Source organism: Ochlerotatus camptorhynchus, unplaced genomic scaffold (genome assembly GCF_037179485.1).
Source record: "Ochlerotatus camptorhynchus isolate MF236.1 unplaced genomic scaffold, CSIRO-AGI_Acam_v1.1 ptg000422l, whole genome shotgun sequence".
Taxonomy (NCBI): Eukaryota; Metazoa; Arthropoda; class Insecta; order Diptera; family Culicidae; genus Ochlerotatus; species Ochlerotatus camptorhynchus.
The window spans coordinates 11079-83167 of record NW_027040908.1 but is presented as its reverse complement, the minus strand read 5'-3'; the positions used below and the strand labels follow the sequence as shown (position 1 = coordinate 83167).

The following is a 72089-nucleotide window of genomic DNA, read 5'->3' as shown; positions in this document are numbered from 1 at the left end:
CCCTATTCTATTGTTGATCCAGAAATGTTTCCTGCCGTCTTCGTCGAATTAGATGCTAGATTGTTGCTTCTTCCATCGAAAATATCCGGCCGTGGCGATTCAAAGTTGATCAAGGTTGATCAAAATAATTTGTATCCCTGCTTCCAGTTTGATAACATGAGCATTTTGTGTGGTCGATGGTTCTGAATATGGACAAACAGGCAGATGAATTCTATTCCTACTCTTTTCTGTAATAAGATTGGTGGCCCTGAAAAGAGCCGTTTTGTTTCCAATGTTGGTGATGATTTACCTCCGAAACCAAACAGAGTGCGTCTCTGTCACTTCAAAAACGTAGATGACATCCATGGCCGCTTACGCTTGGCGTGTTTAGTGTAGGTGACAGCATCACGGATCTCATTTTTCAGGAACACCTTCAGCACACCTCGTTAATCAAACCGTAGATACGTCAGGACACCGCCACGGCGAGCCAGACAACGGATGGTGGTTATCTCGAAGAATTTGCGTTTGGTTCTGAACATGGCTCCCTATTCGCACGCGCCCGAGGATCGGAAGCGAATGCCACTTCGACTTGTTTCGTCTACTTACTACTCTCTGACGACTGTGCTAGGGAAGCAGCATATGCATGTAGGTAATTGGTGGATTTGTTAGTTAATTCGACGCTTTTGGACAGTGCTGGACATTTACCAGTTTTTCAATAGTTTCTTGTTGAAAATCAACATTCGGAAGCATTTTATCAATGCGTAGCCATATTACTGATCGATTGGTGATAAAGTTATTGAAATTCGACCAGGGGCAGCTGAGTTATTAACGTTCAAAATCTTTCTTAATTTGTTACATGTTCCATTTTCGGTTTTCACAAGTGTACCCCCATATAGAAATCAAAGACGTAGTCCTACGTCAAAAAAGCAAGAAAACGTAAGAGAGTAAGCAGTCAGAAAGGATTAGGCCATTTGGAAACAGCCAATTTATACTGGACGGAACTGGTAAGTAGGATAAGAATTGTAAAAGGTGTGTGCTTGCATGATTTACCTATTTTAGAATTACCTATAAGCCACATGAGAACCTCATTTCCTTGAATTAAGAGTGCAGCAAATCTTCGTGCATCACAGAAATTCAAAACAACCCAAAATTAAGTTCTTTTCACTCATCTCCCATGTTCCGTACGATAAGCCAAAATTTGGGTAAACCGGCTCAAGTAGTTTGCATTTAAGGACGGCAAAAAAAATTACCCATCGCTAAGTTATTTTCAATTTTTTCTACCCAAAATTAAGTTCAATTAACTCAAATTTGGGTATATCGCATATTACTCAATTTTGCCTTCTCGTACGGAACTAGACGGTTGAGTCGAATCTTTCGTTCTATTTTTGACAACAATAGCGAGAGGAAATGAAACGGGCAGAGGTCAAATAACTCAAATTTGAGTTTAAAAAACCCAAGCGGTGGGTAGTTTTGTTTTTCTGTGCACTGATCTATAGACTACACGGTGTTTCGCGAAAACCCATTAATGGGTATAAAAATACCCATTTCCGCTAAAAGTGCCCCTCACGGTGTTTCGTGAAAACCCATTAATGGGTAAAAAAATACCCATTTTCAAACCATGTATGCAGCTGTCAAAAAATGGGGGAATTTTGAAATCATAAAATGGGTGAAAAAATACCATTTAAAGAATCAGTTCACGGTTGAATAATGGGTATATTTTTTACCCAATAATGGGTGAAAAAACACTTCGAAATTTTATCGTCTCATTTCCGTCATTGGGAATGCAAACCACGATGCAAACAGTTACTGCGGACAGCAGCAACGATCTCCGGAAAATATTAGAATCCAAAACGTTGGAGAGGCTTACGGATAAGTCAATACAATGGATAATTTGTATTATAATGTTTCGTGAAAAATTTTGAGCGGAACACCTGCATTTATTTTCAATGTTTTAAAAACATTTTTACATCAACGAGCGCTTGCATCCTCCATTTGTAAAAATGGGTTATTTTTTCACCCATTTTACGGTAAACACAATATAAGAAAATGGGTGAAAAAACACCCATTTATTGACAGACCACCCATTTACCCATTTATGAGTAAACCATAGTTTACCCATTAAATGAGGAGGGGCACTTTTAGCGGAAATGGGTATTTTTATACCCATTAATGGGTTTCGCGAAACACCGTGCTCCTCATTTAATTGGGTAAACTATGGTTTACTCATAAATGGGTAAATGGGTGGTCTGTCAATAAATGGGTGTTTTTTCACCCATTTTCTTATATTGTGTTTACCGTAAAATGGGTGAAAAAATACCCATTTTTACAAATGGAGGATGCAAGCGCTCGTTGATGTAAAAATGTTTTTAAAACATTGAAAATAAATGCAGGTGTTCCGCTCAAATTTTTCACGAAACATTATAATACAAATTATCCATTGTATTGACTTATCCGTAAGCCTCTCCAACGTTTTGGATTCTAATATTTTCCGGAGATCGTTGCTGCTGTCCGCAGTAACTGTTTGCATCGTGGTTTGCATTCCCAATGACGGAAATGAGACGATAAAATTTCGAAGTGTTTTTTCACCCATTATTGGGTAAAAAATATACCCATTATTCAACCGTGAACTGATTCTTTAAATGGGTATTTTTTCACCCATTTTATGATTTCAAAATTCCCCCATTTTTTGACAGCTGCATACATGGTTTGAAAATGGGTATTTTTTTACCCATTAATGGGTTTTCACGAAACACCGTGTAGGGGGTTAGTCCCTACACGCTTATTCTGGTCAACTCAAAATTGAGTCGAATGTACTCATCTCAGCGGCAAGTATGGCTACTCAAAATTGACTTTTGAGTAAACTACGTTCTCATGTAGACTGAGTCAAATCCACTCGCCCGTACTTTCAGTTGCGGGGAGGGTTTTTGTTTTGATTTTTATTCAAGGAAATAGAAATTGCCTGCTCCGGATTCATTCTACCGGAGCAAAAAACGGTTCAACACCGTTTCTCTAAGCAATTCGTACTTACCTGAAGGCATTTCAGCCGGTTTTGAGTAACATTTTCTATGAGGTTCCCTCCGACATGACTGGCATTTTTTCCAAGTCCAGGATTTTGCTGACTGAGTGGCTTTTACTCAGTTTGACATTTCTCGTTTACTCAATTTTTGACAACTCGATACATCGGACGAAAGTGAGTACGATCGACTCACCTGGTGAGTTAGCAGAAGTAAGCGTGTAGATAAGCCAACTTAGCGGTTGGCACAGCCTACACGGCAAGAAAAAAATACTCAAAATTAAGTTAAAAAAAACTCAACGTTGGGTTCTATCATTTGAGGTCCGCCGTTGAGTGAATCAGAAAAGCGGCGTTGGTTAAAATTTACTCAACTATTGAGTAATAATAAACGAACTCAAATATAAGTTTATTTTCATTGAGGTTGCTCTTATGCGCCTTTAACCATTTCATTTTCACAAGCGTTAATAGACGAATGGTCAACACACGGGCCCCGTAATCTCAACGTCCATGGTTCGGTTCCAGTCTGCTCCGTTTTATTATTTTTTTGTCAACTTGGTCAACGTGGATTCATGATCAGGATTACTCAAAATTGAGTTTTCTTCTTTAACTTAATTTTACCTAGCCCCACGGAAGCCACATGATGAGTGAAAGGAACTCAATTTTGGGTACTTTTTCTTACCGTGTATACACTGAACAATTACAATTACAATTAAGGGGTCGTCCATTAATTATGTCACACATTTAGGGGGGAGGGGGGTTTGAAAACTGTGACGAGCCATACAAAAAAAAATTAAGGTCCATACAAAATGGACCATCCCTAACAGGAAATATATACAAATGGCGTCTTGTTTACACAGAATACAGCAATATTTGAAGTTTTTTTACCCATTAATGAGTATAAAACTACACATATTTTGACTGGTACTTCATTCTTAATATGTGTATTTTTTTTTACACATTTTAAGATCTCCAAATTTACACATTTTTTGACAGCTGCATATAAATATAAAAAATGTGTATTTTTTTACTCATTTATGTGTTTACGCTGGTTACCGTCTATGAAGAGAAATTCGTATACCACACGGAAATCAGCGTAAACACATTAATGTGTAAAATTTCACACATTTCGTGAAAAAAGGGGTCTACTCACAAAATGTGTAAACTGATAATCGATTATTCCAATTTTGATATGTCGTCTCTTTATAATACAGGCTCTTTAGGGCGAACTTACTTAATGGTAAGGTCACAGACAAACAGACATAACACTCACAATCACATTCATCGCAAATAATGTTTTAGTTGGGAATGTGCTTGCATTTGTCATGGTGGCGCCACTGAAGCATTGAGCAAGCCACCACATTTCGAACTTATCAGTGATGCCAGTTCTTTTTCACGTCTAGTTAGTAGATGTCAGCTCTTGAAAATGATAAGTGATCAAGGCATCCCACTGGAGACACATACCACATCTGCGGAATACAAAAAAAAAGTTGTTGAATATTACATCAAAACTGCTGCACATTAGTCATTCCGTTTCTAATATTACATTGAACGATGCACACAGAATTCGAGAACAAATCATGTTGATGACTGTAATATTCTTTCAATTTTTACCAGTTATTGATGTTCAATACTTCACCATGAATATTATTGATTGAAACATATTACATTGATACATATACATTTAGAAAGGGCACTAATAAGTGATGCATTACCTTGTTTATAAACTTGTTTCCATCTTTTGCTGGAAACAAGTTTTTAAACAAGGTAAGAGCACAATAAACAAACAAAACAAATCCCTGAAAAAAATCTTAGCTTCTGTGAATTTTTCCTACGGATCCGTATTTCTGCAGAATACAATCAATTTTATAGATCTACGGAAAATTTCGTAGAACCGACATCACTGACTTCCATCTGTTTTGTTTTTATTCAACACAGCTGACACGATGACATAACAAGGGAAAAGCAACTGGTGAAAAAATTGCATGAACGAGGGATGTTCCGGTTGCAAAACAATGCTTGGGAATGTGGATGATAAATGGTACTAGCATAGAGGTAACTCTAAGACCACTGGGTCCTGAAGAAAATCATTATTATTTTTGGCTCACTCAGTACCAGAACAACGGTCCCAAGCAGTCCCAAGCTATTTCACTCACCCCTGCATGTTCTGCATGAATCCACACACCCCTGATGTTATCTGTCAAACTTTCATAGCGAATCAAAACAAACATAGTGTAGTAATAGAATTTCAACTAGAATAGGGTACGTTAATCGTTTGCTTGGGACCAATAGGCTACTAAAGTGGTGAGCCAATTTAAAATCGTTAGTTTCGTATTGATTGTTGGTACTAAAGGGTGATACAGTCAAAATTTGGTCAATATCAACTTGACGTATTTCTTTCAATTTTGCATTTAAAAAAGCTGAACACCCCTCATTTTGAAGGTGTGTGTGTGTAGAATGTTGCTCCTATTTTGATTTTGGAATTCATTCTTCAGTTGTCAAAATGCCGTCCAAGCAAGAAGAGCAGCGTATCAAAATTTTGCTCGCGCATCGCGAAAATCCGAGCTACTCGCACGCAAAGTTGGCAAAATCACTATAAGTTACCAAATCAACCGTTACAAATGTAATTAAAGTGTTTGGGAAACGTTTTTCGACAGCCAGGAAGTCTGGATCGGGGGGAAATCGAAAACCGGAAGCCGCTGAGACGACAAAGAGAGTTGCCGGTAGTTTCAAGCGAAACCCTAACCTCTCTCTCCGAGATGCCGCAAATAAGCTGGGTGTATCGTCTACAACCGTGCATCGCGCCAAAAAACTAGCCGGACTATCGACTTACAAGAAGGTAGTGACTCCAAATCGCGATGATAAACAAAATACGACGGCCAAAGCGCGATCCCGGAGGCTGTACACGACGATGCTGACGAAGTTTGACTGCGTGGTAATGGACGACGAAACCTACGTCAAAGCCGACTACAAGCAGCTTCCGGGACAGGAGTTTTATACGGCAAAAGGAAGGGGAAAGGTAGCAGATGTTTTCAAGCACATGAAACTGTCAAAGTTCGCAAAGAAATATCTGGTTTGGCAAGCCAGCTGTACCTGTGGCTTGAAAAGCAGCATTTTCATAGCTTCCGGGACTGTCAACCAAGAAATTTACGTGAAAGAGTGTTTGAATAAACGTCTGCTCCCTTTCCTGAAGAAACACGGTTGTTCCGTACTGTTTTGGCCGGATTTGGCATCTTGCCATTACGGTAAAAAGGCCATGGAGTGGTACGCCGCCAACAACGTGCATGTGGTTCCCAAGGACAAGAACCCTCCCAACACGCCAGAGCTCCGCCCAATTGAGAAATACTGGGCTATTGTCAAGCGGAACCTAAAGAAGACCAAAAAACTGCTAAGGGCGAGCAGCAGTTCAAGGCAAACTGGCTTTCTGCGGCGAAGAAGGTGGACAAGGTGGCTGTACAAAATCTTATGGCAGGGGTCAAGCGTAAGGCCCGGCAATTCGGATTTGGAAAAGCGGAAGCCTAACTGAATATTTTTCCTGAATTTTATACTAATTGAACTTGAAAAAGAAATTTAATTTGATTTTTTAAATAAACGATTTCACTGATTTACACGCGTTTTCCCTTGACCAAATTTTGACCGTATCACCCTTTAGTGTGCATGCAAAATACGCTTGACGATATTTTTTGAAGAATTTTCTTCTAAGTGTTATGTCTGTTTGTCTGTGGTAAGGTTATGGGAGTCAGTAAGGTGCATGGATGGTTTTGTAACATCGATCAACTTTATGTGGAATATATCACGAATAGGTTGCCTGTAAATGTATGATAACCAATTCGCGATATATTCCACGTAAAGTTTACCGACAATACAAAAACATCCATGGACCTTACCGACTACCATAACCATTACCATTAAAATTCTTAATCCATAAGTAAAAAGGTTCTAATATAGTATTATTTCCGAAAATATATGCACGGCGAATGAGAACGACCCAAAAATTAGTTTAGTTCACTCATAATCGCCAAAAGTGCAGGAACTCAGCGATGAGTAAATTTGTCTCATGGTTTCCTGTGGAAAACCTAAAAAATCTGCCGGAAAATGAGGAAATTGACGAAAATTTTATTCAGTCTCGGAGTAGTACTAATAGACTGAGTGAATCCAATCTATACTTTTCTCAAATTCGTCAATTTTTCCCTGAAAAATCCTGGAAAAACCTGGGAAAACATGAGTTCTTACACTTTTGGCGATTATGAGTGAACTAAACTTAAATTTGGGTCGTTCTCATTCGCCGTGTGGAGAAAACAACTATTTTGAATGGCAATGGCTCTTAGACCAAGCGCACCGCAGTGCATAAGTAAATGCGTGTCTATTAAACTACCCATTTTTGCACCGGTCGTTGATAAGAGCAACCGTACCAATGAGTAAATGAGGCACATTTACCAACCTCTACCATAACGCTACTTGCGTACCGGGGGTTGCTATTCAGGTTGGGGAAATAGCAATCCGCACCTTGGGAAGTAGTGAGTTCATAAATTTAGCAATCCGGTAGCAACGCATCAGACGGTTGCTATTTTGAATAAACGTCAAAAGTTTGTTTTGCCGGTGTGGAAAACGGTAACTTAAATTATGACTCTGATAGCAACGACCGGTGTGAAGAGGAGTGATTAAACCAAAATGGAAACTCTGTGCGTAAGTAAAATAGTGCCGCAAATGGCAACGACTGGTACGGTTGCTCTAAAAGGGTTTCCAAAGTACCTCTCTGTTTCCACACCGGTGGTTGTCAATCTACCCGAAAAAAATAACAACAAAAATACAATAAAAAACAATGTAACAATAAGACGAAAATTATTGTCTTAACAATGATTTATATTGTTACGTCTACAATAAATTTACCTTGATTTATGTTGTACAAAACAGTAAATTTCATGGTAAATGGAAAATTTACAATAAAAAAGGGGGGTTGTTAAGTATCTTAACAATGAAATTTTCGTGATTTCCCCATACAATTTTTTTTCAAAAACATTATATATTATTGTTATTTTACTGTTGGTTGGCGAATTTATTGATTAAAAAAATAACAGTGTACTTTAGAGTGTATATGTTGGCTTGACAGATCTACTTTATCGACTTTAAAAATAAATCGAAAAAATAAAACATCGCCCCGGGAAGTGAAGGGGGTGGTATGTATGTTACGGGTGATTCCTTTTTTTACTGGTTATGGATTGAGATTCGATCCGGAACTTGTGAGAAATGGAAGCCAACTCCCCTGCACTCGATCTCTCTAGGTCACGTCTCCTTGGTGGTTGAGGGTCGTTGATAAGTTAATGCATTCAACTGGAGAGAATCGCCCATGAAATATGCTTCCACCTGAGAGTTATTTCATGACATCTTCAAGTGGTGGATTTTTCTATTATTATTGTATGATTATTGACTGCACGGAAAAGGTCTGCATTAAGCGGGATTTAGATGATACAGGAGAGTTGAGTTCAACTCAAACCGATCTGGTCGTAGGCGTTCAATTGACTTGGCAACGAATAGAGCCAAACGAACTGTCAAAGCAAGAGCCATATGACCAGCGCCTATCTTAATTACATTGGCAGTGTTGCTGACCCTCTCATAGTCTGCATGCTTCAATCAGATTTATTTTTATTGTTCGTGAAGTAACCCACAATGAAAACACACCAATATTTAATGTAACAACAATTTTTATTGTAATAGAGTTGTTCATTATTGTTCGTGATCGAATCATGTTAACAATAAAATAAATGAAAAATAAAATAAAAATCATTGTAACAACATTTTATTATGTACATTCATTGTACAGATAGGTAGCAGTTTTGCCGTTTTCGGAAGGGTACAACATTATAACAATCATTTTTATTGTCGACAATAAATATTAATGTCAGAGCATTGTTTCCACTGAAAATTTCACTGTAATTTTTTTTTCGGGTAGTTACTTCGCATCGTAGTAAAAACAAACGATAATAACAATTCAAGCTGAACATTGCATTATGTTCTAAGTAGCATTGATCGATTCTCTTCGTCGAATTTCTCTTTCGTTAATAACTTGAGCACAGAACCGTTTCTTGTTGAGTTTGTCGTATTAGATGCTTTATAAATCGATATGTGTGCTGAAAATAGCTGTGAATGTTTTTACATGGTCGTGGTGATACAAAGAGAAAGTCGACGAAGAGAATCGGTCAATGTTACTTAGGACCTAATGCATTGTTCAGCTTGAAGTGTAGTAAATATTTGATTGCAATGGATGATTCTAAAATTTTTGTGGACTCGAGTGACGATGAATTCGACGAACTTGTATTCGCCCAGCAGGTAATGTTTCATGCACTTTCAACGGCAGCAGCAGAATCAGGGGAAAAACATAGAGGATCTCGTCCTGGAAAACGACCAAACATAAACAGGTTTGCGGAGGAAGGAGCTCAACGGCTAGCGGAACGAATATTTCATCCAAAAGCCAGATGCAAAGATTTACGTTGTTTTCCGATATTTACAGTGGAAAAGCTCCTCCTGTGGAGTATGTAATTAACGGTCACATCTACAACACATGACACTACCTGGCCGATGGAATTTATCCACCATTGTTCACGTTGGTTCAAACGATTCCATCACCCGTTGGCAATAAACGAAAGGTATGTAGATATACATATTCCTGCTTTCGTTCGAATCGTATACCATTTTTTTGTGTGGAAAAAAGGTTCGAACGAAAACGAGAATATGGGTGTTAAATTTTCATTGCTAATATTTAAGTTTTTAATTTATTGTTTCTTTTCAACATAGCACTTTGCTGAAATGCAGGAATCCGCGAGAAAAGATGTAGAACGCACCTTTGGAGTACTGACTAGTCGATTTGAAATTATTAAAAACCCTGCCAGACTCTGGAATAAGAAAGAGTAGGGATCAATCATGCGCACTTGCATTATTCTCCACAAAATGATTATTGAAGATCAGCGAGATTGTTCAACGCCATTTGATGGCAACACCTCGGCCAATACTAATCCTGTTCTATCGACGGGTGAAGTTGACTTTGGAGCATTTCTAGCACGTTTCGATAAAGTTCATGATACATTTCTTCATAAACAGCTACAAAACGACTTGACTGAATACCTTTGGGAACTGAAGGGAAATGAGCAATAATAAACGAGGCTTGTTCGTCTTATATCGTTTGAACTTACCTGTTATATTTTTCTTTAAACAATAAATTCTGAAATCTAGGCCGTCCAAACCAACAGACTTCATCATCAAGATGTTAATGTATTAGTCCTTTGAGCTAGACCTTAATGCAGGCGAGGGTGGGGATACTTAGTCCAGAGGGAGACATGGTACAATAAAAAAAATGACATGAAAAAAGTGGAGTTTTACGTCATTGAAGGTAAGCTCTAGGATCAGTTTCATGAATTGACAAATCCCGTGGTTGCCTGGGTCCATCTGCAGGTCACAACTCCGAATTAATTCTGATAAGACGGTTATGAGCGGTTTTGAAAAAAACCAGGAAGCTCTAGAATCAGTTTCATGAATTATCCAAGGATATTCCGGATCTTCCGGTGGACCATTCCGTGGTCCCCTGGGTCCATATTCAGGTCACAACTTTGAATTCATTCTGATAAGACGTCCATGAACGGTTTAAAAGAAAACATAAAGCTCTAGAATCAGTTTCATGAATTGATCACTTTTACAGATGTTCCGGATCTTCAGGAGGGCCATACTGTGGTCTCTAGTGTCCATATTCCAGTCACAACGCCGAATAAATTCTGATAAGACGTCTAGGAGTGATTTAGAAAAATCCGCTGAGCTCTAGGATCAGTTTCATGAACTGACCACTTTTACGCATGTTCCGGACCATTCCGTGGTCCCCTGGGTCCAAATTCAGGTCACAACTTCGAATTCATTCTGACAAGACGTCTATAAGCGGTGTAAAAAAAAAAACATGACGCTCTAGCATCAGTTTCATGAATTGACCAATTTTACGGATGTTTCGGATCTTCAGGAGGACCAGGGTCCAGGGTCCATATTTGGATCACAACTCTGAATTCATTCTGCTAAGACGTCTATGAGTGGTTTCGAAAAAATCACGGAGCTCTAGGATCAGCTTCATGAATCGACTACTTTTACGGATATTCCGGATCTTCTGGAGGTCCAACCCGTGGTCTCCAGTATCCATATTCCAGTCACAACTTCGAATTCATTCTGATAAGATGTCTATGAGTGATTAAAAAAAACCACAGAGCTATAGGATCAATTTCATGAATTGACCACTTTTTCGGATGTTCCGGATCTTTCGGTGGACCGTCTCATGGTCTCTTGGGTTCTTATTTAGGTCACAACTCCGAATTAATTCTGATAAGACATCTATGAGTGGTTTTGAAAAAAAACTATGAAGCTCTAGGATCAGTTTCATGAATTGACCACTTTTACGGATGTTCCGGATCTTCCGGTGGACCATCCCTTGGTCTCTTGGGTTCATATTCAGGTCACAACTCCGAATTTATTCTGATAAGACATCTATGAGCGGTTTCGAAAAAACCATGAAGCTCTAGGATCAGGAATTAACCACTTTTACAGATGTTCCGGATGTTCAGGAGGACCATACTGTGGTCTCCAGTGTCCATATTCCAGTCACAATTCCGAATTCATTCTGATAAGACGTCTAGGAGTGATTTCGAAAAATCCGCTGAGCTCTAGGATCAGATTCATGAATTGACCACTTTTACGGATGTTCCGGATCTTCCGGAGGACCATCCCGTGGTCCTCTGGGTCCATATTCAGGTCACAACTGCGAATTAATTCTGATAAGACATCTATAAGCGGTTTCGAAAAAACCGCGGAGCTCTTTGATTAGTTTCATGAATTGACCACTTTTCGGATTTTCCGGGTCTTCCGGAGGATCAGACTCGTGACTTTCCGGATGCTAAATGTTTCCAAAAGTTTGGCAAATTTTCTGTATCATATTTATTATATGAAGTCTGACAATTCACGCACTAGAAATAAAAATATGTTTATTGATTAAAAAATCCGGAGTGATTTGAGAATGGGCGTAATTGCTCATAGTGTTATTACCTTTCGAGATTGAGCTTTTATTCGCAAGAAATCGGTGATTGACGTATTTGTTTACAAATGCAATTACGCCCAAATCTCAAATCACTCCGGAAATAATATGGCCAATTTTTTATGTTTTGTTTTCTATTTCACTGATCATCCTTCGGAAGGGAAGTAAAGCCGTTGGTCCTCGGTTAATTAGTTGATGGGTCGATATGTAGAGTCCAGGTGTGAGAGCTGCCTTCCTGGCGTCAGGAGCATTGGTACTCAGTACGGAAAACAAGATCAAAGGAAAAAAAAAATCAAGGAAAAAACTACAAGGGACAGCCTTATGGGGTAGTACGCAATGGTGACGTAGGACTACGTGGTCTTATATAATAAATGGTAATGTGGTTCTTTATTCAGCCAGGTATTAATCTGAACCATATTTTAATTATTTTCCTTACCTCATTTTTATATTTTCATTTTCTGTTCTATTTACTATCGTACAGATTTGTCTGGAATCTGATGAAATATTGCTTGGAGCCAATACCCATGATTGTGCTGGGTAATTAAAATTTGTATTCAACAGATTGCGTTCAACGTATCCTCATCGTACAATGGCCGCATCAAGCAGATCGCTCGTAAGTCCACCGGAGGAAAGGCTCCTCTCAAACAGATGGCCACCGGAGGAGTGAAGAAGTCTCATCGCTACTGGCCAGGAACTGTCGCTCTGCGTGAGATCCGTCGTTACCAGAAATCGACCGAGCTGCTAACTGCAAGTTGCCTTTCAAGCGTCTGGTCCGTGAAATCGCCCAGGACTTCAAGACCGATCTGCGCTTCCAGAGCTCGGCCGTTAATGGCCCTCCAGGAATTCAGCGAGGCCTATCTGGTCGGTCTGTTCGCCATTCACGCCAAGCGTGTCACAATTATTTTATGTTTCATTTTCGGTTTTCACAAAGTGTACCCCCATATAGAAATCACAGACGTCAAAACCGTACGGTCGTGTAGTGTAATGGATACAATCTCTTATTCTTTTTGTCAACATTATTTTCATAAGGCAAATCAACTGATTTCTTATTGCGAACTTTGCTAATGCTGCTTCCGAACATTTAAAGTTCAAACATCATCTTTCACGTTGGAAATCGATTTGTGGCCCTGAAAAGGGCCGATTGATTGTTTGGATGGTACGAATCTACTTTGAGCTGGTGTACTTGGTGAAATCGTTGGAAATCGATTGATTGTTTGGATGGTACGAATCTACTTTGAGCTGGTGTACTTGGTGACGGCCTTGGTTCCTTCAGAGACAGCGTGCTTGGCCAACTCACCCGGCAGCAGCAGACGGACCGCAGTTTGGATTTCGCGGGACGTGATCGTCGAGCGTTTGTTGTATTGAGCCACGATGGGTCGACTCAGCAGCAATACGTTCGAAGATGTCATTGACGAAGCTGTTCATGATGCTCATGGCCTTCGACGAGACTCCGGTGTCCGGGTGGACCTGCTTCAACACCTTGTAGATGTAGATGGCATAGCTTTCCTTCCTGCGCTGTCTCTTCTTCTTCTTCTCTCCCTTGACGATGACTTTCTGCGCCTTTCCAGACTTCTTAGCGGCCTTTTCACTGGTTTTCGGTCCAACATGAAATTGTTCACTTCGGAAGAGAATAACTGATAGTCGTTTCGACGGTGGTGTCTCGTTTTGTGCCCGTAGCATGAGAAGCGAAACTCTTCCCCTTTTCAGTATTTTGCTGTATGTATTGTTCCCTCCCTGTATTAATAATATGCTACCTGATGCAGATATAAGCTCGGATATAAGTATACCCTCGACGAGTGAAATAAACCGACCTATCTGGTCGGTATGTTTGCCATTCACGCAAAGCGTGTCACAATTATGCCAAAGGACATTCAGCTGGCTCTTCGTATTTGTGGTGAACGCTTTTAATTTCTCCGTCGAAATCTATCAAAACCGGCCCTTTTCAGAGCCACTAAAAGATTCCACATGAGAGTTGGGAAGGAAATTTTTGCTGCTTACAACTGATCGCATCACAGTGAATCCTGATCTAAAATTGCAACCAGCAAGTGCCCTAGAACCAAAAGCGGTGCGATGCTATGACGATGACTGTAAGGGGCTTAGAAGCAGAAGGGTGTAAGCCAATTCTCTTTTTCGATTTCCTCTTTTATGATGACCATGGCTTCCTATTTCGCACTATTCCTGCTATGCTCTTCTATCATCCAACGTATCAATGAATGTGTTTGCCGTCGAGTTAACGTTATCTGACCGTGCACTTCGTAGTTGCTCCTCCGCGCGTCTGACTATCACCTTCTAATCGGCGAAATCCGCCTACGCATGGCGCGGATGAATGATCACAACTAATCCACTTGCACAGAGAACTACATAGATGGTGCATGGGATAAGCTTTCCATCTTCAATGTACATTACACATTAATTCAATCTATAGATCAATTCACAGCGCCGGCCACGTCCTCACGGTCTTTTGGGGAGGGAAGGATGATTAGTTCGACGTCCGATTGTTACTAGAGACCGAGAATACCTCTACATCTCCACGGCTGTCTCGGGAAGGATAGTTGTGTAACTGAGGTAGGTTATTTTTAGATTAGGATTAACTGTGGTAAGTGATGCGATCGGTTAAAGCAGAATTTGTTTTTTTATTTAAATCTAGTGGGGATAAAATAAGGCAAAGTGAAAAATTACAAGGAAGGGGACAGGCCAGGATTGACCAGTAAGCAGAAACGGTAACCACTGAACTACCAAACCTCGTCGTAATGCTACATCGACATGTTTCGTCTACCTACTACTCTCTGACGACTGTGCTGGGGAAGCAGCATATGCATGCACGTAATTGGTGGATTTGTTAGTTAATTCGACGCTTTTGGAAAATGCTGGACATTTACCACTTTTTCAATAGTTTCTTGTTGAAAATCAACATTCGGAAGCATTTTATCGATGCGTAGCCATATTTCTGATCGATTGGTGATAAAATTATTGAAATTGGTCCAGAGGCAGCTGAGTTATTAACGTTCAAAATCTTTCTTAATTTGTTACATGTTCATTTTCGGTTTTCACAAAGTGTACCCCCATATAGAAATCAAAGACGTAGTCCTACGTCAAAAACAGAAAATTGATTATATTTAGCAACTGCAGCTCTCGCTGCAGCTCGAACTGCAGCATACTTACCTCAAGTCTCAAGATTTTGGAAATTTTGCACTTATTTCCCGAAATTCACAAGTTTTGTTATTGTTTACATTTTTGTCCGGGTGAAAACGAGGGAATGGTTGGTAGTTATTTTTGCATTCATGGCCCGGGGAATGGACACAGCAAATAAATGCTAAAATAAAATGAACTATTGTTGGCTTAATAACACCGACAAACCGACATGAATGATCATACAAAGTATCATCAAATTTATGATCAAAGCACAAAACTGACATCTGCCGCCGTGTTCGCGAAAATTGTGTATCCTAGCCACAAACACGCATACAAAATGTATGAGTTGGTTCGTGTCTAATCTATTCCGTGCAAATTATTTTTATCTAAGATAACAAATTTCTATGGTTTTGACAAAATGGGATCGCTGCACATTGTGGCAGAATGGGATCGCTGCGGTGTTAATAATAGAATATTGTTATTTTTACAATAGTTGCAGTTGAAAAGTGGCTTATTAAAACAAAAAGAATCCTATTTTGAATTTATATGAATAAGTATTATTGAAACAACAAAATGCAATATAATTTCAACCGGAATTGTTTGTTTAAATACAATTAAAGTTTTGTTTAGTTCAATGCAAACAATTTTCTGTCCGTGTAGTTCGCGTCTATGCGGGTGGTGCAAATTAAAGAGATGACATCTTATCCATTTGACAGGTCTTCTGCTCGATTGGAATGACTTTTCATATGACTTTGACAGATAATCGATTGTTCCAATTTTGACATGTCGTCTTTTTATCATTCAGGCTCTTTAGTGCGAATGTTACTTGCGACATAACACGTAAACACATTAATGAGTAAAATTTCAAACATTTCGTGAAAAAAGGGGTCTACTCATAAAATTTGTAAACTACGTTTACACATTTATGTGTAAACCCATCAAACGTCAATAGAAGTGTATTTTTTACACATTTTTCAAGAACGGTTTTTACTGCAAAATGTGTAAAAAGTAATCATTATATCAAGAGCAAATTTTCATTACGTCGAAGGTAAACAAAGTCGAGCTATCAGTGTCAATCGATGCTCCTGCTCTATTACACTATATCAAGAGCAAATTTTCATTATGTCGTAAGTAACATTCGCACCGATCCGAGAAAAATAAAGTTTTGTTTTGATGACCGAAAAGTTATTCCTATTTCCAATTAAACACATATAATCTCATAGTGATAACAATGTTTAACATATTTAGCCGGGTTTTAATCATACAAAGGCAAATCGCTAGTTTTCATGCTAAGAAATACTGGTTTTTGAGTCAAAAGTTATTATACGTCGTTTGGTGGCCCCTATTGTTACTTAAGTCAAAGTGTATTTACCAGGATATTCGAGAGAATTATCAATTACGTCTCCTTACGTGCAGCCCATTCATCATTTTAGGACCACCGAAATCATCTTAGCAACAAACAGTTCGATTGATTCACTTTAATAATGAGAAAGCGAAACGACGAACGTACACTTTTCACGGGTTTCTCAGCGCTGTTACTTAAGTCAAACGGTATCTCCATAGAAATTGGGTGACTTAAGTAACATCGAAAACTATTTTGATCGGAAGGTGATTACGTCAAAAAGCAATTCGACTGGTAAATAAATTTAAAAATGGGATGTGATCCTATTGGCAAATCAAAGTTGGCACTCGTGGAGAATAGAAGAACTATGAAAGTGATGACGGTTTCAAAATTTTCCACGGGGAAGTATACGAGTGCAATCTTAAAATGCTTTTATTTTGAAAATGGAGCATTTTATTTAAATCTGGTTACTGCTACAGTGGTAGAAAAGCGGAAGTCTATGTTTACACCTAAAAATCTGAAAAGAAATTATGTTTTCTGTATTATATGTCTATTGAGTAGTCCTAAGTTTTCTACTAACGTAGCACTAACCAGATTTAAATAAAATGCTCCATTCACAAAATAAAAGCATTTTAAGATTGCACTCGTATACTTCCCCGTGGAAAATTTTGAAACCATCATCACTTTCATAGTTCTTCTATTCTCCACGAGAGCCAACTTTGATTTGCCAATATTCGGACAGTATATAGTGTAATAGCAGGAGCATCGATTGACACTGATAGCTCGACTTTGTTTACCTTTGTTACATTCGACGTAATGAAAATTTGCTCTTGAATGTTGGCAAATCAAAGTTGGCGCTCGTGGAGAATAGAAGAACTATAAAAGTGATGATGGTTTCAAAATTTTCCACGGGGAAGTATACGAGTGCAATCTTAAAATGCTTTTATTTTGCAAATGGAACATTTTATTTAAATCTGGTTGCTGCTACAGTGGTAGAAAAGCTCAAATCTATGTGTACAGCTAAAAATCTGAAAAGAAATGAATTTTTCTATATTATTTGTCTATTGAGTAGTCCTTAAGTTTTCTACTAACATAGCACCAACCAGATTTAAATAAAATGTTCCATTTGCAAAATAAAAGCATTTTAAGATTCCACTCGTATACTTCCCCGTGGAAAATTTTGAAACCATCATCACTTTTATAGTTCTTCTATTCTCCACGAGTACCAACTTTGATTTGCCAATACTGTCCAAATATTGGCAAATCAAAGTTGGCACGCGTGGAGAATAGAAGAACTATGAAAGTGATGATGGTTTCAAAATTTTCCACGGGGAAGTATACGAGTGCAATCTTAAAATGCTTTTATTTTGTGAATGGAGCATTTTATTTAAATCTGGTAAGTGCCCAAATTCTATATTGTTGAAATAAACATGCTTTTGACTTTAATTCAAACATATATATTTTTGTATAATTTGTATATTTTTATAAAATGAACATTTATATTTTTGATTTAAATGAAAAAAATTCGGTTCCGTGAATGTGTATAAAAATACACATTTTTGGATTGGTACTACATTCTAAAAATGTGTTTTTTTTACACATTTTAAGATCTCCAAATTTACACATTTTTGACAGCTGCATATAAATATAAAAAATGTATATTTTTTTAACTCATTTATGTGTTTAATGTAAACACATTAATGTGTAAAATTTCACACATTACGTGAAAAAAAGGGCCTACTCATAAAATGTGTAAACTGCGTTTACACATTTATGTGTAAACCCAGCAAACGTCAACCGAAGTGTATTTTTTACACATTTTTCAAGAACGGTTTTTACAGCAAAATGTGTAAAAAGTAATCATTTCTAGAACTTAAATATAATGGGTGCGCATGGTTTTTTATTAACTTCGGAATTTTCTTATTTGTGTCAATGGTAAAATAAAGATTGCTCGAATAAAATATTTTATTAAAAAAAAAGAAATGCCATCAACAAAAAGAAGTAGCGGCACTGGAGGTGTAGGGTGAGCGTGATTTCCTCTCACCCCAGCAGGCCAGGGTTCAATCCCAGTCGATGCTGCCGGGATGTTCTGAGGCATAACATCTCTGATCGCGCTGAGGATCACGCCTTCCTTTGGAAGGAAAGTGAAGCCATTGGGCCCCGGTTCATGAGCTGATGGGTCGATTGGTACACAGAAATTCAAAACAACCCAAAATTAAGTTCTTTTCACTCATCTCCCATGTTCCGTACGATAAGCCAAATTTGGATAAACCAGCTCAAAGTAGTTTGCATTTAAGCACGGCAAAAAAAAATACCCATCGCTAAGTTATTTTCAATTTTTTCTACCCAAAATTAAGTTCAATTAACTCAAATTTGGGTATATCGCATATTACTCAATTTTGGCTTCTCGTACGGAACTAGACGATTGAGTCGAATCTTTCGTTCTATTTTTGACAACAATAGCGAGAGGAAATGAAACGGGCAGAGGTCAAATAACTCAAATTTGAGTTTAAAAAACCCAAGCGGTGGGTAGTTTTGTTTTTCTGTGTAGGGTCCTGGTATGGGAGCTTTCTCCATGGCGTCGGTAGCATTGGTGCTCAGGACGGAAAACAAATCAAGGGAAGAAAAACAAAAATCAGTATATGAAGTATATAAACTAAACTAAAACTAAAAGCTATGAAAAAAAAAATTAAATCGTCTACCCTCTAGCATGTCCATCGTTGCGCGCTGTCCAGTTTGGACCGTAGTTCCTTTATTTTCCTGCTGTTCTTCACTGAAAATTTAGCAAATGGCGTGCGTCAACAAAGCAGGATGGAGCAAAGTTTGAAATTTTTTTTTAACCCATTAATGAGTATAAAAATAGACATTTTTTGACTGGTACTACAGTCTTAAAATGTGTATTTTTTACACAATTTAGGATCTCCAAATTTACACATTTTTTGACAGCTGCATATAAATATAAAAAAATGTGTATTTTTTACTCATTTATGTGCTTACGCTGGTTACCGTGTAATGAGAATTTGATCTTGATTTATACCAGCGCAGTGGCAGGCGCGTAGGCAACATGTTATACCGTGACAGCGGGCCCAAAACAGCAAAATAAACGATTTGAGCCCGGGACATGCTGCGTACTGTCAAATGCTGCTGTTGGTATAGGCCTTCCCTAATAAACGGGTACTATACACTAACAATTTCATAGATGGTACGACCATACCACATAAAGTTGAGATGATATCCCGAATTGGTGGTTAGGCTCCTCTAATGGTTATTGTTTATGCGGGTTGTCACTGGCCTGATTTATACTAAGGTCCGTTCGCTTCTCGTATCAATGTTCATCGTGTATAGATCTTTTTGACGTTTAATGGCGGTAAGCTCCAACTCGGATTAACTTTTAATACCGTCCCTGTTTGTATGATCTGAAAAATGTTTGCTCAGAATTATGTTGATTAACTCTGATGTCGACATCAAACCAGCCGGACATTCTTGATCGGGATTTAATCCGAGGATAATACCGGTTGGAGCTTACCACCATAATCGTCTTTCTCTTCACTGAGAAAAAGTCAATGATTGTTTCTATGTGTTCCACACATAGATTTTTGCAATTAGATTTATGATATAGTTTCTATATGCCAGACACATAAATCTCACTTGCACATATCACCTCTATATGTAATCACACATACTGTTTATATGACACATAATCTGTATGTGTTTTGTTCCATGATATCTAATTATGTGTGGCCAAATGAATATTATGCTTAATATTTTATACAAATTGTCTATTAGTTATGTGTGGATTTTTACTAGTGTATCTAACGCACATGAATGAATGAACGGTTTGTTTTCCCACTAATCTGTTTCCCTCTTGCTCGCACTCGTTCGATTTAAATGGTGCAGTAGTGTGCGCCGATTAAACGTCAAAAAACTCTATTCGAGAATAGCATCATCTGATTACAAAACAACCGTCATCCGGTTGCAGCTATCATTCGAAAAAGCGTTTACGATGTATCGATTTGAATGGTCCGAGGAATGGTCTGAGGATTCATTCCGACAGAGGATGATGTTTTGGTACAGTCTATGAATATGTGGGGGTTTTCTCGAAACAGGTTAAACTTTAAAGATCAATGGACCTTTTTTTAGCGTGTTAGTTAGGACCTAATGCATTATCCAGCTTGATTTATGGTGATGTGGATTCCGTAATAGATTCATTAATAGTGCCGAATCTTTGTTTTTAGTGCGCGCTAATTCTGTTAAAAATGAATTTCAACGCAAACAGTGGAAGCCGCAATCGTAAGTTCGAAAGAAATAGTAATTTATTTACTCAAAAATGCTGGTTGTTACCCTTTATCAGGACTAAATTGATTTTGATGTGGAGGTGGATTTCCCACCCTACAAACATTCTTGATAGAGCTGGAATTAGGGCGTAACAGCTTTTGTAAACAATAACTTTCTCTCGATGATTTCTCGAAACTCAAGGCACGCCCACACTAACCAACGGGAAGGAGACGTCTTCCCCTGCCCGATGGTGAAGTTGATTGGAGTGGGCGAGCCTTGGCTTTCTAGAAATCTCGCCTAACTTTTCAAAAGGTCCTAAGTAACAAATGTAAACAAATCGAGTTTATAAATGCACATTGTAACAATTGTATCTAAGAACATTATGCACACACAGACATTCAGATTAATGTCAATTGAATTGAGAAAATTCTAAATTAACAAAACGTCTGAAATCAAAATTTGCATTAACGATGTTTCACTGTTACATAAGACGTTTGACTATGTTCATCAAGACAAACGTCTGAAGTATCAGAAAAACCAAAACAGTGCAGATCTGTACTTCGGTCCTTTGTGTTTATACGAGTAAAACGTCTAAAATGTTCAAACAAACCAAAACAATATGATTGTGCACATCGGAATTTTCATGTCAAGCATTTTTTTACTATTTCCACGTGGGGGGGGGGGGGGGGTTGGGTTTGGGTTGACAATTATCCACGGCCCATACAAATTTTAAAATTTGTATGTTCGGTCTGGGAAGGCACTTTCCCTTTCGGCAGTGGACTGTATCGGCAATGATTGGTGGAGGAGGCAAGCGTCGATCTAAATCAATCTCTTTGAGCTCTGAAAAGAGCTGGGGGTGGGTTTCAACGCTTGCTCCGAACCAGGGATGTGTGCTTGGTAATTATTTAAACGGCGAACGGCTACGCTAGTAACTACTTTATTTCTCTACTCTTTCTCTCTACAAAGGTTTGCTTCCTTCTGTTGCTGATGCTTGCTCGTGGCCGGTCAAAAGGAAACTGAATGTCAGTTTGCCATTTTTGCCATTTAAATGATCTTTATTTCTTGTGATTGTGTGGTTTACATGTATGAATTTTTTAAGTGACACAGATGCGTCTTTTCAACTTTAGTACATTTGAGATTTTAATTATTATTTACAGTTCCTAGTCCTATCAGGCCTATTTTAAAGTATGACCACCTTGGTGGGATTGGTTTGATTTGAATTGGGAAAAGGAGACTACTTATAACTACTATTTACAACTACAACTAACCTACAACTACTATGTACACCTAACCTACTATATACAAATTGCTTATCAAATCATGTTCTGATAAATTACATTTTTGTGCAAATTTAGTCTTAATTTCGTTAATTTTGGAATCTATTTTGGCAATGCCTGCCTCTTCATGTAAATTTGTTATTCTAGTGTCGAAAGGACGATCAAGAACCATCCTCAGCACTCTATTCTGAGCTACCTGAATTTTGTTCCTGTGAGTCTGTGCACATGATTCCCACACCGGAGCTGCGTAGAGGATCGCAGGTGCTATGATTTGTTTGTAGACGGCCAGTTTGTTCACCCTTGAGAGGCGGGATCTGCGGCAAATCAGCGGATACAGACACCTAACCAAGGCGGAACACTTGACTACGGTTTTCTCCACATGCGAGCGGAATAGAAGCTTTTCGTCAAACAACATCCCGAGATAGGTTACTTCGGCGGACCACTCAACCCTTGTGCCATCCATGATTACAGTACAAGAGGGAGCCGGTTTTAGTTTGGGTGATTGTCGATGGAGGAACATGATTGTTTGTGTTTTGGAAGCATTGATTTTGATTTTCCACGTGGTGGCATAATCAGCAAAGGCGTTAAAGCATCGTTGAAGTTTGTTCGTTATTTCGCGAGGCATCCTTCCTTTGACAGCTATTGCGGTATCATCTGCGAACAGGAAGAACACACAACCGTCTCCAAGGGGAGGAATGTCGGAAGTATAAATGCTGTAGAGCAAGGGACCCAGCAGACTGCCTTGCGGGACTCCTGCAGGGATGGAAAACGTGTCTGAAAGACAACCATTCAACGATACCTTAAACGACCTTTGCTGGAGGTAGCTACGGGTGATTTTAACCAGATGTAATGGAAAGTTGAAGTAACAGAGCTTGTATACAAGCCCATTGTGCCAGACATTATCAAACGCTTTCTCAACGTCTAGCAATGCCATGGCTGTGGACTTGGATACAGCTTTGTTACTTCGGATGTTATTCATCACCCGCACTAGCTGGTGATTGGTGGAGTGCCCCTTTCTGAACCCAAACTGTTCCGGAAGGAGAATGTTATTTTCCTCGACAAACTTGAGCAAACGATTGAGAATGAGTTTCTCGAACAATTTGCTCAGCGCTGAAAGGAGGCTGATTGGTCTGTAGCTTGAAGCTAGCGTTGGGTCCTTCCCGGGTTTGCGGATAGGTATGATTTTCGCTGTCTTCCAGATGCTTGGAAAGTAGTGCAGTTCCAAGCATCTGTTGAAGACAGCAGCCAGCAGAGAGTGAACCTTCATGCTGAGATTTTTCAACACTAGGTTGAATATTCCGTCAAACCCGGGGGCCTTCATGTTTTTGGTGCATTTCAGCGCTGAGCAAATCTGTTCAACTGTGATTCTATCCTCCGGAGGGATGGCACAAGGGGAGGAATCAAAGTTGAGTACGCATTGCTCAACCTGAACTTCGAGCGGACTTTGGATGTTGGAGCCAAGCAAGTGCGATTTGACAATATGCTCACCAATCGCATTTGCTTTCTCCTGAGGGGTGATTATGAGCCGATCGTCATCATTTTCATCTTTTAGTGGCGGAATGGGTTTAGGGTGCGTCTTTAAGACCTTGGCAACTTTCCAGAATGGTCTGGAGCGGTCGTCCAGATTCTGGACAAGCCGCCCGAAACTTTCGTTCCGGAGTGAGACCATTCTGGAAGCAATCTCCTTGTTTAGATCGGCCATTTCACGTTTCATCGCTTGATCTCCAGTCCTCTGAAACTGGCGTCTACGAACATTTCTCAGGCGAATTAAGAGTTGGGTGTGGGAATCAATAGCAATAAACTTACCCCTCACAGGAACTCGTCGGATGCACGCCTCGTCAGCCACGGTTATGGCTTGGTGGAGTCCCTCCAACGCTCGGTCGATGTCCTCCACGGTGTCAAGCGGCGGGTTGTCGATGATGTGCCTGTCTACCACGCGTCCAAACTGGGCCCAGTTTACGCGATGATAGTCCTTGCGCAGGCTTGAAGCAGGAGCCACGTTGCAGCCCAGCTCAGACACCACCGGTTGGTGGTCGGAACTGAGTTCGTTCAAGGCTACCGGCTTGGACAAGCCGATATTTGTCAGGAACAGGTCTAGCGTCGATGGGTTGCCCGCCGGTGAGATAAATGTTGGCTCATCCGAAAACCAAACGGAGTACAGCCCATGCTGTGAGTGGTCGAACAGGAGACGACCGTTCTGGTTCTGCTGGTAGTTCCGCCAGGCCTCATGGCGAGCATTCAGATCTCCTCCAACTACGAAGCGGGAACCGGTACGGGTGATGGTGGACAGGTCCTTCTTGAATTTAGCCGCTAGTCCACTGCTGGCGGCACACTGTCGAGGGCAGTAGACGGCGATGAACTGGACGTATCCAGTCGACGACTCTACCTCCACACCAAGGGCCTCGATGATAGTTGTGCGGATATGGGACAGAGTGTGGTATTTTATTCCTTTCTTGACGACGACCGCAACACCACCCCCCCTGGAGCTGGTGCGATCAAGCCGGATAATGTTGTGGTCAGGCAACCAGAAGCTGTCACCGGACTTTAGATGGGTCTCGGTTAGAAGGCCCACGTCGATGCTGTGCTTGCGGAGGAAGTCGGCAAGCTCAATCTCTTTTGCTCTTACAGAGCAAGCATTCCAGGTGACGATACTTAGCGGTTTAGACGCCATACTGGATGATGAACTTACCGAGCACTTGGATCTGTTCGGGCTTATTGCGGCACTTACGAAGAGCACCGGACATGTTGACGAAGATTTCCATCAGTTCATCCGCTGAGAACAGATCGGGGTTGTTGTTTTGCGCTGTTGGTTGTCTCCAGAATCCAGGGGGGGATGGAGAGCTTTGGCCAGCAGAATCACCGGAAGTTGCTTGAGCGGAATGCACCCGCGAATTCACTTGCCTTTGCTGAGGAGCACGAAGGGGCGGGAAATCCTCCGTCCGAAATGCCGGGACTTTGTCCTTCTTGCGTCCTGGTTGGTTGTTAGTTGCCGCCTGTTTTCGGATGCGTTTGAAGTCCTCGCGTTTGGAGCACTGTCTGTCGGAACCTTGATGAGCACCACCACAGTTGGCGCATTTTAACGCCACGGCTCCATCCGCAGGGCAGTTGGAAGTGGCGTGTTCTTGAGCGCAGTTGCTACAACGTGGCTTGATGTTGCAGTTGCGAGTGCCGTGTCGAAAGTTCAGACATCGTTGGCACTGGGTCACATCGCGATGGCCTCCACGGTATGGCTCCCATCGTACGATTATGGAGTAGATTGAGCGGATAGCCTGCAGCGCATTCAGCGTCACCGTTCCCTTCTGGAAGTGCACCAGTAAAAGACAATCCGGGTACGTCTTCACGTTTTCGTCTCGCCTCGTCATCCGAAAGACAGCGATTGGGGCCAGCTTGTACCGGTCCTTGAGTTCTTCTTCGATCGCCTTGGGATCAACATCCGGTAGACCCCTGATGACTACCTTGAAGGGCTTTTCACCGGGGATGTCGTGCGTGAAGTATTCCGCATTGGAATCCTTCAGGAATTTGACTGCGATTTCGTATTCCGCTTTCGTCCGGAGCATCACCTTAGTGCCGATCCTGCTGATCTTGTACTCAGCTGCGATGCCCAGCGATGCGAAATCGCCAATGAGCGTCTTGAGTGGCACTACCTTCACCACCAGTGGAGGAAGCTTGATTTTCGCCGCACTCGGGCCGGCAGAATTCTCGGTTTCGACGGCGTCGCCGAAATCACCGATGTCGCTGGCGTTCGTCGCGTCCGCTCGTACCATCGGACTGACCTTGGTTCTTCTTCCTCTTTTTCGTCCGCTTCACCGGGACTGGGTTGGTATTTCCAACATCGGTGGGCAGAGTAGCGTACCTATTCGAGGTAGGTACCGAGCTACCCTCACCACTGTTCTTCTTCTCCGCTTGTTCACGAAGTCGGCTCCGAGAGCGCTGTCTTCCCATCACGCTATGCGACCGACACTACTGACGACGCGACGTGCAGTATATCTGCGAACGTTTGTAACAAACTATAGGTTAATCGAACAACTCGACAGAGCGAGCAAAGACCGAACTGTACTGCTTGACGTTCAAGCAGCTAATGATCTCCAGTGAATGTCAGTTTGCCTAATGGGTGCCACTTTTATAGGAGCGCGCTGTCTGCGCATGGTGATATGGACGTCGCTGATTGGTTAGTGTTGTTTGTCGCTGTTCGTCAGCGGCGATTGTCAAGATGGTTGGTTCACTTTCGGCGGAGACGGAACATACTCCCCCCGGTTGAGGTAACTCAACAATTACCAGGAGGTTGTACGTTATCTTCGATAGGCAGTACCGATATCTTGTTGATAGGGTGTCTGTAGCTGGAACCCCCTGCAACGATATCGACAGTTCGGACCAAACCGTCATCGCCTGGATATACGGCTATGATGCGACCCAACTTCCAGTTGAGTGGGGGTTGGTTTCGATCGTGGAGCAGAACAACCATGTTTTCACGGATGTTCGGCGTAGTTCGAAGATTCTTCTTTCTGGGTTGTAGGGTGTTCAGATAGTCGCGACTCCAAGCGCGCCAGAAATGTTCGCGCATAAGTTGCAGGTGTTGCCATCTAGTTAGACGTGCTGCCTTGACGTCTTCCAAGGATGGCTCGGGTATGGCAGTGAGAGGGCGTCCAATCAGATAGTGGGCTGGCGTGATCACCAGTGGGTCTGCCGGGTCGTTGGAGATGGTGAAAAGTGGTCGAGAATTTAGCACAGCTTCGATTTCTACCAGAACGGTGGATAGCTCCTCGAACGTGAGCTTTACGTTGCCGACAATACGCTTTAGATGGCTCTTGGCAGACTTGACTGCGGCCTCCCAAAGGCCACCGAATTCGGGTGCGTCCGGTGGGATGAAGTGCCACTCGATCTCACGGTTGCGGCAGAATTTCTCGATGGTGTTAACGGCTTGCTGATCCCGGAACTGTTGGAACAAGGCGTTCAGTTCATTGTTGGCACCTCGGAAGTTGGTTGCATTATCCGAGTGCAGCTGTTGGATCATTCCTCGTCGTCCAAGGAATCGCTTCAGGGACGCCAGAAAGCATCGGTGCTTAAGTCGGAAACCGCTTCTAGGTGGACGGCCTTGGTGGTCATACAAACAAAGACGGCCGCATATGATTTCACTAGAGCAGGACGGCGCACACCTTGCTTAATCAGGAAAGGCCCGGCGTAGTCCACTCCGGTCACGGCAAATGGGGGCGATGGTACCACTCTCGATGCTGGCAGGTTTCCCATCAGTTGGCTGGTATTGGTTGGATTAATCCGGAAGCATCTCACACACTTACGTGTAATTTGCCGGATGGTGGAGCGAGCGTTCAGAAGCCAATATCGTTGTCTCATGGCGTTCATCAGGCCAGACTGCCCGACGTGAAGCTGTTCGACGTGCATCTGTCGAATCAAAAGGCGTACCACCGGGTCCTTGTCTGGTAAGATGATGGGATGACGGCTCTCAAACGGTAGTTGTGAGCGATCGATTCGACCGCCCACACGAAGTAGACCATCGGTATAGATAGGACGCAGGTTTGCCAACTTCTTGCAGGGTTCGTGGGCAACAACTCGTTGAATCTCGTCCGCCAAATAAACGAACTGAACCACGTGGATTATAGCTTCAGTTGCCTGTCGCAGTTCCGGTATCATCAGGTGATGGTTTGTCTTCCGCTCGGCAAGGTTCTTCATACGGCAGTTACCAACGAATCGCAAGACGTAGCCCATTACACGTTGGATTTTGCGGAAGCTGCTGTATCTGGAGAAAAATGGGAAAGGTTCCATACTCACAGCTGCGGTGACGATGACTGGTTTCAGCTCTGACAGCAACGGATCTGGTACTTCTTCGGGTGGATCGATGTCGTATTTCACTCTCTGGAGGAACTCAGGGCCATTCCACCAAAGGTTGTTGTTCTCCAAGGCTCCAGGTAGTTGGCCGCGCGAGACGATGTCGGCAGGGTTCTGCAGCGATCTAACGTACTCCCACCGGAATCCACCAGTGTGTTCTTGAATTACAGCGATTCGGTTTCGGACGAATAATAGGAGTTGGTTGAGCGGTTTCTTGATCCAGGCTAGGACAGTCGTACTGTCACACCAAAGTACAATTTCCCGGAACTCCATATCCAGGGCAGGTAATACCTTCAGAACTAATCGTGTCAGCAGGAGAGCGGCACAAAGTTCTTTTCGTGGGATGGAAAGATCGTGAAGAGGGGCCAACTTGGATTTGCTTGTCAGTAGGCGGAGCTTCGCTGAACCATCGTTGAACAGGCTTCGTAGGTAGATGCAGGCCCCGTACGCCACTGTTGAGGCATCGGAGAACCCGTGCAATTCGAACGCGACGACTCCTTGGAATGTCACGCATCTTGGGATGGCGATGTTGTGCAAATGCGACAACGAAGCTTGAAGTTCTTGCCACTTTTGCGCCGTGTCTTCATCAATCGGATCGTCCCATCCGACCTTGAGCTGCCACAACCGTTGAGCCATTAGTTTTGCCAATACGATGACTGGAGAGACCAGCCCAAGAGGGTCGAAGAATTTGGCTATCTCCGAATACATTACCCTCTTCGTAACACGTTGTTGTAATGGCGGCGGTAGCTTCGGATGGTTTGCAATGTACAGCGTATCGGCATTCGGATCCCAGAGCAAGCCAAGGACCTTGATAGCTTCGTTTACATCACGTTCTTCTAACGGTACCCTTTTTTCCTGGTCTTCCACGGGAATGCGCTCGAGAAATTCTTTGGAGTTCGAGCACCATTTATGTATCGGAAAACCACCACGTCCTAGGAGCTGCTTCAATAGTTGTTGAGCTTCGATTGCATCTTCCACCGAGTCTGCGCCGGACAGTACATCGTCCATGTACGTCTCCTCCTTTACAATGCGAGAGGCGATAGGAAAAAACTCACCTTCTTCCTCGACGAGCTGTACCAGGCACCTTGTTGCGAGGTATGGAGCGGATGCTGTACCGTAGGTAACAGTACACAGTTCCAGAACCCGTAGCTTCTGCGACGGGTGTGGTCTCCAGAAGATTCTGAGGAAACGTCGATCTTGTAGTGCTTGCAGTACCTGCCGGTACATCTTGGCAACGTCTCCAGAAAAGGCGATCTTGAACTTTCTGAAGCGTAGGACGATGAAATGCAGATCATTCTGCACCACAGGACCGACTTGCAGGACTTGGTTTAAAGACAGCTTTTCGGATGACGACTTGGCACTTGCATCGAACACGACACGACATTTTGTGCTCGATGTGATGTGGAAGATAATACCTCTGCTGGTTGGGAGGATCATCAGCTTCATTGATTTCACGGCAATGTTCGAGAACCTCGTACTCTCGAACGAATTCTACGTACTGCGCTTGTAGTTCGGGATTGTTCATCAGTCGTTTCTCCAGCATCAGGAACCTCTTCAGAGCTAAAGCACGGCAATCGTCCAGCTGCGAAGAATTTTCGTTGAACGGCAAGCTCACGATAAATCTTCCGGACTCGTCACGCTGGTATGTGGACAGAAAGTGTGCTTCGCATGCCATCTCCTCGGTTGATAACTTGGGTACGTCCGGCACTTCCTCGATTTGCCAGAACTTGTACATCTTTCGCTCGATGTCTTCAAGAGAAACGTGGCTGGCATGCTGAACTGATACGTTGGAAATCTGTGGCTCGACGATGACACCAGATACGATCCACCCAAGGTGAGTGTCTCGCAACTGTGGCAGGTTGTCCGCCAGGTTGAGTTGGCTTGGCTTCAGTATATCAAAAAACAGCTCTGCGCCGATCAACAGGTCCACCTTATCGGGCGTGTGGAACTCTGGATCGGCAAGAACCACTCCAGCAGGGATGTCCCAATTGTTGATGTTGATCTTCGACGATGGAATTGTGCCCGTTACTTTCGGCGTCACTAGGCACTCGAGGCTGGCTTGGAAGTTGGATACTCGGGACTTGAATTTCAGCGTCACCTTGTCACGAGCGAGGGTGCGCAACGCGTTGATACCGGTGATCGAAACGTTGGCTGGCTTCTTCGGCAGACCCAGGCGATTGGCCATGTCTTCGGTCACGAAATTCACCTGGGAGCCGCTGTCCAACAGGACGCTGCATGGATGGGAATGACTGTTCTTATCAAACACCTGCACCACTGCGGTAAGCAGCAGTACCGTCTTGGTCGACTGGGTGAAGTTTGACGAACAGGTGGTGGACACAGGATGTTCCACGGGGGCAAGAATCTTCTGCACCGACGTCGACGGTTGACTCGGAGCAGCCGGAACCGGTGGCGGGATTGCCATAGATTCCGCGGGAAGAGAAATGTTTGACATTTTCTCCTGGGAGGGTGCCCCATCTTCATGGAGCAACGTGTGGTGTCGGCGCTGACACTTGTGGCACGTCTTGATTGAAGGGCAGTTCTTGGAACGGTGTCCTTTGCGCAGGCAGTTAAAGCAGACTCCTGCTGCTCGGATCTTTTCGTTCTTCTGGGAAGCGGTTAGGTTGTTCAGGGCAGTGCACTGGAAGTTCCGATGATCACCACCACAAATCTCACATGCTTGGGACGCATTGGTGGAAACTGCGTGGCTCTTCTGCGGCTGAACTCTTGAAGGTAGCTGGGCTTGTTTTGGCTTGATTGTTGGCGGCACTGACTGGAACGCTGCTTCGCAGTTTTCCAGTATCTGGCATCTGGATTTCAGGAACTCGATGACTTGGGAATACTTCGGCAGATCTCCTTTCTTCTGGGCCCCTTCCCAGGACTTACGGGTCGATTTATCAAGTGCTGAAATTATCAGATACACAATGATGTGTTCTGAAACTCCGGTGATTTGTTGCTGAAGGTAGCGCAAACTTTCGACGTGGTGAGTGGCTTCGTTCAGCAGTGTTCGCAGTTCCTTATGAGACTCCGACGTCATCTTCTTGAGGAACAACAACCCACGGATGTGAGTTTCCACTATGACTCGCTTGTTCTCGTATCGGTCCGTTAAAATGGTCCAAGCTTGCTCGTAGTTACCCTCGCTTAGGAGCTTAGCGTCCAGAACTCCAGTAGCATCTCCGATAAGAGCTTTATCGAGGTGATACAATTTTATGGCATTTGTATCCCCCGAGTTGGCCATCAGGTCCTGGAAGATGGCCTTGAACTTGGGCCATGCGTCGTAACTCCCATCGAACGTTGGGATTGGTGCTTTTAACGGTTGCTGCTGGATAATCACGTGAGGTGCTGCTGGAATGGCTGGAGGAACCTTTGAAGTGGCTCGAGCTTTTGCCTCTAGCAGTAACTCTTCCACAGCATTGGATACGTCGTAGTACAGTTTCTCGAAGCTTGCGTATTCGTCATCCTGTCCATCGAGCGCTTCATCGGGTACCAGGGCTATTACCTTGCTGTGGAATTGGCTGTACTCAGCGTAGGTAACAGCCAGGTTCTTGGATAGCACACCAAGTTGTGCCAATCCAAGCGTCTCATTGATCAACGTCCGATTAATCCGCACCAACTTCATTTTCGCTTGGGAGCGCTGGCGAACCAATCCACGATATTTCTTTGCTGTAGCTTCATCCCAGTCGGCTTCCCATTCGTCGAATCCATGGAACGATCCAGATCCATCCGATGGTGACGGATTTCCTTGTTGCTGTTCGACACCAGCATCTTGCACGCCATCGCGAGTCGCACCAGCATCTTGCACACCATCGCGTGTCGACGAACGCGTAATAGGCATTTTCGTATTTTTACGAAATCACTTTGTCTTTAACTTGTCGCGAACGCGCACACGAACTCGATTCACTTGCTATGCTTCGCGCACGACGGGCATCGGCAACAGCGGAAGCAGTTTTGTTTTGGCACTGTTTGCTAGCGTAGCTCGTCCGTTTTCCCCACTCGGAAGGCGGCAGGCAGTTCGATCCTTTTGGTAGGACTGGGCAAACTTTCGGGCGAAAGCTTCTTCAAACGGTTCGGTATCCGGTTCGTGATGGACCAAATTGATGTTCGGTCTGGAAAGGCACTTTCCCTTTCGGCAGTGGACTGTATCGGCAATGATTGGTGGAGGAGGCAAGCGTCGATCTAAATCAATCTCTTTGAGCTCTGAAAAGAGCTGGGGATGGGTTTCAACGCTTGCTCCGAACCAGGGATGTGTGCTTGGTAATTATTTAAAGGGCGAACGGCTACGCTAGTAACTACTTTATTTCTCTACTCTTTCTCTCTACAAAGGTTTGCTTCCTTCTGTTGCTGATGCTTGCTCGTGGCCGGTCAAAAGGAAACTGAATGTCAGTTTGCCTAATGGGTGCCACTTTTATAGGAGCGCGCTGTCTGCGCATGGTGATATGGACGTCGCTGATTGGTTAGTGTTGTTTGTCGCTGTTCGTCAGCGGCGATTGTCAAGATGGTTGGTTCACTTTCGGCGGAGACGGAACATGTATATGGACAATTGTCTACGCATGGGGAGGGGGGTTAAGCATACCGAAAAGCTGTCTACGTAGTTAGTGAACAGCCCCTAAAAAAAACACTGTTATCAAATAAAAAGCAGCTCACGCTACCACCAACGATCGACCAAAACAATCTGTGGGCAGTGTTGCGATATACCGTTAAAAAAAAGTTGATGCATTGTCCAATACTCATATTGTTCGTTTAGCTCGTATAACTTAAATTATGCACTCATAATGCTTAAAAACAAACAAATAATGTTGAAAACATAAATGACCTATGTAACTGTGATTATAACAAAACGTCCTATATAACATGTCCAATGTACACCTGACAAGAGCAAAATGTCCTATGTAACATTTTTCACGTTTTCATAGAAAAAAATGTATGAAACGGGTAGATTATAATTTCAATTTCAATTTTACTATCGCATTTTACTATTAAAGGTCTTAAAAATGTCAAAAGTTGATTTGGTTTAAAATAGTATCAAAAAAGATTTTGTCAATCTTCAACCTCGTTTTTCTCGAAAAGAGTGAAATGTTAGATAGGACCTTTTGAAAAGTTAGGCGAGAAATCATCGAGAGAAGTGATAGTTTACAAAAGCTGTTACGCCAAATTCTAAAGCCCTACAGTAAAAGTATGGACGTTTGTCAAAAGTTGTTCCAATCGAACCGTCAAAATGCACCGCTTTGGTCGATTGGAACAGCTTTGTTCAGTTTTGTGGTGACAGTCGTCCATACTTTTACTGTAGGGCTTTACCTAATTCCAGCTCTAGCTACACTCATAGAATAAATCACATATCCAATGGAAAATATTCATTAGAATTTCACATAACTTTCATGTGATATCATATTTGGGAATTGCACCACAAAATCACATGAACCTTATGTGTCAAATGCAATTTAAGTGATTTATCATATAGAAATCATGTGATCACATGAATGTTATGTGAAATCAGATAGATATCATTGGTTTTGTTAATGGAAAAATATTATGTGCATTCCCAATAGAAACTACATGAAAACTTGTTTCCGTGTAGAATTATTATTGTAGCTATGAAACAAACCTCGTTCTTTTCGAATTAAATTATATACACTGGAGTCGCATTTTACGCGGGGGATATGTGCCGCGTAAAAAAAACTACCAAGATTTGGATTTTTCACATGCTTAAATATTTTTTATAAATCGGATTTTGATGCCATTCGTTAATATAGCATGATATGTTCCATATAGACATATTTTAAAAATTTCTGTATTTACACCAAAAATTGTGATTTTTTTAAAAGTATGCTATTCGATTACCTATACTACCCATAATCGCATATCAGTCCCATCTTTGCTTGATTTCCTATCCATATGGGACTGATATGCAATTATGGGCAGTATAGTGATTGGAATCAAGACGATAGGTCGTATCGTTGTCGAGAAATCGTTAAAAACGTACCGCGTAAATTGCGACTCAGCGGCACTAACCGCGTAAAAAGCGACTCCAGTGTATTAATATTTTTTCTACGGATGTCAAAATTTCATTCACGGTAAGAAAAAAGAACCCAAAATTAAGTTCCTTTCACTCAACACGTGGCTTCAGTGAGGCTAGCCAAATATAAGTTAAAGAAGAAAACTCGATTTTGAGTAATCCTGATGAAAAATCCATTGAGTACCTAACGATCAATCGAATGGAATAGGTGAAAAATACCCAAGCATCCAACCGGTTTTCGTTACAACTTTTTTTGTCACTACCCCCTACGGATACCATACACAAACGATATCATAGATGGTACGACCATACTGCATAAAGTTGGGATGATATCCTGAATTGATGGTTAGGCGTTTCTTATGTTTATGCGGGATATGTACCAAACACTAACGAAGACTAAATAAATGTAGATTTTAGGGATAACATATTTTGATAAACTTTTTTTAATTTCGATTGAATTCATATTTTGATATCATTTTGATATTTTTAAAAAATATAATGAAAAACAAAATTTGATATTTTATTAACAAAAAAGCATCCACATTTTTGTTAATAAAATATCAAATTTTGTTTTTCATTAATTTTTTTTAAATATCAAAATGATATCAAAATATGAATTCAATCGAAATTAAAAAAAAAGTTTATCAAAATATGTTGTCAACATGATTTCAAAAACAAAATAAGATGTCATTTGAATAGTATTTTGATATCCGACTTTGCTCGGGAAGTGTCTGCTTATAAGGTTGGCCCTCCGTTTTTGGCCCTTCATACAATGGTAAATTGAATACAATCAGGTGTTGTACTTGATCAAGTCGTATACTGCCGGTAATCGCAAGTCAGTCCCATCTGCATTTTTATCAATTTTGAGTTAGCATCATTATTCAGTTTATCTTTCTATGTTTTTTTAGATGTGCTGTTGAAAAAAGGTGGTTTGTTCAAGAAAAATAAAAAATACCAAGTCAAATTGTCCCACAGCGAAAAGTAACCGCAAGTCAGTCCCATTAAAAAAAATATGTTAGAAATGTTAGACAACTCATCGCATCATGAGATTTGTCTCTAGACAGATTTTGTCCACTTCCCCTAGGGTATCTGGAACATGTCCGGTTGTGGCCAATGTAGTTCTTACGATACTCAGTTTGACCGCCAATGGATTTGGCTTTGAATTCTCATGTGATTTGATGTATCGCTTGAAGGATTTTGATTTAAATAGGATTAACCACTTCTCCGGGGATACCTGGAACGATTCTGTGACACTACCCCGAATGTCCTACTACCCCGAATGGCCATTACCCCGAATGTCCTACTACCCGAATGGTCATTACCCCGAAATTAAGACAAATGGAAGAACAGCAAGGGATCAAAAGAAGGGTACATTTTTTAGAAGGAAATTTCGTTTTGGAATTTATACTGAATACAAATTATAATTTTTTATTGGAATTTAGAAGCACTTAATTTGCTAATATAATTATTATGTCTAGGTACATATAAGAGCATTTTTAAAATTGATTCATGTAAATCAGTGAAGCAAGAGTTCACTATTAGCGAATTCGTTTATTATTCAGTTCCAACCTGGATCGGGTATCAAGATTTGGTCTGCTTGTTTTCTGACAAACGTCAGTTTGATCGTTTGTTTTTAAAACCCAGCTCAGGTTGAGGTTCGCACTGACAAAAAGTTCGGTTTCGCACTGGGTTGGAACTGGTTCCAACCCCGATAATAAACGAATTCGCTATATGATTCGCGAACTTTTCCCTACGCATAGCGCATTATTGTGTGATTACTGCGCACTACTTCCAACACTATGTTTAACATACAGAACAAAAGTAAAATGGTTTCTTGCTGATGGGTTATTCCAGTTTTTTTTACCTGGGACGAACAAAGATATAATTAATATATGTCAAAGCCAGAAGTACTTGAAACACGTTAAATCTTAGTTTAAAAGCATGGGTTATGATTGTGTAGATTGATTAGAGATTTCAGTTATTTATTAAATAAACTTCAATTAGAGAATTCAGAAATTTAATTAACATAAGAGATAGGACGCGGGGGGTCCGCTTAGGGAGGCGACTAGCCTATGAAGTTGTATAATAAATCTTCCTATTTAGTGTATTTGTTAATTACAGACAATGTCAATAGCGAAAGTCATATCTTCAACCAGGCGCTTACGAACAAGTGAAGTTTTAGGAAAGATGTGTTAAATATGTTGATAGGTTTGAAATAAGAATTAGGATTGTTGTGCTTTAGTTTTCGGTAATGTATGATGTGTCAACAAAACCCTTTTGAGCAAATTTTCAAACATCAAATTGATTGAGTGATTTATTGAAAGACATTGCGTCATACATCTAACATAGTAGTAGTAGCAGTGTCGCATAATCTTATCACAATTGCTGCAAATAGTGCTGGAGGGGCCGGCATGGCTGAATACGGATCAAAACTAACATAACTACTAACACTAAAATGATCTTTCTATTGTTTGGATCAAGTACAAGTAATACTAATCTACCTTTATGTATGTTATACTCCCTTTTAACCCATTATCTTTATGAATGGCGAATCATATGACGTGAGACACGTACAAGCTGGAGCTCAAAGAATTACTTCGAACAGGATATCAAACAAATTCAGGACCAATCCAAATGAGACCAGAAACCAACAAGGCATCGGGGCGTTATATACTCGGAGAGGTATTTGATAAATAATCAAAAAGTGGTAAGTTAAAATCATAGTGGAGCCAAGGATCATGAGAGGTAATTGTCAATAATTCATTAATTAGTAGAAATCTCGATAACTTTTTCAAGGTAGCGTATCGGCTTTTGTAGGCGGTGCGTTTGGTCGTCGATTTGGCGTAGCTGGTGGCTCGCCCGCGCGTGCTGGCACTATCATCAGATAGGGGAAATTTTCCTCTACCTGCTGGTGGTGTTGATAAGCGTGTGCGAGCTGCCGGTTGCGCCGGATCGACGATCGGATGCATTGTTTGCAGGAGCTGGTGCTTCCCTTTGAAAAAGTAATCGAGAAATAACCTTATTATCCTGTAATAGATATTACTATTTTTATATATCAATGAAATTAGTCATGACAGAGTAACAGAACGAGTTTAAAAACAATAGACACAAGTTGACACAATAAACAAAACAAGTGGGGGTTAATACACAAGACAAAATGACAAAATAAGTGACGACAGAAGACAAGACTGGGACAAAAATCAACCTTTAAAAAAAAACAAGGATGCGCAATTATATTATCAAAATTATTTGGATCAACACAAAAACAACAGTGACCAAACGGGCACCATAGCATAGGAACGTCTGTGTGTTGATTTAAAATAGAGGCTCATCGAAGCAAAATTTATCAATAAAAGGGTTCCAGTGTAGAGTTTAAGCAAGTTGCTGCCACAAAAAAATTATATTACATTTTTAAAATAAAGTTAGAATTATTATTATTCTGCATCTTCGAAATAAAATATAACGGAAGCTACTTAATAGCCATTCGATTTTCGTAATGAAAATTAAAAAAAAAAAAAATTGGGCAGCTTTATTTTTATGTGTGTTTGAGTGTTTAACGACGATTTAATGACAAGATGGCTTCGTTTTTTGTGAATGCGATTCAACGAGACGGTTCAGTTGTAAGAGCAGGAAGGCTTCAGATTGTGAACAGCAAACAGTAAATTAAGTGTTTCTAAATTCCAATAAAAAACTATCATTGATTCTATAACATTCCCCAGAATGTACCATTCCCCAAAAAAGCATTCCCCAGAATTTATCATTCCCCAGAATTTATCATTCCCCAGAATAGATGATGAAATTAGTAATTTATCACTTTTTGTTTGGTCATTTGATATTATATTTCAGTTTTATATTACAGAACATGGATCTCTCCATCCATTGACGTAGAAAAACGTAGTAAGCTTAAACCTTTTCGAATATTTCAGAGTTTTAGACACAATGATTTTTCTAATGTAAGGCGTCCATAAATATACAGGTCCGCAAGTATCTTGCGCACTGATTAATACATCTTCTGAATACAAATTTTCTCGATAAATTTTACAAATTTGATTAGTTTCACTTTACTAAATTGACGATACACTACGTTTACTTTTATGGAACTATGTATTTATCAATTCCAAACCATTTTAAAGCTCTTTAGAAAATGACAACCTTCAAGTTTTCGAGCACTTCGTTCACCATTTAAAAAGTCAAAGGGTCTAATATGAAATCCAATTCAACCAGTCGGTAACTGTTAAACCTTATCAAAGAATTGTTCGACCTTTTTTTTTTCCTTTGGTTTGTTTTTTCCGTCGATCTTGTTTTCCGTGCTGAGCACCAATGCTACCGACGTGCCAGGAAGGCAGCTCCCACACCTGGACCCTACCTATCGACCCATCAACTCATGAACCGGGGACCAACGGCTTTACTTCCCATCCGAAGGAAGGCGTGATCAGAGATGTTATGCCTCAGAACATCCCGGCGGCGCCGACTGGGATTGAACCCAGGCCTGCTGGGGTGAGAGGTAATCACGCTTACCATTACACCACCGGCGCCGTTAATTGTTCGACCTGAGTTGAAGAATTTCTCGTTATGGATTGAAAAATCGGTGCATGAACGTTGAACACAAATTTATAACATTATTCCACACGTTATTATCCCAAATGGTCATTACACCGAATCCCTTGCCAAAAGCTATTGATTACATATTTTCCTTATATATTAAAAGAAGGGAATATTCCCTTCTTTATCATACATCCAAAGAATTAATTATTTTCTCTTTTATATATTCAAAGAAAGGAATATTCCCTTCTTTATCGTTTATCCAATAATTAATTATTTCCTTTTGTTATATTTTCAAAGAAGAGAATATTCCCTTCTTTATCATATATTTAACGAATTAATCATGTTCTCTTTTATATATTCAAAGAAGGGAATATTCCCTTCTTTATCGCATATCCAAAGAATTAATTATTTCCTTTTGTTATATTTTCAAAGAAGGGAATATTCCCTTCTTTATCATATATTTAACGAATTGATTATGTTCTCTTTTATATATTAAAAGAAGGGAATATTCCCTTCTTTATCGTATATCCAAAGAATTAATTATTTCCTATTGTTATATTTTCAAAGATGGAAAACCCCCTTGAGCCCCCTCCCCATGGACATGGAGGTTGACAGTACTGAAGCAAAGGGTTATGTTTAATTTCTTTATATTTGCAACGATGATGATTTCCTATAGTGACACATATTACCTTCTTAATGCTTCAGTATGCCTCAAACGATTAATTCTTGGTTGTTAATAGAACTTCCTTGATGAAATCGGCTGCTTCACGCAGACTGAGCAATTCTGATTATAGTATCAGATTTGTTCTGTGTACAGAGGAACTTGGAGGGCTTATTTGGAACTTCTCACCAATAAAATAATAATCTTCTAGTAAATTTTGCATATCACTTTATTAAAATTTTATTTTATTTTAGCATATTATTTTTGTTACTGTCAATTGGCATTAGCATACGATACAAAAGATTCAATATTACTTGCTCGTTTTTGTGTAAAATAATCAAAGTTTTTGTGATCTGATAGATTTCCCAGTTTGGTTAGAAGTTTCGAAGCTAACGCATGTCCACAGGCATAATAGAAAGATAGGCAGAAAAAGTGTATCATGAAGAATGGTTGTATGCACTTGCTAGAGATGAGTGATTTTCGGAGTTTTGAATTCGTTAGATGTTGTAATGGGGATTTGTATTTGTTGGATACGGCAGTAGATTTTGGGGCGGGTATTTGACGCATAGAGCCTGTCAATATCGCTTTCAGAGTGTCGCAGTCAGCGGTTTTATGATTTTTGAGCGCTCGCGATTCGTAGAATTGTTGATTGTGACTGCAAGTGGATCTGGCGGGTTTTGTGTATCGGACGCTTGCTTTTTGGCCTCTTGTGACTACATTTGCAGAGTATCATTATAGCGTCTAATGGTTTTGAGATTACTGGTTGCGTGAGATATATTTTGAGAATATCTTTTTGAGATTTTAGTAGTCACGTTTTGTTTGTAGTTTATATTTTATTTCTTTCATGTAATTATCGTAAATAATAGTTATTCAATAATAGATAATTCATCCATATATTCAATAATAAATTGACGAATGACTATAATTTCAGGGCTGTTACAACAGGCGCGGATTTCGCGATTCTCGCGGATTTGTCGCGGATTTGAATTTTCAGTCGCGAAAATCGCGGAATCATTAAATGATGTCGCAAAAATCGCGAAGGGACTGATGTGCTGTCACAAAAAATGTGGAATTCATTGTAATCTTTCCGTCCCGGATTATTTTGCTGTCATCAATTTTGTTGTTCATTTGGCTCTTAATTTTTTACCGGTTCAAACCAAACACCCTGCAAATAATCGATAAAGATGATCTCAATTCCAAAGTCACATCGGATTTACACGGAAATTCCCTAAGGTCTGTCCAATGTGAGACTTTTTCCTTTTTTCCATTATGAACATAGCATTTTTCGTTGTCAAATCATAAATGAATCGTATATAAAGGGTGATACGGTCAAAATTTGGTCAAGGGAAAACGCGTGTAAATCGGTGAAATCGTTTATTTAAAAAATCAAATTAAATTTCTTTTTCAAGTTCAATTAGTATAAAATTCAGGAAAAATATTCAGTTAGGCTTCCGCTTTTCCAAATCCGAATTGCCGGGCCTTACGCTTGACCCCTGCCATCAGATTTTGTACAGCCACCTTGTCCACCTTCTTCGCCGCAGAAAGCCAGTTTGCCTTAAACTGCTGCTCGCCCTTAGCAGTTTTTTTGGTCTTCTTTAGGTTTCGCTTGACAATAGCCCAGTATTTCTCAATGGGGTGGAGCTCTGGCGTGTTGGGAGGGTTCTTGTCCTTGGGAACCACCTGCACGTTGTTGGCGGCGTACCACTCCATGGCCTTTTTACCGTAATGGCAAGATGCCAAATCCGGCCAAAACAGTACGGAACAACCGTGTTTCTTCAGGAAAGGCAGCAGACGTTTATTCAAACACTCTTTCACGTAAATTTCTTGGTTGACAGTCCCGGAAGCTATGAAAATGCTGATTTTCAAGCCACAGGTACAGATGGCTTGCCAAACCAGATATTTCTTTGCGAACTTTGACAGTTTCATGTGCTTGAAAACATCTGCTACCTTTCCCCTTCCTTTTGCCGTATAAAACTCCTGTCCCGGATGCTGCTTGTAGTCGGCTTTGACGTAGGTTTCGTCGTCCATTACCACGCAGTCAAACTTCGTCAGCATCGTCGTGTACAGCCTCCGGGATCGCGCTTTGGCCGTCGTATTTTGTTTATCATCGCGATTTGGAGTCACTACCTTCTTGTAAGTCGACTCGTTTTTTGGCTCGATGCACAGTTGTAGACGATACACCCAGCTTATTTGCGGCATCTCGGAGAGAGAGGTTAGGGTTTCGCTTGAAACTACCGGCAACTCTCTTAGTCGTCTCAGCGGCTTCCGGTTTTCGATTTCCCCCCGATCCAGACTTCCTGGCTGTCGACAAACGTTCCCCAAACACTTTAATTACATTTGTAACGGTTGATTTGGCAACTTTTAGCGATTTTGCCAACTTTGCGTGCGAGTAGCTCGGATTTTCGCGATGCGCGAGCAAAATTTTGATAGCTGCTCTTCTTGCTTGGACGGCATTTTGACAACTGAAGAGTGAATTCCAAAATCAAAATAGGAGCAACATTCTACACACACACACACCTTCAAAATGAGGGGTGTTCAGGTTTTTTAAATGCAAAATTGAAAGAAATACGTCAAGTTGATATTGACCAAATTTTGACCGTATAACCCTTTATGCGAGCAATTGCCATGTATACCGGTATTTTAGGTTCTCCAAATCGTCCTGGAGTTCAGTTGATTTGTTCTACTATATCAACCAAGACTCCAATAATGTCTGTAGTATCGAAATATATCCAAACAGATTCAAAGTGTCTATGTGGATTGTACCCGACCTATTGCTACGTATACAAGATGCAATAAGTTCTGAAATCATTTGGGATATTAGATTATTTTTCTACTAGATCACCCAAGACTAATTCAATATCTGTAGTATCGAAATATGCCCAAATAAATTTGCAGTGTCTATGTGGATCATGCCAAATGTTCTAGGATTTCCAAATCGATAATTCGATACTACAGATATTATCCTAGTCTTTGTTGATCTAGTTAAACAAATCATCTGAACTGCAGGACGATTTGGAGAACCTAGATCATCTGGTATACGTGGAAATAATTAAACATTATCCATATAGACACTTTGAATCTGATTGGACATTTTTCGATACTACAGACATTATTGCAGTCTTGGTTGATCTAGTAGAACAAATCAACTGATGTCCTGGACGATTTGGAAAACCTTTAATTTTCTGTATACATAGTAATAAGTCGTGCATGATCCATAAAGTCACATATATATTATTCGGTTATTATTTGACAACGAAAAGTGCTAGGTTCACATTAGAACACAACTCAAGGAATATCCGTGAAAACACACAACCGTGACGTGACCAACAAGTGTGACTTATGAAACTATGGTAATATCTCGATTATGTGCAAGGTATTTGGTTTGAATACGTCAGAGACGCAAAGGTTAAATTTAAAAAAAAATTACATTGCAAATTAAAATGCGTTTTTTTTAAATAATGTTTCATCAAATCTAGGCCCGTAGTATTCAATAGAATCTCATAATGTAAGGGTGTTTTATTATGTTCACTAATTACTCAGATGATAAATGCTATTTAAAAAAAATCAAAGGTTACAAACGATACTCTTTTAGCTCAGTCGGTAAAGGCGCAGCTACAAAGCAAGTCCATGCTGGAGGGGACTGAGTTCGATTCCCGTCCGGTCTATTAATTTTTCGGGTTGGAAAATTTCTCTACTTTCTTTGGCATATGATGGTACAGGCATAGAAAGCTCTCAATTAAAATGTGAAAGTACTTCAAAGAACACTAAGTTGAGAGCAGGCAAAAATCTAATATGCTACTACATAAGCAATAGGCTTGAAATGCCATGTAGTAGTATACAAATGCTATTTTTAGACAATGAAAACAGTTTTTTTTTTGTCGCGGATTAGTATTTGAAGTCGCAGATTTCTTTTGAGAAATCGCGGATTTCGCGGTTCAAATTTAGAAAATCTTGTAACAGCCCTGTAATTTGGATACCTAACAATTGGGAAGAATCACTAGCAATGATAGGTTGCGGAGTGTTCGCCTTCGAAAATATCGAAAGACATTAAATTGGAGGCGGATTCTGGTACGGAATTACAGGCTTTTGAGCAACTTATCGTCATAAAATTAAAAATTACATTTAGGTATTAGTAAAAAATGTGGATAGTAAGTTAGATATATTATGGTATGAACTTTTGCAACGTTTTTTGTTTGTTTGTTTGTTTTTTTAATATTTTTTTTTATTTATTTATTTTTTTAAGGTAATTATTTTTGAACGCCGTTAAAACTAGGAGATGAGGAAGAAATATAATCTTTTGGTGCAAACACACAAACACACCCACACACACACACACCCTGATACACAAACACATCATGACATTAGACAAGAAAACATCCAGACATTAAAACTGACGTACGGATGAGAAGAAGACATAGACAAAGACAGACCAATGATTACCGAACCATAAAGATTTTCAAGAAGATTATGATTAATCAATATCGTAAATCCGGTGTTTAATTGGTCACCATAGACTCATCCGTCCGGCATCGTAGTCACTTGAAAATTTTTCTCATCAACCCCGATCATTGCAATCCTACGGGGATAAAAAAAAAACAAAAAAAGATGGGAAACCCCCTTGAGCCATTAAGGGGCTGTTCATTAACTACGTAGACACTTTTTTTTTTATTTTTGACCCCCCCCCCTGCGTAGACAATTTTCCATACAAAATTTTTAAAATTTGTATGGACCGTGCACAATTGCCAACCGACCCCAACTGTCTACGTAGTTTACGAACAGACCCTAAGAAGTTTTTTTTTTTTTTTATACGCGTAAGAAGATTCCAGGAGTGACTACACTGAAAAAAGTTTTCACTTAATTTCTATTAGGAACGCAAATAGTATTTTTCCAAAAACAAAAACAAAGATTTTTACCTGAATATCACATAGCATTAGAAATTCTATATGAAAAATCACATAGATTTCATTGGACACATAACGTTCATGTGATTTGATGGTGAAATTTCCAATTATGGGATCACATGAAAGTTATGTGAAATTCACATGGATATTTTCCACTGGTTATGTGATATATTTTATGAGTGTATGATAAACAAAAATAGTCAATCTAATACATGGCATACTTTTCTAGGGAATGGTACATTCTGGGCATGGTGCATTCTGGGGAATGAGATTCTGAGGAATGGTTTTCTAGAGAATGTTATAGAATCCTATAATTTGTATTCAGTATAAATTAGAAAAGGAAATTTCCTTCTCAAAAATTTACCCTTCTTTTGATCCCTTGCTGTTCTTCCATTTGTCTTAATTTCGGGGTAGTGGCCATTCGGGGTAGTGTACTATTCGGGGTAACGGCGTTCGGGGTAGTGTACCGTTCGGGGTAGTGACATTCGGGGTAGTATCACAGAATCCCTGGAACATGTCCGGGTGTGGTCTACATGGTGCTGGTCACTCATCATGACTCTTATTGATCTTATTTTTGAATTCTCATGTGAATTGATTTATCGTATGGAGGGTTTGGCACGTTTATGAAAAGCTATGGTCTGATGAAGACCCATACTCACCGGAATATGTTCCGGCCATTGCTCTGGAACAAATCCACAAGCATTCAATAGTGTTCTATGGAACCATGGTATCTTTCTACTGTTTAATACTGTGCTAAACTAATGCAGCATCGTCATGGAATTGTGACTGACTTGCGGTTATTTTTCTCATTGACGTTAAATGTAATCGCAAGTCAGTCCCACTCAGATTTTGGCCATAAAATAAAAATTTCACAATGTTTTTTTTCAAAATTTACGGGTAAACATAGATCCGGAGAACTTCGAGATTAGGGCGTAATTGCTTTTTTAAACAAACACTTGATTTGACGATTCCTCGCGAATTAAAGCTCAATCTAAAAAACTAACAACACAAACAGGTAGATGAATGGTTCCTCTATCATTTGGTATAGTTTGTTTACTAGATTGTTCTTTTATTCGCGAGAAATCAGCGATTGAAATGTTTGTTTACAAAAGCAATTACGCCCAAATCTCAAAGTTCCCCGGAGATGCATTCAATCAAATTGTACGTTTATTTTAAAATTTATCCCTCAAAGATAAGTGTCAAATCAGAAAACTTGTAAAATCTTTGAACGCCGTTTTCTCATTTCCAGTTTTTTACAGATGGGACTGACTTGCGATTATGGGCAGTACAGTCCACTGTCTAATGGTTGTGCCTGCAGTAATGAGTGGTGTACTTTACATACAAAAGGGGACTATAATGAATAAAAAAAAACCTAAAAAAAAACATTCCCAAGGAGGTTCACCACACCTAGTATATTTTTTTATGTTATGTCCATAATCAGAGTGCGACTGACTTGAGATTACATTTATCGTCAATTGGAAAAAATAACCGCAAGTCAGTCACAATGCCATGACGATGCTGCTTTAGTTTAGCATAATATTCAACAGTAGAACGTTATTGAATGTTTTTTTGGGATCGTTCCGCTGGTTCCGGAACTATGACCGGAACATATTCCGGCGAGTATCAGTACAGCAAAAGTATGTTCCTGTATTTTCTGCACTCTGATGTATATGATTTCCAGCAACTTATGCCTTGTTCAGATTACAGAGTTATAACATGCTACAAGGTTGTTGTAATAATTATCGACATGAAAAATGCCATCGATATACTACCCATAATCGCATATCAGTCCCATCTTTGCTTGATTTCCTATCCATATGGGACTGATATGCGATTATGGGCAGTATAGCCGTGTAACATTGTATAACTCCTTATTGCGAACATAGCATTATAGTAATGCTATGTGCAGACTGTTTTTTTTTCTTTGATTTGTTTTCCGTCGATCTTGTTTTCCGTACTGAGTACCAATTCTACCGACGCCAGGGAGGCAGCTCCCACATCTGGACTTATTAAACGTGTTTCTCTTTTCAGCTTCCAGTGCAGGACCGAAAAAACCTAAACGGGTGAGCGATTTAAACGCTATGGGTGCTCCAGCTACTTTTGCACCCCAATTCAACGCTTTTGAACAAAACGCGCCGCCAATAGTAAACAACACTGGATATGGCTCTAATCAATACATGGCAAGCAATGACTATGGTTTTAATCAATTTTCAAATATACCAAATGTGCCACAATCACAACCAAATGTTTCACAACATCAGCCTGTGAAGAATCAACAGGGTCCTGACAATGGTAGTTTCCCAACTCAGTTTTCTGTTTTTCAACAACCTATGGTGCAAGGTATGGCACTACAATATGGACAAAAGTTGGCTGATCAGGGCAAAGAAATTGTACATACCCATATCGAGAAGTATATCCCAGTAACGAAGCTGAAATACTATTTTGCCGTAGATAATAAATACGTGATGAATAAACTTCGCTTAATTTTCTTCCCGTACACACAAAGGGTATGTAATGATACTGGCTCATTTTGCACTCTTGATTTTTATTCTTTTTGTTTCTGATTTTAGGATTGGTCCTTAAAATACGATCATGATAATCCTGTGCAACCTCGTTACGATATCAATGCACCAGATTTATATATACCCACCATGGCATACATAACTTATGTGGTTCTAGCAGGCATGGTGCTTGGTAAGTATTGTATAATTCTAGTCGCAACAACTGTGGTAACTTGAAAACAAACCTTTCCTTTGGAGCAAATTTAGTCATCATCGAAAAATGTACTACTCCATAATTGAATATCAACGGCGCCGGTGGTGTAGTAGTAAGCGTGATTACCTCTCACCCCAGCAGGCCTGGGTTCAATCCCAGTCGGCGCCGCCGGGATGTTCTGAGGCATAACATCTCTGATCACGCCTTCCTTCGGATGGGAAGTAAAGCCGTTGGTCCCCGGTTCATGAGTTGATGGGCCGATAGGTAGGGTCCAGGTGTGGGAGCTGCCTTCCTGGCACGTCGGTAGCATTGGTGCTCAGCACGGAAAACAAGATCGACGGAAAAAACAAACCAAAGGAAAAAAAAAATTGGATATGCCAATTTTCAGAACAGTGAAAGAGCATTTTAAATCGTGCAGCACATTTCATTCTTCTTGTGTTGGAGAGCTACCGCCCCTCTCTCTCTGTGCAGGATTTAAATAAAAAAATGTGATTTTTTAAAAGTAAAGTATCGCATAAAAAACTCGCGTAAAAATCGTAGCACACTCGCTTTTCGAAAAATAAAAGATTTTTAGCATAACACCAAAGTATTTCAGAAAAAAATGAGGGGAGGGCAGGGGGTCGCTCATTTAACCCTTAAATGCATAGTGTTGCCATAAGGTAACATATCTATGTTTGTCTTTAAACATGGTGGAACAACATTTCAATAGAAAGCGCATGAAAAAAAAAAATCATCCCAAAATAATAAAAAATTATGCATTTAAGAGTGAATCTTTGGGTCCGCTTCGTAGCATCGTGCTTAGCAATGGGCGATCTTGGATGGAAACTCAAAAGATCTATTCTTTTGGTTCGATTTATTGATTTTTTGAATCGATCTCAAACAAGACAAAAATCGACTGGATCGATCCTTTTCATTCGGTTTTTGTTTCGATCCAAAAAAAAATTCAGTGATTTGCATTTGCAATTTAATATTGATTTTTTTTTGTCTTCACCTTTGCACATCACTTGCTTTGAACATGGATTCTGCAAACAACCAGTGTGACAGTTCAGTAGGCAAAACGAGAAAGAAAAGGTTTGGGGCTCCAGAGACGATTATAAACCTTTTTGACGTTTAATTGTGTTTCTTTATCTAGCACACATGAATGAACGGATGGTTTGTTTTCCCACTAATCTATTTCCCTCTTGATCGCGCTCATTCGATTTAAAAGGTGCAGTAGTGTGCGCCGATTAAACATCAAAAAGCTCTATAATCGTCTCTCCGTGCGGCTCTCGTATAGTACTTCGCATTCTCTTCCACTTCTGTCTTTAACATCATTGAATACCAATAAAACGAATATAATTACCTGTTATATCACTCACCTAATCAAGTATCCTGAGCAAAAATTTTCACGTTAAATGAAATCAAAATAGTCATTTACTATATTCTCATCATGTATGTATGTTACACTCACAACTTTTACTGCGTATGTACTACACAATTTATTTTTAAATGATATCAATCATCACCCTAAATTACTATTATGAGTGGAATGTCATAACAAGATAGCTTATGTAACGTAATATCAACTTTAGACTGAACTTGGCGTTAATCTGCACCAACTTTCCTATGGTCCGATATATTTGAAACATTTTTGTGCCATTTTGAAAAACGAATCGATTCAAAAGATTCATTCAAAACAATTGATTAAAGGTGAATCGATTTTTTTCAAAAAAAAAAAAAAATCGATTCACTAAGATCGATTTTTGCCTTAAGATCGCCCAATGCTAGGTGGTACCTGTCGATTTGCAAACTTGGAAAGACGTCTACATTGAATTATCTCAAATAATAATAGTACGCAATACATTATTGTGTTTTCCCTACCAAAATAATTCAAATGGAGCCAAATCAAATTTATTTTAGCAGACATTTATTCTTCTCACTTTGCTCACATCCTGAGCTGTGGAGGTCTCTAGCCATCTCCTGGTCCCATCCCTACATAATGAATTTATATGATAATATGAAACTACAGTCAAGATTCCTATAGTACGGATTCGTTCTTGCCGGATTCCTATAGTACGGTTGCCACTGGAATCCTATAGTACGGTCGATCCGGCATTAACGAATACACGTAGCATATGGAATTTGAGTTAATTGTGACCAAACACTGATTGTACGGCAATTTGAAGAGATAACTTCCTGATGTCTTTGGAGAAGTTGTTAAGCAGATAGTTGATCACCTTTTGGGAATAGTCAGTTCCCGGTAAGTCACAAGACTGGTCCTGTGGAAGATCCGGAACATCTGTGTTGGGTCCTGGTCGCCGGACTCATGACCGTGATATCTTTTACTAATCACGACACGTCACGTTTGAAGGTTGAAATGGAATTAATTTATTCTGATTCCTATTTTTCATATAGAGTCTAAGTTGGAGACACTTGATGCACCGAGTATATAATGCTATATCATACGACACCTTTATTTGTCGTCATAAATGCTGAGTAGGTTTGAACAAGCATTGAACTGAAGGTTCAATGCTGCTGGGTGTGATTTAGCTACGCAGCATATTCCCACAAGTGTGGTCTGCTAAAAGTGCATGATAGAAAAATAGCAATGACATGTGGTACGCACATGTCACACCAATTCCCCTACGGGCCAAAAGGAGAAATGTAACTGATTCGGTTTTGCTTCAAATGCCTCTCACAGTTTAATTATTATACATGTATCTATATTTTGTGGTTTTTTTTGTTTTTATAAAGCACCCCTTCTTTTTTTTTTTCCTTTGGTTTTTTTTTCCGTCGATCTTATTTTCCGTGCTGAGCACCAATGCTACCGACGTTGCCAGGAAGGCAGCTCCCACACCTGGACCCTACCTACCGACCCATCAACTCATGAACCGGGGACCAACGGCTTTACTTCCCATCCGAAGGAAGGCGTGATCAGAGATGTTATGCCTCAGAACATCCCGGCGGCGCCAACTGGGATTGAACCCAGGCCTGCTGGGGTGAGAGGTAATCACGCTTACCACTACATCACCGGCGCCGTTGAAAAAGCACCCCTTCCTCCTTTTAAGAAAGAATGGTGTTTTCTGTAATTGAATATGGTTTATATAAATTCATCCTATTTTTAACAAGAATTAAATTTTGTAAGTCGAGTTTTGTGAACCTGAAGTTGTTGCTGGTTATTGTTATTTGATATTATTGCATTGCTTTTTGTTAATCCTGTAATCGTATGTGGTCCTGAATATACCGGGTCTAATTTTTGAGTGTACCCCATTAGGCATAAATATGTACGTTAGGCATACGGACGTTAGGCATACGGACGTTAGGCATACGGACGTTAGGCATAATGGACGTTAGGCATAAAGTCATTAGGCATAATGGACGTTAGGCATAATATACGTTAGGCATAATGGACGTTAGGCATAAAATACCTTGCTGCTGTGCAACTCTAGAAACCTGCTTAACCTGTAAACCTGTAAACAATGCTTAAATTAGGCTTAACGTTGAATAAAAAATTATACAAGTTAAACAAACATAGTTTATTTAATAAGCACAGTTTGGAATCCATTATTTATCATATCATAAGTGACATATCTACATATTTACTTAGATCCATGATTAGTAGCGATAGTGGTTAAGTAATCTTACAATGAAAACTCAGCTTAGTTTTGAACTATATCTTGAAATCAATCGCATCTAGAAATAAAAAAAATCACACATTTGTTGTAATATATTCTTACACACATATTGCAAAAGTCAAAGAAGAAAAAGTTTTCCTCAAAGAACAGCTCATGAAATAAAGAATGGTGAATTCTGTGATTTTTCATTCAATAACAAAAAAAACAGCCAAGGTTGAATAAAATATGATGCCAAAGAACAGCTCATGAAATCAAGAATGGTTAATTCTGTGGTTTTTCATTCAATAACAAAAAAACATACCTGCTGCTTCCAGGATTTCCTGCCATACTTTTCGATACAACGGTCCAACAGTGTCAATAGATAATATGTCGAATGCTTTTGTTGGTGTAGTTGTCTGAACAAATTCTGTTTTTACTTTGGGATAGTGCTTATTTATTTTGCATGAAATACATCCTTTTACGTAGTCGGTTATACGTTTTTTTCATATTATGCCACGAATACAGAGTTTTAAGTTTTCTATACAACCGGTTGGTACCTAAATGTCCTCCGGTAGGATTTTCATGATAAAGTTTCAGAATTCCTAATATGTCATCTTCACTTGTCACTATTTTTGGCCTTTCATAAATCATTACGGTAGCATCCCTAAGGATCGCGTTACCAATATCTTTGAACATATTCATGTCAATATATTGAAAAATTAAATCATTGTTTGCAATTGCTATCATTTTATTATTATTTTCATTTTGATTTTCATTTTTCTTGTGGAATCGCCGTTATTAAGTGCTTCAAATACATTAAGTTGATCAAGCTTTTGTACTCGAGGATCATTAATTGGCGGATTTGCTGTATTTTTTGACATTGATCTTGTAATGGCGTACATTTGTTTTAATTCATTCATGTCTAGCTGAATGCGAGAAAACGCATCAGCAACGACGTTTGATTTTCCATTGATATATTCGATTGAAAAATCGTATTCTTCTAGATCCCATCTCATTCGTGTGAGCTTTGAAGTGGGATTCTTCATTGAAAAGAGGTAAATTAATGGACGATGGTCCGTTTTTATCAAAAATTTACGTCCATACAAATACGGACGGAAATGTAACACTGCCCAATGAATTGCTGTTAATTCCTGTTCAATTGTTGATTTATGAGATTCACCTTTGGTAAATGCCTTACTGGCAAACGCAATTGGCTTTTCTACTCCATCGTGCAATTGAGCAAGTACAGCACCACAAGCCAACTTTGAGGCATCGAGTTTTAAATCAATTGCTTTGCCAATTACATTTTTCATTAAATTAAAATCTAAATTTGTTCGAAAAAGAAATATGGCTAGTCAACTTGAATTAGCTAAAATCATTTCATCGTTAGTACCTCAGTACGACGGTGAAAGTGAAAAATTGCTCAGTGTAGTAGATGCGCTACGCGCAGTCAACACTTTCATTAATGATGCAAACAAGCAAATGGGTATACAAGTAATATTATCAAGGCTTTTCAGGTAAAGCCAGAACAGCAATTGGCCAAAACCCGCAAAATGTTCAAGAGATAATCAATGCTCTTGAACAGAGATGCAAAGCAACCGATACACCGGAAGTGTTAATGGCTAAGCTGAACTCCATAAAACAAAATGGAGAATTGTCCAAATTTACTGAGTCAATAGATAAGTTAACGATGCAGTTGGAAAATGCGTATATCAGCGAGAACATCCCAGCTGTAACAGCTTCAAAAATGGCTGTCTCTGCTGGAGTAAAGGCTTTAACTAATTGTATAAAGCATCAAGAGTCAAAGTTATTATTAAAAGCTGGACAATTTTCAACAATGTCCTCAGCTATTCAAAAAGTGCTAGAAAACGAACCAAGTACCAGCCAAACAGCACAAATATTTGTCACAAAACCAGCCAAATACAATGGTAGAAATTACAATCAGTCAAACAACAGAGGAAGAAACCGTGGCAGAGGCCGTTTTTTCTCCAATAACCAATATCGAAACAATAATCGATGGCAAGGACAAGCAAACTCATATCATCCCACGAACAACTATAATCAAAGAGGACGTGGAGGAAACCGTGGTAGAAATGGTCACATATACTACCAACAGCAAATGGTCCCAGAAGGGTTACATCCAAACTTACCTACAGCCCCAGTGCCACCGGTACAAAATCAAACAAATATCCACCCTTTAGGCCAACAGACAAATGTCCACCCTTTAGGCCACCCATTCAGGCAGCATACGCCATAAACGTATCTGCCTCTAATTTCGTGTGCGTGTTAATTGAGGCGTCGGGCACACATTGCTCCTTGATGGTAGACTGTGGATCCGACATATCAATCATCAAAGCACATAGAATAAAGCAATCTCAAATTTACTTTCCGAACAATAAATGCAACGTTACTGGTATTGGAAGTGGAACAATATCCACTTTAGGCGATACTTATACAAATATTCAGATTGAAGATTCAACTCTCCCTCAAAATTTTCATATAGTGGAAGATAGTTTTCCTATTCCCACGGATGGAATTTTGGGAAGAGACTTTTTGTGTAAATACAGATGTACAATTGACTATGATTCATTTTTATTATCAATAAAATTAGATAATAATTCAATTGCAATACCAATTACAAACCAGCTGGGAGGAAATTATATAATTCCACCCAGATGTGAAATTATAAGGCGAATTAATATAGTACATAAAATAGAAGAGAGTGTTACCATTGCAGAAGAAATACAACCCGGGGTATTTTGTGCAAATGGTGTAGTAGACACTCAAAACAAATATATGAAAATAATAAATACTACTGACGAGATGAAAAGTATATCATTTAAATTTATACCTAAGTTGATACCATTAAAAGACTACGTAATATATACTGCAGCTAAGGCAATGCACAAAGATGATAAAAGAAATGAAACACTATTAAATGAATTAAACTTGGATCAATCAATTGATTCAAATATAAACCCAAAACTTAAAAGTTTATGTAAAGAATTTAATGATATTTTTGCTCTTAAAAATGATGTTTTAACAGCAAACCATTTTTACAAACAAAAAATTTCCCTTCATGATTCCCATCCGGTATATATAAAAAATCATCGGACGCCGGAATCTCAGAAAGATGAAATAGACAGGCCAATTAAAAAGATGTTGGATGATAAAGTAATTCAACATTCCACATCACCCTACAATAACCCAATACTTTTGGTCCCGAAAAAATCAGATGCAAATAAAAAATGGCGGCTGGTTATAGACTTTCGCCAGCTAAATAAAAAAATATCCCCTGACAAATTTCCTTTACCAAGAATTGATGAAATTCTTGATCATTTGGGTCGAGCAAAGTACTTTTCAACGCTCGACCTCATGTCAGGATTTCATCAGATTCCTTTAACAAACGAAAGCAAGAAATATACTGCTTTCTCTTCAATCAACGGACATTATGAGTTTAACAGATTGCCATTTGGGTTGAACGTCAGCCCAAATAGCTTTCAGAGGATGTTGTCGATCGCTTTATGCGGACTTCCTCCTCAATGTGCATTTTTATACATCGATGACGTCATAGTCATCGGTTGTTCAATAAATCATCATCTTGCAAATCTTCGTGAAGTTTTCAATTGCTTAAGAAAGTATAATCTTAAGCTTAACCCTACAAAATGTAATTTCTTTAAAAGTGATGTGACCTATTTAGGGCATCACATATCAAATATTGGGATTCAACCAGATAAAACTAAGTATTCAATTATCGAAAAATACCCCGTCCCAAATAACCCTGATGAGATACGTCGATTCGTTGCTTTTTGCAACTATTATCGACGATTTATACCAAATTTTGCAAATATTTGTAATCCATTAAATAAGCTTCTTAGAAAGAATGAGAAATTTGTATGGAATGTTGAATGTCAAAACGCTTTCGATACACTGAAGAAATGCCTAATATCACCAAACGTTCTTCAGTTTCCCGATTTTCACAAACCATTCATTCTAACCACAGATGCCTCAAAGTTGGCTTGAGGTGCTGTACTTGCTCAATTGCACGTCCTGTCACGGTCGCCATGTTGGGTCCTGGTCCCCGGACTCATGACCGTGATATCTTTTACTAACCACGACACGTCACGTTTGAAGGTTGAAATGGAATTAATTTATTCTGATTCCTATTTTTCATATAGAGTCTAAGTTGGAGACACTTGATGCACCGAGTATATAATGCACCTTTATTTGTCGTCATAAATGCTGAGTAGGTTTGAACAAGCATTGAAATGAAGGTTCAATGCTGGGTGTGATTTAGCTACGCAGCATATTCCCACAAGTGTGGTCTGCTAAAAGTGCATGATAGAAAAATAGCAATGACATGTGGTACGCACATGTCACATCTGTGAAAGTGGTCATTTTATGAAACTGATTCTAGAGCTCCGGGTTTTTTTTTTCGAAAACACTCATAGACGTCTTATCACAATGAAATCAGAGTTGTGACCAGAAAATGGATCCTGGGGGCTATGCAATGGTCCTTCGGAATATCCGGAACATCCGTAAAACTGGTCAATAATTGAAACTGGTCCTAGAGCACTGCGGTTTTTTTTTTCGAAACCACTCATAGACGTCTTATCACATTTAATTCAGAGTTTTGGCCAGAAAATGGACGCTGGGGACTACGGGATGGTTCACTTAAAGATCCGGAACATCCTTAAAAGTGGTCAATTCATGAAACTGATCCTAGGAGCTCCACAGTTTTTTCGATACCACTTATGGACGTCTTATCAATATGAATTCGGAGTTGTGACCAGATAATGGATGGAAGCAAAGGGTTATGTTTAATCTCTTTATATATGCAAAGATGATGATTTTCCATAGTGACACATATCACCTTCTTAATGCTTCAGTATGCCTCAAACGATTAATTCTTGGTTGTTAATAGAACTTCCTTGATGAAATCGGCTGCTTCATGCAGACTGAGCAATTCTGATTATAGTATCAGATTTGTTCTGTATACAGAGGAACTGGGAGGGCTTATTAGAAACTTCTCACCAATAAAGTAATGATTTTTTATTTTATTTCAGCATATTGTTTTTGTTACAGTCAATTGGCATTAGCATACGATACAAGTGATTTAATATTATTTGCTCGTTTTGGCGTAAAATAATCAATATTTATTACCTTTGAAAGTTTTTTTCAAGTTTTTTTTTGTGATCTGAAAATTTTCCCAGTTTGGTTAGAAGTTTCGAAGCTAACGCATGTCCACAGGCCCAATTACATGACATGTTAAAAAGGTGTATCATGAAGAAAGGTTGCGTGCAGGGTTGCTTCCACTCACTTGCTATAGAGGAGTGATTTTCGAGGTTTTGGATTCGTTCGATGTTGCAGTGGAGATTTGTACTTGTTGGATACGGCAGGAAATTAGGTGGCGGGTGTTTGACGCATAGAACCTGTTAATTTCGCTTTCGGAGTGTCGCAGTCAGCGATTTTATGATTCGTGAGCGTTCAATCAGAGTTACCGCTCGTGATTCTTAGAATCGATGATTGTGACTATCTGCAGGTAGATTTGACGGGTTTTGCGTGTCAGACGCTTGCCTTTCGGCCTCTCTTTGTGTCTAACATGTGCAAGGTGGCGAGTGAGTGGTAGCAGGCCTGGTTGCGGAACTACATTTGTGAGAATATCTTTTTGAGATTTTAGTAGATTTTAGTAGTGTTTGTCGTTTATATTTTATTTCTTTCATGTAATTATCGTAAATAATAGTTATTCTATAATAGATACTTCATCCATAATATATTCAATAATAAATTTACGGATGACTATAATTTGGATACCTAACAATTGGACAGAATCAGTAGCAAGAATAGGTTGCGGAGTGTTTGCCTTCGAAAATTTCGATACGTGTTTCAGCGGTGTAGTTTTGGTTTTCATCAGTGATCCGGCTCTGGTTGTGAACGATTTAGGTAGAATTTGTAGGTAATTATTTAGCTTTTAGTCCAACTTTGCTTCTACGAATCCACAAAAGACATTGAATTGGAGGTGGACTCTGGTACGGAATTACAGGCTGGTATTTTGAGCAACTTATCGTCATAAAATTAAAAATTACACACTCAAAGCACTTCCGTTAAGAGGTTCCACAAATCTAAAGATTAAAAATTACATTTAGGTATTAGTCGACAAAAGAAGATAGTAAGTTAGGCATGTTATAGTATGAACTTTTGCTACATTTTGCTTTTTTTAGTTAATTATTCTTGTACGCAGTTACAACTAGGAGATGAGGAAGAAATATAATCATTTGGTGAAAACACACATAAACACACACAGTGAAAAATACTTCCACGGATACTTTCAATACTCTCATTGACAAGAACATATACGTTGAGACAACACCTATAATAACAATGGCAACTGACAAACGTAAAGACATCGACAAAGACAATGGCATTGACTGACACTGATTCTCAAACATTCAAAAAAGATCATGATTAAGAAGGTATTGCAAAACATGGTCCTCTGTACGTTTACTTTCCAACTTTTACTACAACTATTACTACTGTTACTCCGACTATCCCCTACTTGAAACACTAATCTTCCCTATCCGGCATCTTAAGCAGGATTCACTTGATCCCTGTGATTATTATTCTGTGGTGCCAAATCTTTACCTCTACCCTTGTGCTGTATGGACAGTGATTTTTCACTGGAGATCTGGCCATTGACCCCCTTCTGTGCTTGAAAATGAAAATGAAACTACTCATAGATGTCTTTTCAGATGAATTCAGAGTTTTGAATGGAATATGGACGCTAGGGACTATGAGATGGTCCTCCGTGAGATTCGGAACATCCGTAAAGGTGGTCAATTCATGAAACAGATTCTAGAGCTCCGCGGTTTTTTGAAACCACTCATAGACGTCTTATCACAATGAAATCAGAGTGGTGACCACAAAATGGACGCTGGGAACTATGCGATGGTCCTTCGGAAGATAAAGAACATCCGAAAAGTGGTCAATTCACGAAACAGATTCTAGAGCTCCGCGGTTTTTTCAAAACCACTCATAGACGTCTTATCACAATGAATTAAGATTTTTGACTAAAAAATGGACGCTAGGGACTACGGGATGGTTCACTTAAAGATCCGGAACATCCGTAAAACTGGTCAATAATTAAAACTGATCCTAGATTTCTGCGTTTTTTTTTTCGAAACCACTCATAAACGTCTTATCACATTTAATTCAGAGTTTTGGCCAAAAAATGGACGCTGGGGACTACGGGATGGTTCACAAAAAGATCCGGAACGTCCGTAAAAGTGGTCGGTGGACGCTCATAGGCGTCTTATCAGAATGAATTGAGAGTTTTGAACGGAATATGGACTCTGGGGACTATGCGATGGTTCTCCGGAAAATCCGGAACATCCGTAAAAGCGGTCAGTTCATAAAACAGATTCCAGAGCTCCGTGGTTTTTTCGAAACCACTCATTAATTAATATATTGAATTAATATTTTTGTATGTATGTAAGTAGCCACCATCCTAGCTTGAGTCTTGCCCTGCATGCGGCTCCACTCAACAGCAAGATCAAATTCCGTCATCATTCTGAATTCAACATACTGCTGTATGAAGGGCTAAAAAGGGTTGGACGGGCCCGTAAGCAGAGGCACTTACGCGGAACCCGCGGGAATAAGAGAATCTCCTTCCAACAATAAGATCCAACAAAACAAATAACGAAATTCGCAATACATGTTAAGCTTTCCACAGGATGGTTTGTTTTTAAGAAGAGCGTGTCAAATTCATTGTAACTGTTGGAGTGAAATGTAACTATCTAAAATGACAGTACACATTCGCTCCTAGACTCTGGTTGGCACTCCACTCCATTGTCCATTTACAACTTCAATGATGCCCTGATGCTCCCTCCCGTCCCAGTATTGATTGTAGTTTACAATAAGCTCTGCGTTTTTTTCGAAACCACTCAGACGTCTTATCACAATGAATTCAGAATTGTGACCAGAAAATGGACGTTGGGGAATATGAGATGGTCCACTAAAAGATGCGGAACATCCAGTTTTACGGTGTCCATGTTTTTGGGCAATACACGCAAAAACCAAGATTCCCAAAAACTCTGCTTGTTCTATGGGAAAGAACCCATCTCCCCAAAAAGTGCACATAAATATAATGGAAGTTGTAAATAGGTTATTTTCGATGCATGCTTTGACTAAAATTACCTCATGTTAAGCGTGTACACGCAAAAACTGAGGCGACACAAAATCTGCTTTTTGTATGAGGTTCACCCCATTCCTCCAAAAATTGCACATACTCAATGGATTGGTAACAATTATTAACGCACAAATAAGCAACTGTTGCCCACATACACAAAGACATACGAGAAACTTAAAAATACGTTTCACGAGGAACACTGATGAATGTGGGTAACAGGTATTCATTTTTGCCATACATTGAGTATGTGTACTTTATAGTACTTTATAGTATGGTACCCATCAAAAATCAGATTTGGGTGTGCACGCTAAACGAGATACTCAATGTTTGAACTCATTTTTCTAACTTTGTACACGCTAAAAACTATGTACCCAATTTTGAATTTTGTATGAAGACGTACCCACACACTTAGAAGTTACTATTTTACACGTGAGTAATTCATCTTTGACGTAAAGCATGGAACGTAAACAAACATGTCATTAAATGTTCCCAAACAGAAACAAAAACAAAAAAAAACGGGCTCCGTTTCATGAATTGAACACTTTTACGGAAGTTCCGGATCTTCCTGGTGGACCATCTCGTCGAACCAAGGGTACATTTTTCACTCACACCTCCCATTTTGACATCTATGAGGGGTTTCGAAAAATAAAAAAAAACTCTAGGATCAGTTTCATGAATGTACCACTTTTACGAATGATCTGGATGCTTTGGAAGGCCATTCCGTGGTCCCTAGGGTAAACTTTCCGAACACAGCTCCGAATTTATAATGATAAGACGTCAATATGCTGTTTTGAAAGAACAATTAGATCAGTTTCATGCATTGCACACTTTTACGGATGTTCCGGATCTTTTGGTAAACCAATCCATGGTTCCCACGATTGATATTCCAGTCACAACTCAGAATTCATTCTGAATAATCGACTATGAGTGGATTTTTTTTTGTTTATTAATTTATTTGATAAGGCTCAACCGAATTAACTTTACAGAGCCGAGGATTCTTGGTACAATACATCTTAAAACTATAGTCAAAAAGTACAACACAATAAACACTTTATCTTCCGCTATCCAAAAAGCCTCCTCCATCAGAACTGGAGCCGCTTCTAGTAGTTTCATTGTATGGCAAATTGTTGTACGCCAACGAGGGTCAGAGCGCGTCCATTGCAGCAATGGACGCAAAACGTGGTCAGCACTCACACACTCATCACGAAACGGTTGATTTCCAAAGTCGACGACGCATCGACCGAAAGAACTGATGATGAAGAACAATGAGGAGGACCACACAATGGTTGCTGCCGAGAAAACAGACGATCGCGTAGCACACATCGAGAGTGGCCTGCTTTTGTCGACAGCCGAGTGAACACTGACTATGAGTGGATATCTAGGATCAGTTTTATTAATTGGCTACTTTTACGAATTCTGATCACAACTCCGCATTCATACTGATAAGTCGTCTATGAGTGGTTCCGAAAAATCCACGGATCGGCAGGATCAGTTTCATAAATTTACCATTTTTAAGGATGTTTCGGAACTTTCGGTGGCTCATCCAGTAGTCTTCAGGGTCCATATTCCGATCACAAATGTGAATTCATTCTGTTAAGACGTTTATGAGTGATTTTAAAATGCCACAGAGCTCTAAGATGAGTTTCATTAATTGGCCACTTTTACGAATGTTCCAGATCTTCTAATTGACCATCCGTCACGAAAATTCTTATATTGTCGCATGGAAATGCCACGCTGGAACAGGGATTTTTCGTAAATAAGGAGTGCTTGGTGATCAACCAGACAGAAGAAAGTCTTGTGGCTCAGCACATTGTTCATAATGCAATATTGAATGCTGAAGGCGTGACGAAAGTCGGAATCATGAACTTGTGCAATATGCCAAAAACCTCTACGATCGTTACAAGGAAGATATCAACAGGAATAAACAGGATACTATCGATAGGGAGAGCACCTGAAAGAAAACGAAAAGTTGCTCAAAATGTTAAAAGCAAAAATACTTGCAACTGCTCAAAAAGAAGCATCATTACTCGACGAGCAGATGAAACATCTTAACCCTTAAATGCGCAATATTATTTTAAAACAGCATTTCCAAACTTGTTGAAACTTTTTTAATAGCTAGATCGTTTATTTGGAAAATTCAATTGAATTTGCTTTACGGAGCCAATGTTCATTTTTTGTAACATTTGAAAATGATCGAGTGTAAAATTCATCCATTCAAACATTGCAAGTTTTCCGTTACACATTCTACCGAAGGCCTCGTGTTCGGAGTGTTAATTTTTATACGATAGATAGTGCCGTAAGTGCCAGGGATGGGGTCACGGAACTAAAAATTGCTACATGCCAGCTAAATGCATGAATTGTGGTGATTCCTCTCACGCAAAGGAAGACTGTCCTGTGAAGGAAGATCCTAAGAAATTTAAATGTTCAAATTGTGGTGAAAACCACAAATCCAATTTTTGGGAATGTAAGACTCGCAAAGTGATGCTACATTTTCGTTCTAACCGACAGGTAGGAAACGCTCCACGTTTCCGACCAGGTACAAGTTTCTCTGCTGTTAACAACGGTCAGCGAGGAACAAATTCTACATTCGTACCCGTAGGTACAAATATCACCCCTGCTTCATCTATACCTACTCCCCTCGCTGCTAACAATGTTCAGCGAGTTAATGGAGCTACCTATGCTGCTATTGCAGCGGGTAGAAATCAAAATACTAACCAACGTAATTCTAATGGAAATTTTGACAATTTTGGCTTAGGAAACATTACGCCCCTAAAAGGGAATTTTAACAGAAATCATTAATTGACATGATTTCTGATATGCTTAAATCTAACTCCATTTTTAATGTCATGACTTTAAAATTCAGTACTGGATTTTAAAGCATTAAATATTTTAAATTGGAATGCTCGATCTCTTAAACATAATGAAGACGATCTATTTGACTTTTTGAGAGTTCATAACGTGCATATTGCCGTTATAACTGAAACGTTCCTTAAACCTGACCATAAGGTTAAGAAGGACACAAATTATTGCATTTATAGAAATGATCGTCTCGATGGACCCTGTGGTGGCGTTGCCATCATTGTTCATAGATGAATCAAACATAATTTTATTTGAAACCAAAGTTTTTGAAACTTTATGAGTTTCTGTTGAAACAAAATTTGGATAACTTACGTTTATAGCTGCCTATTTGCCATTCCAATGCGTAGGCCAGCAAAAGAATTTTCTCAAGGGTGACCTTCAGAAACTTACCCGTCATAGGTCTAAATTTTTCATTATTGGTGATTTTAATGCAAAACACCGCTCATGGAATAATGCTCAAAGCAATTCCAATGGTAATATTCTGTTTGATGATTGTTCTGCAGGTTATTACACTATTCAATATCCAAAAAGCCCAACATGCTTTCTTCTGCAAGAAATCCCTCAACTATTTATTTGGTCTTAACTGATTCATGTCGACTTTGTAGCCAATTGGTTACTCATGCTGACTTCGGTTCTGATCACCTTCCAGTAACTTTTGAAATATCCCAAGAAATAATTTGTAATTCCAACAGCTCTACTTTCAATTACCATAGAGCTGATTTGGAGCAATATCGAACATTTATGGAATATAACTTCGATCCAAACATTATGCTTGAATCTCTGACTACTTCTATAGTTGAAGCAAGAGCTGCCTCAGTACCAAAATGCGAGGTTAAATTCGATTCAAATATAGTAGACGACGATCTTCAGCTCTTGATCCGTCTTAAAAATGTCCGTAGGAGACAATATCAAATAACACGCGATCATGCCATAAAAGTTATCTGGCGGGATTTGCAAAAACAAATTAAAAAGCGATTCTCTGCCCTGAGGAACAAAACTTTTGAAAATAATGTTTCTAAATTAGACCCGAGTTTTAAACCCTTTTGGAAACTCACAAAAATTTTGAAAAAACATCAAAAGCCTATTCCAGCGCTTAAAGAAGGTGGTAAAATTTTGATCACAAATTTGGAAAAAGCTCAGGAACTTGCTAAGCAATTCGAGAGTTCCCATAATTTCAGTTTGGGTCTTACTAGTCCGATTGATAATCAGGTTGCTCGGGATTATCTGAATATTTTCTCTCGGGAAAATATTTTTGATGATTCCGGGGGGACTGATTTGGACGAAGTAAGATCTATAACTAAAAAGTTTCATAATATGAAAGCTCCAGGTGATGATGGAATTTTCTATATCCTCATCAAAAAACTCCCGGAGGGTACCTTGTCTTTCTTGGTAAAATTATTTAACAGATGTTTCCATTTGGCATACTTTCCTGATAAATGGAAAAATGCACAAGTTATTCCAATTTTGAAGCCGGATAAAAATCCAGCTGAAGCTTCTAGCTACCGTCCAATAAGTTTGCTTTCTTCAATAAGTAAACTTTTTGAAAAGATAATTTTAAATAGAATGATGCTTCACATCAATACGACCTCAATTTTTGCAGATGAGCATTTTGGATTTCGCCATGGGCATTCAACTACTCATCAACTCTTAAGAGCTACCAATTTAATTCGTTCAAACAAATCTGAAAGCCACTCAACTGGAGTTGCTCTTCTAGACATAGAAAAAGCATTCGACAGTGTTTGGCATGAAGGTTTGATTGCTAAATTGAAAAAAAGTTTAATTTTTCACTTTATATTATGAAATTAGTTCAAAATTATTTAACTGACAGAACTCTGCAGGTAAATTATCAAAAATCCAAATCTAATCGACTACCTGTTAGAGCAGGAGTTCCTCAGGGTAGCATTTTTGGGCCTATATTGTATAACATTTTCACTTCGGACGAACGACTCAGCGACTGAATTTAATTGACACAGAGCATTTTCTTTCCATACGAAATTTACTAATCTTTCGGAAAACCTGCAGTTACTCATTAGCTTTGAGTTCCTGCTGGTGCTAGTGCTTCCATTCAAAAACTCTCAAAGCGAATTGAAGCTAAAAAATACGTTTTGTGTTAACTTCTTTACTATCGAGATTGAGATTTATTTAATTATTTGCACATTTTTTTCCTTGATTTGTTTTCCGTCGATCTTGTTTTCCGTGCTGAGCACCAATGCTACCGACGCCAGGGAGGCAGCTCCCACACCTGGACCCTACACATCGACCCATCAACTCATGAACCGGGGACTAACGGCCTTACTTCCCTTCTGAAGGAAGGCGTGATCAGAGATGTTATGCCTCAGAACATCCCGGAGGCGCCGACTGGGATTGAACCCAGGCCTGCTGGGGTGAGAGGGAATCACGCTTACCACTACACTACCGGCGCCGCTTCACAATTTCTTGATGAGGGTGATTTCTTTAAGAAAGCTCCATTCACCAGTCCAGCCAAGGGTATTTTTCGGTTTGACAATTTTCATGATTTTAATGAGCATAAGGTATCATTGTGCTTGCCATACAATATATAAATTCGTTCATTGGTACTCCAACAAACAACCCTTATTAAATATGTATTGTTATTTTGCTTAACGACGTGTTCAGGGTATCATCCAAACAATTGGTGGAATAGTTCTATCATTTGGGCTAGCGTTCGTTTATTGTATTTTTTATTGGGGAATTTCAGCAGTAGACCAGCTTATGCAGGCAAAAATTAGCTGCATACATTACTAAAATTTGGTTTATAAGGATTTTTTTTGTTCTAAATCATTTCCAAATGACTGTGATTATATTTGTTTCTGTTATGGGCTTGATATAGATGGACTATGAAATGAAAATAAAATCACCGAGAAAAGTCGAAACCCTTGACCGAAACGCTGCTCAGATACCATTAAAGCCGTTTGAATATAAGTTAGTACTGAAAAATAAGGTACATCGCAAGTTTCCTTGAAAATAATATATAGCCTAAATAACAATCTGTTCACTGCTCATGTCTACTTTTCAACGAGATAAAAGCAAAATGCAAAGAAACTCACGATGAAAATATAAACGATTTATTCAATACTGATATCAATCGAGCACCACGTCCTTCTAGAAATTATACGTGATTTTTGTTAGCCGTTGTTTCACAGGACTTTTTCCCATTCTTTATTGTTTAATACACACAGGAGCACATTCTTACAATGAGCAATATTAAAAAAAAAACACACATTTAAGGCCAGTCCATCCGATGAACAGCAACCGGGAACATCGAATTAAGATTCCAAAAACCCAACAGAGGACGATTTGGAAGCTTTACTCGCGGAAAAGTGCCAGCAAGCATCTAATTACAGGTTGTGCCCTTCTTAAGTGGATCTGAGGCTTTTGGATTAGACAAACACAAAAAGTCGGCTTCCGGTCAACATTTCTCCGTTGATTGCTATTTCTTTTTTTTGTGTAAGTGTGTGTGTGTGTGTGTGTGTGTGTGGGTGTTTTTTTTTAAAGGAGGAAACCTTCAAAAAGGCCATCGTGCCACCGCTTGACGACTGGGCGCACAGTCACGGTGACACGGTGTGTGGGATTCTTACCGCACTAAAACCTCTTTGGACGCCTTGCCCTTTTCGCCCGGAACCACTTGTCGTATTAATTCGGAGGGGGCCGTGCATTACGCACCTCTCTTTACCTCAGCTAATTGGCGCTTCCAATTCGCTGATCGTCTCTCCAATTTGTGAGCCATTTAGCTCCCAGTGTCACGTTCTACTCGGTTATCCCCTGTGGTTGATTCAGCCTACTCTAAGGGAGAGTTCTCCCGGCTTCGGCTTTCAGTTCGCACTTGTGTGAGCACATTACTACTTTCTAGTTGGCCTTCTCGCCATTTTCGCTGCAGCACTAACATGATCTGCGTTACTGCTCTGCTGACGGCGTTAAAGGTGCCCTCCTTTCGACACATTTCTTCGACGACATACTCCTTGCTAAGGGCGAGCATATCCTCTCGCACAGCATCAAATCTAGGAAATTCGAAGACCACATGCTCCGGCGTTTCATCGACGTTGCCACACTCCGGACAGAGGGGTGACGCTGCGTGTCCGAACGGATGCAGGTATTTCCTGAAGCAGTCGTGGCCAGACAGGAACTGCGTTAGGTGGAAATTGACTTCTCCGTGTTTTCTGTTCACCCAGGTCGAAAGAATCGGTATTAGTCTATGTGTCCATCTACCGTTCTCCGTCGTGTTCCACTCCTGTTGCCACTTAGCCAATGACTCCACTCTCACAACTTTCCGTACTCTTCCGGCTTCTCTCCGCCTGTAGCACTCGCTGTCCAGGGTGATGCCGATTGGGATCATACCGGCGATAACGCATGCTGCTTCCGACGAGATGGTTCTGTACGCACTCACGACTCGCATGGCCATGAGCCGGAACGTACTGCTCAGTTTCCTTTGGTTCTGCTTCGTTTCCAGCGCTGGAACCTAGGCTGGACCTCCATATCTCAGTATCGATGATGACACGCTGGCCAGAAGACGCCTCTTGCTACTGCTGGGACCAGCGTTGTTCGGCATGATTCTAGCTATCGCATTGATGGCCTTCGAAGCCTTCTCACAGGTATATTCGACGTGGCTGTTGAAGTTTAGCCGGTCATCGATCATCACTCCCAGGTATTTTAACACACGCTTCGAGGCTATGGTGTGCTCCCCGACGGTGATTTCTGCCCGCTGTACAGATTTACAGTTACTGACCAATAACACTTCCGTTTTATGGTGGGCTATTTGCAGCTTCGCTCCTTTCATCCAGTTACCAATCATGTCGATTGCCTCGGTTGACAACACTTCCACCTCTTCCAGCGTCTCGCCTGTTACCGTCAAGACGACGTCGTCCGCAAAGCCAACGATCTCAACTCCTTTGGGAAGTTTCAGCGTTAGCACGCCGTTGTACATCCCGTTCCAGAGCGTTGGACCAAGGATGGAGCCTTGTGGAACTCCCGCTGTAATCCTAATCGATCTCTGTCCCATGTCTGTCTCGTAGACCAGAACCCGGTTCTGGAAATAACTCCTCAGGATCCTGCACAGGTAGTCAGGGAGCCTCATTCTATGCAGTGCTTCGGCGATGGACTCCCAGCTGGCGCTGTTGAACGCATTCTTGACGTCGATCGTTATCACGGCGCAATATCGATCTCCTCTCCGCTTCTGTTTGGACGCCTTTTCAGCTCTCTCGACCACTGTCCGAATTGCATCCACCGTCGATCTCCCTTTCCGGAATCCGAACTGCCTCTCCGACAATCCGTGCTCACTCTCCGTGTATTTCGTCAGCCTGTTTAGGATGATCCTCTCCAAGAGTTTTCCAAGTGTATCCAGCAGGCATATAGGCCTGTATGATGCTGGTTCCCCCGGCGGTTTTCCTGGTTTCGGCAGCAACACTAGCTTCTGTATCTTCCACCTGTCAGGGAAGTGACCCTCGTTCAGGCATTTCTGCAGCACCATCCTGAACATGTCCGGGGATGACTGGATCGCCGCTTTCAACGCTACGTTGGGGATTCCATCCGGACCGGGAGCTTTTTTCACCTTCAATCCTTTCGCCACTGCTACGAGCTCTTCGTTGGTGACTTCGACGTTATCTCCCTCTTCTTCTCCGTACGGTGTAGGTGGCCAGGTTGTTGGGTCGTGCTTCGGGAAAAGTCCTTCCACGATGACTTTCAGCTTCTCTGGGCACATTTCAGCGGGCTTCGTTGGACCTCTGATCTTCGCCATCACGACTCGGTATGCGTCGCCCCAGGGGTTGGCATCAGCGTCTCGACACAGCTCCTTAAAACAGTTCGACTTGCTCTGCTTTATCACTCGTTTAAAAGCGGCCCTGGCCGCTCGAAACACTTCTCTTCGTTCCTCTCTGTCTGCTTCCGTTCTTGCTCTCTGAACACGTCTTCTGGCTCTGAGACAACTAGCGCGGAGAGTGTCAAGTGCCTCGTTCCACCAGTAGACTGGACGCCGCCTGTTATTTGGCTCCAGTTTCCTCGGCATGGTCGTGTCACATGCTCTCACTAACGTTTCTGTCAGCTCGTCCGCATTTAGATCTACGGGACTCCCGTCCACACGAAGTGCCTCAACGAACAAATCCTTGTCGAAAGCTTTCGTCTTCCACTTTCGGTCACAAGTTCTCGTCCTCCGTACTGCCACAGTATTCCGTTGGCCGATGCCATATCGTATCGCCTGATGGTCGCTATGGGTATATCCTTCGCACACTCTCCAATCCATGTTTGCCATCAGCGACGGACTGCAGAAAGTAACGTCGATAATGGATTCTCGGCCATCTCTGCGAAAAGTGCTGCTGGTGCCTTTATTGGCCAGCATAACTTCCAGTTTTGCCAGAGCTTCCATCAGACTGTGCCCTCTTGCATTGGAACATCTGCTTCCCCACTCCACTGCCCAAGCATTGAAGTCTCCTCCGATGACTACCGGTCGTCGTCCGATCAGCTCTTCGGTAAGTCCATCCAGCATCCCATGGAACTTCTCAATCGTCCATCTGGGGGGTGCGTAACAACTACACATGAAGATTCCAGCTCTATCCGCCACCCAGTTACCGTTATCGGGAGGGACTCGATACGGTTCCGCAATGATTGCAACGTCGCACTTTGTTTCTGTTGTCGACTGCCACAACAGTTGCTGAGCAATGTCGCAATGATAGAGGTTTATTTGGGTTACCTCCATTACTGTTGGCCTGCCATCGCCTTTTTGTATGCTAGGCATTTGAAGCCTCCCGTCGTATGGTCGTTACCGTCCTCTTTTTTTGCAGAGCATACACCTCGGTTGCTTCGTGCAGCCTCTTGCATTATGGCCTTTCTCTCCGCATTTCCTGCACAGATCTGATCTGTCAGAGCCATTGCAGTTCCTCGCCTGGTGACCGAATCCCATGCACTTGAAGCATCGCTCCAGTTGCTTGGTAACCCGAGGAGTGGCTTTCAGCGAGCACAATTGTGTGTGTGTGTGTGTGTGTGTGTGTGTGTGTGTGTGTGTGTGTGTGTGTGTGTGTGTGTGAGTGTCTCTGTGTGTGTGTGTGTGCGTGTGTGTGCGTGTGTGTGTGTGTGTGTGTGTGTGTGTGTGTGTGTGTGTGTGTGTGTGTGTGTGTGTGTGTGTGTGTGTGTGTGCGTGTGTGTGACTGTGACGAGCTATACAAAAAAATTAAGGGTCCATACAAACAATGTGACAAAAGAGGAAGGGGGTTGAAAATGAGCCAAATTTGCGTGACATAATCAATGGACCTTCCTTATGACTTCTGGGTTAATAAGTACCGACTCACAACTTGCCGAACGTGAATGCAAAAAAAAAACTTAAAATAGCAACGCAATTATGTTGTCTTTGTCTTTGCAGCCACAGGTTGCTTCAAAACCTTCCTGCAGTACGATGCGGATTGTTTTATAAAAACTACATATTTTGGTTTGTGCATCATCATTTTAGCCAAATCACAATTTAAGAGGTATATGTAGTATTTACCGCGTGAAACAACCTTTAACCCAATCATTTTTATATAAAGTATATTTTGTAATATTTGTTTTTTTGTGTATCTATCATTTTAGGATTCCAAAACCGTTTTTCTCCAGAACAGCTAGGGATTCAGGCGTCTAGTGCGCTTGCTTATAGCATTTTCGAGCTAGTTGTCTATTCACTTGCGCTGTACATTGCAAATATTCCTACAACTTTGAAAACTTTGGATTTACTAGCTCTCACTGGCTACAAATACGCTTCAATTGTATTAATTCTACTGAGCAGCATTTTCCTTCGAAAATCAGGATATTACATTTCCTGGTTATACGCTAGTGCTTCACTGGCGTTCTTTTTGGTATGTAATTAAATTTTGTTTAACTCATATATACTTGCCGTAATCGCATACTTGTTCCTTCTGAATAGAAAATTATGCAAAATTGGGACAAATGCGATTATGGACAGTATATTCACTGTAAAACCAGACCGGAATAAGGGTGTAGATGTTTTGATTTATAAAAATCGACACTGTTTATTCCGCTGGGCAATTTATGGTATTTTCAATCATATATATTTTACAGTTACGCACGTTGAAGGCCAAAGTTCTTTCGGAACCAGTTCAGGCCCAGGACCCACCCACATATGATCCCTATCGGCAGCAACAGCAACAGTTTGAACATACTGTCGGTCGTAAACGGAAACTGTATTTTCTATTTTTAGTTACTGGGCTTCAACCGGTTATGGCATTCTGGTTTTCGATGCACTTGATTCCAAATGACTCGGTGCTAATTACTTCATCAGCATTGTAGAATAAAAGTACTCAGCAATATGAAGTAACTATATGGTAAGTGTGTTTAATGAATGTTGTGTATACGTAACTCAAGTCCTTATTTCACGCACTGATATATGTATATTCAATGGATAAATAAAAGCAAAGACAGCATGCTGTGTTTTGTTGTAGGTTAATATCAAGGATGCAATTCCAAAAATACGTATGTGTCTGCTTTTCTAAACAAAGATTCAAACACCAATTTGTCGAAATTCTGAGCTCGCCTACGCAAACTAAATCCATAATCATGAAGGTGGGAGACCTAGGGTAAATCAGGGTAAGACGGACATTTTAAGATTGTTTTGTCGTCGCATTTTGCTAATAATATTAGTATTTTTTTAACTGAGTTAAACTTGTGCTAAAGAAAACTCAAATTTTATTTTAATCTTAACAATGAACACTTACTTCTTTCATCAATTAGATTAGATATTCCAGGCACAGTGAATTTGGCGTCTCTTTCGTTCCCCAGCTGTTTAAATGGTTGAAGGAGTGTGACGTCAAACTCTGTCATCCATTTAAACTGCCAGAGAACGAAAGAGACGACAAATTAACTGGCCGTCACCTGTTTACACTCATTGATTGTTTTCAATCGAATGTGCAGGGTGGCAGCTTCCACATCTGCGCAGGATATCGCACCCATCAACACACAACCAACGGCTTTATTTCCCTTCCGAAGAAAGACGTGACCAGAGATTTTTATGCACTCATTGATTTTCCATATGAAAAAAGCATACAATGTTTTACTAAACTAACTTTGTAGGTCCTTTTCTCGCCAACCTAGGATCGCCCACGCAAACCAGCAACATAATCGGGAAGGGGAAAATTTCCCCTACCCGTTGGTGTTGATGATTTGCTTTGGTGTCATATGGGTGGTAAGAAAAGGGTATAAAAAGGTAAAGGGTAGCATTTCCAGCTCAAATCGTTAAAAAAAATCTCAATTTTGTCTCGACCCCTTCTGATTTGAATGAAACATTGCTCACGTGTTCGCTGCTACTAATGGTTGCATTTTTCATTTAAATATGATTTTTTCCTCAAGAGTAGCTTTTGAAAAGGGCGTATAAAAAAATTGATTATTTTTTTTCAAAAAATCATAACTTGAAAACTATTGATCTGATCAAAATGGCATATGAGAAAAAGTTTTAGGTAGTTAAATTATCTTTGCGGAAAAAATACACTGAAAGAAACACTTAGTAAATTAGTATTTAAAAAACGTAAAACGATGATTATCTCAAAACACCCCCCCTTCGATCTTTATAAACAAAAATTTCAAGAAAACTGAAAAAATGCCCTAATATTTGGTGAAGAGTGCATGCTGGTAACTTTCTTAAAAAAATCTATAATTTTTGAAATTTTTGTTGGTTTTTACAAGTTGGTGAAATTGCATATTTTTTAGTAAAATAATAATTTATTTGGATTCTACGCATAATTTTCAAAAACTTTGCATATATAAACTTTTTTCCTAAGTCCAGCCGTTCTCAAGTTAATGCAATTTAAAAAAAATAATTATAATAATTTTCTACATTTTGGGCCATTTTCAAATGTTAGTCGTGATGTCCAGCAACGAGATGTTTTTCCATGAATATATATTAAAAAACAAACAATTCATTCTCAAATATGGTAGCTGTCAGACTTACCCGTTTCTATCTAGAGGCAGCGGAAGAGAAGCACGTTGATGTGGTCAAATGAAAGATTTGTTGAGATAAGAAACAGTATATATTTATTATTTTATTTTACAACTCATATTATTTGAATACATTGAATAATTTGGGTGTATCGTTTGAATTAGAGAATATTTTTACTGCAATTTGGTTGTTTGAAACTGGAATATAGCAATGATATTTTCGAGTTCCAGGAATTGGTTTCACTTTCTTAAAAATTGGATCAAATTCCGTGTCAGCCTTTTTGTATTCTTCCGTAGAAACATAACAAAATGACATTTTTGTTTGAAGATCTTCTTTACGACTATTTGCCCAGTCGTACAGTTGTTTAGGGTTCGTTATAGGGTGCTCGTGTTGCTTAGCTAAACTTGCTCTGGTTGCCATTCTCTTAGGGGTACCGCCAATCGCATCACAAAGACCTTTGCCGTGTGAAGTTGCAAAAAAATGCCATTCAATTTCTACATTATGCTTATCTTTAAATCCACAAAGGCTAGCAACATTTTTTATGTTTTTGTATTGTGATGCTGCTCCATCTGACATAAAAATACACTTTTGGACTGTTATTTTCGACTTTAAAAATTCTAATAATTTTAAAATAAACAACTGAACTGCTACTGTGTCATGCTTTGAAATGTCCGAAATAACCACAAAACTTAAATGGTTTAGTGTACCATTACCATTAAAATAAACGACAAATGGATGAATTGTACATTGAGCATTATTCCAATGATAGCTTTGAACCTCA

The 72089-nt window shown here is 40.0% G+C and overlaps 3 protein-coding genes and 1 pseudogene across 3 annotated transcripts; 2 read left to right on the top strand and 2 right to left on the bottom strand.

The window, feature by feature from the left end:
* The first annotated feature begins 9127 nt into the window (after positions 1-9127).
* LOC135711104 (uncharacterized) lies at positions 9128-10138 on the top strand (annotated as a pseudogene).
* Positions 10139-13340: 3202 nt separating this feature from the next.
* Positions 13341-13727, bottom strand: LOC135711111 (histone H2B-like). Its single transcript, XM_065233850.1, has one exon. The coding sequence runs from the start codon at positions 13725-13727 to the stop codon at positions 13341-13343; it is 387 nt and encodes a 128-aa protein (XP_065089922.1).
* A 6978-nt stretch (positions 13728-20705) lies between these two features.
* Yif1 (Yip1d-interacting factor 1) lies at positions 20706-69694 on the top strand. The gene is made up of 5 exons (XM_065233845.1): positions 20706-20811; positions 46063-46538; positions 46602-46725; positions 68953-69215; positions 69439-69694. Exons 1-5 carry the CDS (start codon positions 20778-20780, stop codon positions 69664-69666), a joined length of 1125 nt encoding a protein of 374 aa, XP_065089917.1. The 5' UTR covers positions 20706-20777; the 3' UTR covers positions 69667-69694.
* LOC135711106 (uncharacterized) lies at positions 25629-33527 on the bottom strand. The gene is made up of 2 exons (XM_065233844.1): positions 28206-33527; positions 25629-28138 (listed from the first exon to the last, which is right to left on the bottom strand). The coding sequence occupies exon 1, from the start codon at positions 31744-31746 to the stop codon at positions 29206-29208; it is 2541 nt and encodes an 846-aa protein (XP_065089916.1). The 5' UTR covers positions 31747-33527; the 3' UTR covers positions 25629-28138; positions 28206-29205.
* Positions 69695-72089: the final 2395 nt, after the last annotated feature.

Excerpts from the sequence above, each read along its gene's own strand:
- LOC135711111 (XM_065233850.1), bottom strand. The coding sequence starts at position 13,727 with ATGCTACGGGCACAAAACGAGACACCACCGTCGAAACGACTATCAGTT.
- Yif1 (XM_065233845.1), top strand. The coding sequence starts at position 20,778 with ATGAATTTCAACGCAAACAGTGGAAGCCGCAATC. Across the intron at positions 46,539-46,601 it reads TCTTCCCGTACACACAAAGG|GATTGGTCCTTAAAATACGA; the intron begins GTATGTAATGAT and ends TTCTGATTTTAG. Across the intron at positions 46,726-68,952 it reads TCTAGCAGGCATGGTGCTTG|GATTCCAAAACCGTTTTTCT; the intron begins GTAAGTATTGTA and ends CTATCATTTTAG.
- LOC135711106 (XM_065233844.1), bottom strand. The coding sequence starts at position 31,746 with ATGCCTATTACGCGTTCGTCGACACGCGATGGTGTGCAAGATGCTGGT.